This window comes from Chiloscyllium punctatum, chromosome 2 (genome assembly GCF_047496795.1).
Source record: "Chiloscyllium punctatum isolate Juve2018m chromosome 2, sChiPun1.3, whole genome shotgun sequence".
Taxonomy (NCBI): Eukaryota; Metazoa; Chordata; class Chondrichthyes; order Orectolobiformes; family Hemiscylliidae; genus Chiloscyllium; species Chiloscyllium punctatum.
Genome location: NC_092740.1, coordinates 7,455,039 through 7,527,127, shown reverse-complemented (window position 1 = coordinate 7,527,127; position 72,089 = coordinate 7,455,039). Strand labels below are relative to the sequence as shown.

The window sequence follows — 72,089 nt, the reverse complement described above, 5'->3', positions numbered from 1 at the left end:
AGAGTATTCTCTCTTACAGCTTGGCAGCTCAGACACCTGTTAGTGCATGCCTGTCTCTCTCTCTCTCTCTCTCTCTCTTTCTCTCTTCCTTATTACTTGTCGCTGGCAGGATTGGAGGACATGGTGTGGGTTGGGAAACAACAGACACACAATCACTCAGTTTGTTCATCGAAGAACGCAGGACCCAGGGACAGCAGTGGTCCAACTCAAACGTGCTCCACCATTCAGTACAGCTAATTTGTTTATAGTCTTCATTCCACTTTCCCTGCCGCTCCCCTAACCTCCCAGAACACCTAACTCCCTTGTCCAAACATATCTAATTCAGCTTTAAATATACTGAATAGATCAATGTCCATTACTTTCTAGGAATTAAAGGACCTACAACCCTCTTGGAGTAAATAAAAAATAATCACTGTCTCAAAAGTTAAACTTCCTATTTTTAAATTGTATCTTTTAGCTTTTGTCTCTCCCTTGAGGCGAACCATCATTTCAGCAGCAACCCATTCAAGACCCCTGAGCATCTAAGATATTTCAGATAGGATCACCTCTAAATTCCAGTAGGGAACGCCTAATATGTGCAGCAGTAATGTCACTGGACAAGACATTCTGAGGCTCAGCTTAATGCTCCAGGAACACTTTGATTTATTTGTGGGATGTGAGAACCCCCGGCTGAGCCAGAGTTTATTGCCCATCCCTAACTGTGTTGTAGAAGACTGGGATGCAGCAATACACACTTCATAGCTGAGGACGCAGTTTCAGGCTTTTGACCCAGCAACATTGAAGGAACAGCAATATATTTATATTTTCTGTGGCAGAGAATCCTACTGGTTCACTATTCTCTGGGTGAAGACATTTCTCCTCATCTCAGTCCTAAACGGCCTACCCTGTATCCTTAAACTGTGACTCCTGGTTCCGGACTCTCCAATCATCAGAAACAATCTTCCTGCTGTCCCCTCTCTGTTAGAACTTTATAGCTTTCTATGAGATCTCCATTTCATTCTTCTAAACTCCAGTGAATATAGTCCTTATTGATCCAATCTCTCCTTATATATCAGTCCTGCCATCCCAGGAATCAGTCTGCAAAACCTTACTGTACTCCCTCCTTCACCAGAACATCCTTCCTCAGATAAGGAGACCAAAACTGTACACAATGTTTCAGGTGTGCTCTCATCAAGGCCCAGTATAATTGCAACAAGACATCCCTGCTCCTGTCCCTGACTCCTGTCACAATGGCCAATGTACCATTTCCCTTCTTCCCTGTCTGCTGCTCCCATGTTTACTCTCAGTGACTGGTTGATAATGGCATCCAAGTCTGAATGCACCTTCCCCTTTCCCAATCTATTGCCATTCAGTAATAGCCTAACCTTCCTGTTTTTGCTACCAAAGTGGATCACCTCTCATTTATCCACATTATACTGCATCTGCCATGTATTTGCCCACTCACTCAACTTGTCCAAATCACACGGAAGTATCTCTACATCCTCCTCACAGCTCACCTTCCCGATCCAGCTTTATGTTATTTCCAAACTTGCACATTTTGTTCCCTTATCTAAAGCATTGATATATATGGAGAATAGCTGGGGTCCTAGCACTGATCCCTGCAATACCTCACTAACACTGGCTGCCACTTCGACATAGCTCTATTTATCCCTGAGTGCCAACCAGGTCTCTATCCATGTCAGCACACTCTCCCCAGTCCCATGGCCTTTAATCTTACACGTCAATCTCTTATGTGGGACCTTGTCAAAAGCTTTCTGAACATCGACTGGTTCCCCCAATCAACTCCATTTGTTACACCTTCAAAAAATTACAAGCATGCTTTCTCATTTGTGAATTCATGCGGACTCTCTCCAATCCTGTTATTGTTTTCCAAGTGCTCCACTATTAAAACTTTTATAAAGAATCCTAGTATTCCCATTCCATCGATGACACGCAAATGGGTTTTTTATTCTCTGTTTTCTCGACACCTCCTTGATTAAATAGTACGGTTACGTTGGTTACCCACATTCCATGAGGGTTGTTCCAAGGTCTTGAAAAATGACCACTAAGGCAATAAATAACTCAGTGATTGTAACAACTGTTGACAGCCTTTGTGAAAACCTTTCCAGTTCACACGGTGGCTCAGTGGTTAGCACTGCTGCCTCACACCACCAGGACCAGGGTTCAATTCCCATCTTCAGGTGACTGTCTGAGTGGAGTTTGCACATTCTCCCCGTGACTGCGTGGGTTACCTCCGGGTGCTCTGGTCTCCTTCCACAATCCAAAGGTGTGCAGGTTAGGTGGACTGGCTATGCCAAGTTGCCCATAGTCTCCAGGGATGTGTAGGCTAGATGAAATAGCCATGGGAAATGTAATGGTTACAGGTTGGGTCTGCGTGGGATGCTCTTTGGAGGGTCAGTGTAACTCAATCGGTCGAATGGTCTGCTTCCAAACTAGGGATTCTATGATTCTAATGGGAAGGAAGGGAAGTAGATCTGGCATCCTATATGTGACACCAGACCCACAGCAATGTGGTTGAGTCTTAACTGCCCTCTGGGCAATTAGGGATGGGCAGTAATGGATTCACATCATCGTGAAAGAATATTTTGCATTAAAAAAGACTGATTAATTGTTTTGTATAGTCTCTCTTGCATTTTGGATCATGCCCCTTAATCTTTACATGACTGATAGGTACGGGATGTGCCTCTAATCCTCTTTTATAAAAGAAATCTCAGTAAATAAACTTGCTCAAACAATGCAGCAAGTGAGAAAGCTAATTGTCCATAATCTGTTTGGCTCCCTTTCTCTTCCCACACACCCCAGCACTTCACAAGTTCTCACCTGAAGCTTTGCCTTTTACTGTAAGAGCCCAGCCCCTCTCCACTCCTCCCCATCACCCACTTACTGTAAAGACGCAGGGAATTTTTTTTCAGTTCATGTTTCCAGCCAAGTATTTAGCAACGTGCCATTCCTGTGCAAGCTCAGCCTCCCAGCCATTCACAAACTCGCACACTGACACTGAGTGACCTTCTCATGCAATTTCCTCAAAGGATATTGGGCCAGATTCTGTAGATCAAACCTCTGCAGCTGCATCCTTAATTGGGCGCTGGGTGTTAATGTTCATTAACCCGCAAGGCTGATAGAAATGTGACCTGACAACAGATCAGTGAGGATAACAGGGCTTGATATGAACAACAGCACCAGCTGAGCAATGAGACTCATAGGCAGTACCAGAATCATAGAATCCCTACAGTGCAGAAAAAGGCCATTCAGCCCATCAAGTGTGCACCAACCCTCCGAAGAGCATTCAATGCGATCCACATAACCCCATGATGGCCAGTCCTCCTAATCTGGACACTGCAGACAATTTAGCACAACCAATACACCCTCAACTGCATATCATTAGACTGTGGGAGGAAGTCAGAGCATCCAGAGGAAACCCACGCAGACATGGGGAGAATGTGCCAACTCCTCACAGGCAGTCACCCGAGGCTAGGATCGAACCCAGATCCCTGGCGCTGTGAGGCAGCAGTGCTAACCACTGAGCCACCGTGCCACCCTCTGAAGCTGAGGCAGATAGAGGGCCCATTAGAAAGAGATTATAAAGGGCAGATTCTCATTCCTGAGGCAGGGAGTTTGGGATGGGAAATATCCCAGCTAGGCATGCCCACCGCAGGGAAAGCAGCGCCCCCTGAATGGGTGACGGCAGAATGGATTCAGACACTCACCCCGTGCTGCCATGCCAACGCACCCCCCCCCCCTCCCCCGCCCAGACATTGACCACAGACTAGATTAGAGTGGTGCTGGAAAAGCACAGCAGGTCAGGCAGCATTCGAGACCACAGACCACAGGCACTGCCCAGGGACAAGGTTGGCTATTTAAAATGCCTGCCTCAGTTCCCTGGAACTTTGCCCCAGTTGTTTTATTACATATTAGATCCCTCCAGCCACCCAAGTCCACTCTTCACATCACAAACAAGCCAACTCACACCAACCCACGACCCACCTCAATGCCCCATTAGAAACCCTATGCCAACTCAGTGGCAATTTATTGCCAACTCCCATCTTAAGGTTCCTTCTAGACCCTGTGTTAATTCGCTGACACCTCGTAGCAACCCATGATTCCTGACCCACCACCGCTTGCTCATGCATTCCCATGTCGTATCCACTATAGTCAGACCTCCGGTACCAGGCTCAAATTGAATAAAGTTCTAAATACTATAGTGAACTGTTTCCCTTTCTTGCATGCCTATTAAATACATTTAAATCCCCTTAAATATTTAATAGTTTATTTAAAAAATTGAATTCCCAACTCCATATCAAAGGCAATCTTTTTTTTAATGACTACTCCTACACCTACAATGAGAAGGACAAGGGCAGCAGATACATAGGAACAGCACCACTTGTGAGTTCCCTCCAAGCCACTCACCATCCTGACTTGGAAATATATTGCCGTTCCTTCAGTGTCGCTGTGTCAAAATCCTTGAATTCCCTCCCTTAGGGCATTGTGAGTCAAACCATAGAACAGGGACTGCAGCGGTTCAAGTAAGCAGTTCACCCCACTTCTGAAGGGACAACTAGAGACCTTGGAATACAGGCTCATAGTTCCTTGAAAATGAAGTCACTGGTCGATAGGATAGTGAAGAAGGCGTTTGGTATGCTTTCCTTTATTGGTCAGAGTATTGAGTACAGGAATTGGGAGGTCATGTTGCAGCCGTACAGGACATTGGTTAGGCCACTGTTGGAATATTGCATTCGGGACTAGGTTGGGTTGGGATATCTGGTTGGCATGGACAGGTTGGACCGAAGGGTCTGTTTCCATGCTGTACATCTCTATGACTTTATAAAAGGGTTGTGTAACAATTTATAAATCCTTGCAACACTTGTCACTGACAGGAAGTGGGGGGTGTGGGGGGGTGGGTGGGATTCTACCACAGTTATTTGATGAAAAGAAACTCAAGCCTCAACTGTCATTATTCTTGGCTCTGAGCTACAACATACGTCATACACGCAAAAGTATATGTTGCCACAGCAACTCAGCTACGTTGGAGGGGTGATGGGAGTTGTGGGGTGGGCAGGTCAGACTTATCTTTGGAAAGAGAAATCAAGAGCAATGAGAAAGTCGAGTGTTCGAGTTGGTAAACAGCTAGAATAGTTTTGTTTTCAACTCACACACACTGAGCACAAGTCCTGCCTTTAGCAGAGTGTTCATCTCAACCATGAGGTTATTGGAGTAAACACTGCGAGTCAAGATCGTTCATGGAGCAAAGATTGTCTCTGTTTGTCCTGGGTCGTGAGGTCAAATGGCTTAGCCATTTTGTAATTCATACCAGTTCTTATTTTACATAGAACATAGAACATTACAGCGCAGTACAGGCCCTTCGGCCCTCGATGTTGCGCCGACCAGTCATACCAATCTGAAGCCCATCTAACCTACACTGTTCCATGTACATCCATATGCTTGTCCAATGATGACTTAAATGTACTTAAAGTTGGCGAATCTACTACCGTTACAGACAAAGCATTCCATACCCTTCCTACTCTCTGAGTAAAGAAACTATCTCTGACATCTGTCCAATATCTATCACCCCTCAATTTAAAGCCATGGCCCCTCATGCTTATCATACTTGGATAAAGGCTCTCCCTGTCCACCCTATCTAACCCTCTGATTAACTTATATGTCTCTATTAAAGTTACTTCTCAACCTTCTTCTCACTAACAAAAATAGCCTCAAATCCCTCAGCCTTTCCTCATAAGACCTTCCCTCCATACCAGGCAACACCCTAGTAAATCTCCTTTGTACCTTTTCCAAAGCTTCCACATCCTTTTTATAATGCGGTGACCAGAACTGTACATAATACTCCAAGTGCGGCTGCACCAGAGTTTTGTACAGCTGTAGCATAGCCTCATGGTTCCTGAACTCGATCCCTCTATTAATAAAAGCTAAAACACTGTAAGCCTTCTTAACAACCCTGTCAAGCTGGGTGTTTTCTTTACTAATTATCCATTTAATCCTTGCTTTAAAAAGGAGACCAATAAAATGACAATATGATGGCTGCATTCTCACAGACACATTCGGCTGTGACGATTAGTAAAAGAGGAGGTAACTATTCATCGAAATCTCATCCCAACATTGAGAAAGCATGACAGCATCTGAGATCTGGCTCTTCCTGCTTTCTAATTTTTCAGTTAAAGGCCAGTTGAGCAAGGTTGAGAAATGATCCAGTGTCCTATTTAATTCTTAGCTTCACTACTGAAACAATTGTAGATAGTACACACTGCTGTTACTGAGCATTGATGGTGAAGGGAGTGAATGTTTGTGGGTTGATGCCAATCAAAGTGGGTTGCTGTGTCCTGAATGGTACCAAGCTTCTTGATTTTGTTGGAGCTGCACCCATCCAGGCAAGTGAGGAGTATTTCCTCACACTCCTGACTTGTGCCTCATAGATAGTGGATGGTCTTTGCAGAGTCAGGATGTGAGTTACGCACTCTGAGATTCCTCGTCTCTGACCTGCTCTTGTAGCCATTATTTTTATATTTCTATCAAATGTATCTTTTGTGTTTCAAAAGTGGACTACGTTTTCACATCGTGGGTTTCCATCTGCCATGGTTTTACTAATGTAAGGGGACACAAAGAGTTACTTCACAACAACCTGATGAAGGAGCAGCGCTCTGAAAGCTAGTGCTTCCAAATAAACCTGTTGGACTATAACCGGGCATTGTATGATTCTTAACTGTGTACACCCCCAACCCAACACTGGCACCTCCACATCATTCATTTTCTTCATTTGCTTCCGAACTTGTCCAGTACCTTTCTTAACAATTGTCATTGGCAACTATCTATTCCACGGGGAAATTCCTGAGTTAAATGCATGACATAGATTGGACAGTGCAGAAACTGGCCATTCAGCCCAATTGTTCTATACTGATGTTCATGAGCCTTTGTAACATTATAACATCAGTGTATGTAAATGAGGAGCAGGGATAGCCTCTCCAAGCTCTCAATTCAATATGAACATGGCTGACCTTAAGCTTCCTACCCACTCCACAATGAGGCAGTTAGACAGGTATGAGGTGGAAGCAGGGATGTTGCTTTGAGATGGAGGAATAGCCATGATCATATTGAATGACTGAGCAGGATAGTCTTGCTCCTAGATTCTCCATTTCCATCCTTCTTTTCCCTGAAAGACCATTAACCTATTGATCTCAGCTTGAAATAGTGTCAATAGTGGACTTCAGTCAACGTACTCTCCTTCCCTTTTGTGTTTATCCAGCTTCCTCTTAAAGAATTCTGTGCTGTTCACCTCAACTACTCCTCATGGTAACAGACTTCATGTCTTCACCACTCTCTGGGTAATGATTTCCAAAATCACTGCTCGTTATACCCCTTCAAATATTTCTCAAGAGCAGATTTTTCCAAGTACAGCCTGCTTATGTCTCTGAGATCACCCAGGACCTGATGTCTGATCAAGCTAGATTGCCTTTGTCCCACATGATCCAGCATCTGGCACTTTCATATTCCCTTAGTGATTGTCCCCCTCCGAGCCACTCCCCATCCTGACTTGGAAATATATCATCATTCCTTCACTGTCGCTGGGTCAGAATCCTGGAATTCCCTCCCTGAGGGCATTGGGGGTCTGCCTACAGCACATGGACTCTGACTGTTCAGGAAAGCAGCTCACCCCCACCTTCTCAAGGGGCAACTAGGGACAGGCAATAAAAGTTGGCAGAGCTGGCAACATCCATGAACGGGTTGAAGAAAATTATTACCCGGTCAAACACACAGTGCCATTAATGGGATCTTGCTGTGTTCAAATGGCTGCTGTGTTTCCGACATCATGACAGTGATCCCTCCCACAGTATTAGCTGCAAAGCGCTCTGGGGCCTTGTGAGATAGTGAAGGGTGCTATATAAATGCAAGCTCAGCTACCCACCAACCCCCCCCCCCGCTCCCTTCAGTTCACAGGTGAGATTGTGGTTTTAATTTAAATTCCACCTTGTGGGCTTGAACCTATATCCTCAGAGCATTAACCATGGCGTCTAGATAACTAACATCATCATTAGACCACAGTCTGCAGTTCTGTTGCTGTGTCTCCTGCCATTCTTTTGAGAATGTCTACGCTAATTATTTCTGGATGTTGCTGCTACTGAGCTCAGAATGCGGGGACACAGTCGGCTCTGTGGGGGGGGATGGTACAGTGTGAGGTCAAGTACTTCAATGTCCCTTAGCTACCCCGTCCCTGTACACCGTTGATAATCAGAAATCTATCAATATCTAGTTTAAACATACTCAATAACTATACTTCCACTGCTCTCACCATCTCTTATATTTCAATGAGATCACTTTTCATTCTTCAGAACCCTTGAGAATACAGATCCATCTTGTCCCGATCTCACTTGATAGAACTGTCCCGCCATCCCGGGGACAAGTCTGGTGAACCTTCACTGCATTCCCTCTACGGTAATAATGTCCTTCCTGAGAGAAGGACAAATTGCACACCGGATTCCAGGTGCAGTCTGTCTAAGCTCCTACACAATGAAGCAGGGTTTCACGATTCCTGTGCTGTACTGAAATACTCTTATGATAAAGATTCACGTTCAGTTAGAACACACGCACCAGCCAGTTTAGCAACAATTTCTACCCTATTGTTGTTAGACTACTGAATGGACTCACAGGCTCTTAACGTTCGCCTGTCCCTGTGTTTTTGTTTTTGCCGCTGTTTACCTATTATTTACTATCTATGCTACTTAACTCTCTGATCTGTCTGTATTGCTCGCAAGACAAAGCTTTTCACTGTGCCTCGGTACACGTGACAATAAATTCAATTCAATTCAATTCCATTCAGTAGCTTGCTGACCTTACATTTTAGCTTTTTGTTCTCCCTGCGTAGGGAGCGAAAACTATTCCTGATGAAGGGCTTTTGCCCAAAACGGTGATTTTCCTGCTCCTCGGATGCTGCCTGACCTGCTGTGCTTTTCCAGCACCACTCTAATCTTGACTCTAATCTCCCGCATCTGCAGTACCCACTTTGGCCTAACAAAAACTATAGCTATGCCCACCTTGAGGGCATTGATAGGGGCTGTGTGGTTTTGAAGAAGTGGCCGTTCATAGATTGGGAATGTTTGGACACCTGAAGCACACAGAGAAATCTTGTGCCAAAATAACTTGGAACATTTCCTAATTCTGTCCTCACGGCAAATAAACTTGCAATCCCTCTTGCCTTTGAATTCCAAGAAAGCACAATCTGAAAGGGTTAATCCTCTGATTTTTCTTTAATGTTTAGAAGTGACAGAAGTGTAAGGGGGTTTGGGGATGAGTTGGAACAGTATCCGAATCAAAGAGGGAACATGGAGATGACTGACTGACAATAATTCGCTCCAAGTGTTGAACCGCTGCCAAGGTAAACAGTTGAGAGTTTGTTAAAGGTTGGCAAATATCTCTGTGGTTAATAGAAAGGGGTGAGTCAATACAAAACTTCAGCCACTCGAGAGTATAAATAGCCTGATCTGAAGACAGGAGAACAGCACAGAGTAGCAACAGCTCAAGTCAGAGAGAGAGAGAGAGAGAGAGAGCCCTGAGCTGAACCTGCTCTAAGAACAGCTATATGCAGCGCATCATGAAGGGAACAGCCACCTCTCCTGCTACCATCCTCCTCATCATGGCCGCCTGTCTCTGGGGCATTTCTCAAGGTCAGTAAAGCCCATTGCTGGTGAGGTGTAACAGATATTTCAATAGAAAAACTGGGGAGGCAGAGAAACTGTAGTCAGAGGCAGATTGCTGAGAACATACGCTGTAGATAAATGTGGAGAAGGTGGGAGTTGGGAGGTTGGGTGGAGAAGAGGAGATATTTGTTTTGTTTTCTTTTTCATGTTAGGATCTCGGGTCATTTCTGCAAGGTCTGTGGGAGCAGATTCAGTAGTAACCGTTAGAAAGTAGTAACCGTTAAATACTGGGAGGAATGACATTTCCAGGGGTGCAGGGGAGCGGGACCAGGGACAGTGGGACTGACTGGCTAGCTCTTTCATAGGACCAGGAGTACATATACGATGGACCAAAGGGTCTTGTGTTCTGCACTACCGCATGCTGTCACCTCAATTCTCTACTTACTTGGAGATGTTCTTAATGACTTTCCCAAGTATTCAAAGTTCTCTGATGACAATGTAATGCCTCAGCCTGGCTAATTCCAGAAAATAAAGGTAAGGGAGAAGGCCATGAATGCGAGGGGATTCCGGAGGAGAATTCCCCCCTTTCTTTTCTGCCTCTGTTTTCAACTCCTACAGCCTGGTCTGGGTGTCCCAGTAACCCTGTCACCCGCCCTGCTGTGGGGTGTTGATTATTGAATGCATCTAAACTCTCTTTGTTCTTCCTTCCAGCCAATGAGGACAGCATGGCTACGCAGGATTGCTGCCTCACCACCAGCCCAAGCCAGATTCCCTTGAAGATCTTGCACAGCTACCGAATACAACTGCCCAGCGACGGCTGCAAAGTACACGCTGTTGTGTAAGTATCAACTCAGGCAGGTCCCTCACACCTTCTTCCACCCTCGGGTGCAAGTCGACTCAGAAGGAGGCCGCTCGGCCCATTGGGGTCTGCTCCCGCTGTCAATGGAGCAATCCTGGACACCGTCTCGATCCTGTAATCCTGTCGGTTTAGCTCACTGTCCGGTTTCAATTTCAGACCTTCACCAAACCTTCCAGCCCCTCTCTCTCCACATGCAGCAAGATCTAGCCTACTCCCACTCACTGTGTTAAAGAAAATCCTTCCTCCTCACATTCCCTCTGCAATACTTATCCAAAATCCTAAATCTGTGTCCCCCTCATTCAAGAACCATCAGCCAAGAGGTCAGATTTGTCTTTTATCTGAAACTCTGGTCTACCTCATCCCCGGAACCACTCTGGGAAATCTCCCACCACATCCTCTTGAGGAGTCACAGACCCTTCCAAAACGTTCAGAACTGGAGGAATTTCTCTAGTTGAGACCTAACCTAGGAATAGCATCTCTGGCCCTGTGCTCTATGACTCAATTTATGAAGCCCAAGATTCCATCAGTTTTGCTAAATGTCTTGCCATCTGCAAAGACTGATGCCCATGTCACATCGGGACCCCCGTCACTGTTTACCACTGCATCATTAAGTCTCCAATGCCTCTCTCTATCTCATCTGCCACAGTGCATCCCCAAACACTTCTGTGCATTCATTTCATCTTCTGTTTGCCTGTCCATGCTGCTAGACTATCTGTCTTTTCCCATTTTCCGCTCACGGTCCCAACTGGGAATGGCTCCCACCCAAAGGGCAGGAGGTCACGCCTGAGCCTAGACCTGGGAAAAGTGGAGATGGTCACAATATTGCCATTCCTGAGATTACCAGACACACGCATGCACAGGCAAGTACACATGTGCACGTGCACATATAACACCTCATGGACACTCGCATGCTTGAGAGTGTTAATTTTACCCTGTCTCGGGCGATTTGATACTAAACTACCAATGTCAGCTTCTGATCTGTCATGTACTGTCTGAACATTTGGTGTTTTGGACTTTAACATGAAAGAATATTTGTTGAAGATGTCACCCCAAGAGATGCAGGACTAGGGAGACTACTGTAGAAAGGACACTGGAAATTTCTTAGTCTTTCATCAGCTGAGGTTTCAAACACATGTTTAACCCTGACCCTTCACTTTCCCAACAGGTTCCGGACAAAGAAGAATAAACAGCTGTGCAGCCCGCCACAGGAAAAGTGGGTGAAGAAACTGATGAGGAAACTCGACATGAAAAAACCAAAATCGAGTCAGAAAAGGAGGTCGATGAGGCACCGGTTGGGAAGGTGAGAGTTTTGTTTCATTGCTTTACCTCCCTTCAGCTCCAAAACTATACCAGTTGCTGCTTCCCAAACACTCTCTCTCCAGATCCCTCCATCTTCAGCTCACTCTCTCCCAAACGTCCTCCCTTTCAATCTTCCCCACACACCATCACAGTCCCCTTCTAAAACACTCCTCACAGACTCCAGTCCCTCCTCATGCCCCATCCACCCAAACTACTGCCTCACATTGTAATCTTCAGCTAACACACAGCAGCTTGAACATTGGGCAATCATTGGGCAGAAACTCCCTTAGTGAATGAAAAACAAGCAAGACACAAGTATATTTCATTCTCCCCAATAAAAACTACTCCCACCCCTAGCCCCATGTACATTCTACCCCATCACTGACCCCACCCCTCCCATTTAATCCCCTCCCCCATAGCCCTGTGTACACTCTCACCCCCAATCGCTGACCCTACCCCCTCATTTAAACTCCCTCCCACAGTCCCGTGTACATTCTACCGCCCTATCACTGACACTATACACCCATTTAATCCCCCCCCTCAGCCCTATGTACACTCTTCTCCATCACTGACCCTGCCCCCCTATTTAATCCCCCTCTCAGCCCTATGTACACTCTTCCCCATCACTGACCCTACCTCCCCCATATAATCCCCCTCTCAGCCCTATGTACACTCTTCCCCATCACTGACCCTAATCCCCCCTCAGCCTATGTACCCTCTTCCCCATCACTGACCCTACCCCCCATTTAATCACCCTCTCAGCCCTGTGTACACTCTCTCCCATCACTGGCCCAACACCACCATTTAATCCCCCCCCCCCTCAGCCCTATGTACACGTTCCCTCATCACTGACCCTATCCCCTATTTAATCCCCCTTCAGTCCTATGGAAACTCTCCCCCATCACTGACCCTACCCCCCCTATTTAGTACCCCTTCCACTGCCCCGTGTACACGCTCCCACCAATCTAAAATGCTGTTTCTAATTCTTTAACAAATATTAACTTTCTTCTTTCCAGGAATTCACAGGCATGAAAAGAAATGATGGTCAACAAACCTCTCGATTCGCTTCATCTGCATTAATCAGAAAAAGAACTAACATCTACCAAAGTTGTCAATATTACTTGAGGTCAGACTAAGAGGTGTATTTGTTTGTAAACCCGACACTGACCAATCATCTTTCAAACTTCCCCTTCCTGCTGCCTTATTGGTGAAATTGGATTCAGAATGGATGGTCTCACTGTGATGCCAAGTGTAACTGCCCCCAACCACAAAGTTGGTACCAAATTGGCACCTCTGTGAAAGGGAATAGCACCTACTGACGTATATGTCCCCCTTTAAAGCCTATCGTCTCATTCTGTTTTGGAAGCTGGCTATGGGATCTTTCTCTGTCACAGAGAGCAGCAAATATATATATATAATATACATACAGAGGAAAAGCTTTACTCTACATCGAACCTTATGCTGCCCCTGTCCTGGGAGTGTTTCATGGGGACAGTGTAGAGAGAGCTTTATTTTCAGTTTAAAAATACATGGAGAGTGTTAATCTGTAATCTGAGTAATGCCTGTTCTGGGAGTGTTTGGTGCGGACAGTGTTAGGGCAGCTTTACCCTGTTCGTACCCTGACACTTGTAGAATCCTTGGGAAAGGGGGTGCAGGGGAGTTCAATGTAATTGCTGATTGGTTTCACTGTGCCCTGAAACCAAGTGATGGATTTGGACTCCCTCAGTTCCACATCAATCCTGTGTTTGAATACATTGTCAAAGTGAATGAGCCATATGGTTGTCAGCAGGAGTGAAGATGCTTTTGTTTAGCTTGGGAAGAATTCCATTTCCCTACCAATTTGCTCCTGTCTTCAATCGACACAGTTACTGAGACTGAGCCACGGAAATGAAACAACCCACAATGTGACAGTGACTGAGAGCGGGAAAGCTCAATCCCAAAATAATGTGAATACTGACGTTGAATGTTCAATTAAACTCTGTTGCCTCTCTTCCTCCCCAACACCAGGGAATAGCACCTACTTACATATCTGTCCCCCTGTAGTCTCTTTAGTCTTTAAAGCTGGTCGTCTCATTCTGTTTTGGAAGCTGGATGTGGGATCTTTCTCTGCGTGATGATATGTGTCTTCGGAAATATTCTGTCCCAGTCTTAATAAGCTGTCTGATTGGACTGTGACCTTTTGTTCAAAGCTGAATTGTTTTTAGTTTCCAGCCTACGATTTTATGGTATTTTGTAATATTGTAATAATAAATAAAGATCGTTTGATATGAAGGGCTGGTCTGCGTGAACATTTCTTTCTGTTTGGGGAAAGCTGGAAGACGTGGGGCCTGGTTTCTTCCCGTGACACAGTCTCAGCAATCCTTTCTGATCCATGCGGCCGATTGGTGACCATTCGGCCCCTCCAGCTTGTTCTCCGGACCCAACCTTAGCCCCTCACTCCAAATACCCAGGTTTCCATCCACACTTGGGTGGTGGGGGGGGTGAGGTAAGAGGGTGAGGTTGAAGGGATGGGGTTGAGGTGGGGGTGATTGGTGAGGTAGGGAAGAGGTTGGTGAGGTGGAGTGAAAGGTTGGAGGGGTAGGGGTGAAGTGAGTGAGATAGGGTGGGAGATGAACTTGCTGAGGGAGGGGGGGTTGAGGTTGGTGAGTTGGCGGAGATTGATGAGGTGGAGGGTGAGGTTCGAGTGGTGGGGTTCTGCAGTGGGTGAGGTAGGGGGATTGATGAGGTAGGTTGATGAGAATGGTTAGGGAGGGGGAGTTGATGTTTGTGAGATAGGGAAGGTGATGAGGTTTCTGAGGGAGAGGGAGGTGAGGTTGGTGACAGAAGGGGGTGTGAGGTAAGTTGGGGGAATCTGTTTGACCCAACTCACTCCAACGGGGTCTTCTGGGTGGGATCCTGCTGTGCATGTTCTCCTGAGTGATCAGAGATCTGGTCGACTTGGCCGGGGATGTAAAAGACCAATTCCAGCCGCCCGCCAATCTCTCTCCCACTTCAACCCCCAAACTGCCCCCTCTCAACTTTGCTTGGATTCAGTCTACTGCATACCCTGTGACACTACCTCCAGCCCGCAAAAAACTGGTCATTATGACAGCACTGGTGGGATTTTGCTGTGCGCTGAGACAACACTCCAAACATTGCTTCATTGGATACAAAGCACTTTCTGGTCGACCGAGTTTGAGGAAAGGAAGCATTAAAACCAAACCAACTGTCCTCTCTCTCTGGGTCTGCAGTGTTCATTGGTTAAACCATATGAACCAGGCCAGTGCTTATTACCCATCCCTAACTGCCTAGAGGACAGTTAAGAGTCAACCATCTTGTTGTGGGTCTGGAGTCACATGTAGGCTGGACCAGGAAAGGATTGCAGTATCCCTCCCTAAAGAACATTAGTGAACCACCTGGGTCTTTCCACCAATTAATGCTGGTTTTACATCATCTTAATTTCAGATTTTTACTGAATTCAAATTCCACCATGGATGAGATTTGAACCAAGCTCCCCAGAACATTATTGGGTTTCTGGATAAATAGTCCAGCAATAACACCATGTGCTATTGACTTTGTTTCAAATAACGAAAGAGGACGTTGAGTTCTCTAACTGTTCATTTCACAGACTAGTCTTGTCAATGCCTCCTTTTCCGAGGTGAACAATCCCCTGCCCTCCAGAAGGTTGGCAAACGGCCATCAGCTGAGTAAATGCCAAGCACAAAACAAACCCACTGTGACCGCAAATTATCAATCAAATTGCAGTAAGTGTCAGCTGGGTGAGATAGTAAACACAGGAGCAGTGCTCTTGTTCCTAGGATTTCTTGAAGCAACTAACCCAGCAGAAGGAGTGCCTTCTGACACTACAGCTGGCACACTGCATACACTTTTCCTCCAAATGAGGTGGGCATTGCTGGCTGGCCCAGCAGTTGTAGCCTGCCCCTAATTGCCCCTGAACTAAGCGCGGCTTGCTCAGCCGTCTCAGGGGGCAGATAAGAGTCAGTCACATTGCTGTGGGTTAAGAGTCACATGCAACAATCGAGGATAGTTTCATGTTCACCGTCACTGATAATGACTCCCAGATTTTGTTTAATTGAATTCAGATCTCCCAGCTGCCCTGGTGGGATTTATACCCATGGCCCTAGAGCTTTAACATGGCCCTTGGACGGTGTCTTCACCTCACACTGTCTCACACACTCTCCCAGCCCAGAGATGGATCTAAGGTTACATGCCGAAACTAGACAATAACCAGGATGGAATCACATGACTTCTGCACAACACTGACAGTCTTGCATTTAGATAGCTCCTTTCACAACACCAACACACCCTGATGTGCTTCCCCATCATTGGTATGCTCTCAAGGTGTTGCTACTGTTGTAGGAAATACCCTCACCTCAACCCTGACTCCTAAATCCTTCCTCAACCCTGACCCCACACCCTCCCTCAACCCTGACCCCACACCCCCCTCAACCCTGACCCCTACACCATCTCTCAACCCTGTCTCCACACCCTCCTTCAACCCTGATCTGTACACCGTCACTCAACCCTGACCCCTGCACCCTCACTCAATCCTGACCCCTACACCCTCACTCAACCCTGACAGCTGCACCCTCACTCAACCCTGACCCCAAACCCTCCCTCAACCCTTACCCCTACACCATCACTCAACCTTGACTCCACACCCTCCTTCAACCCTGATCCCTACACCATCACTCAACCCTGACCCCTGCACCCTCACTCAACCCTGATCCCTGCAACCTCACTCAACCCTGACCCCACACCACCCCTCAACCCTGACCCCTACACCATCACTCAACCTTGACTCCACACCCTCCTTCAAACCTGATCCCTGCACCGTCACTCAACCCTGACCCCTGCACCCTCACTCAACCCTGACCCCTACACCCTCACTCAACCCTGACAGCTGTACCCTCACTCAACCTTGAACCCCACAACTTCCCTCAACCCTGACCCTAAACCCTCCCTCAACCCTGATCCCTACACCCTCACTCAACCCTGCCTGCACACCCTCTCCCAACTCAGATCCCACACCCTCCTCCAACCCTGACACCACATCTTCTCACAACCCTGAGTCCACACCTTCCCTCAAATCTGCCCCACACTCTATCTCAACCCTGACCCCTGCACCCTCCCTCAAACCTGATTTGACACCATCCCTCAACCCTGAACCCATGCCCTCCGAAAACCCTGAACCCTACACCCACCCTCAACCCTGATCCCACAATCTATCTCAACCCTGTTCCCACACCCTTCCTCAATCCTGACCCCACTCATTCCTCAACCCTGACCCCACACCCTCCCTCAACCTTGACCCTATATCCTCCCCTCAACCCTGACCCCTAGAGTCTCCCTCAACCCTGAACCCACACCCTCCCTCAACCCTGACCCCTACACCCTCCCTCAAACCAGATCCCACACCCTCCCTCAAACCTGATGCCAAACCCCTAATTCGACCCTGACACCATATCCACCCACAACCCTGACACCACACCCTCCCTCAACCCTGACCCCTGCACCCTCCCTCAACCCTGACCCCACACTCTTTCTCAACCCTGACCCTACACTCTCCTCTAACCCTGAACCTGAGAGCCTCCCTAGACTGTGTGAACCCATGGGGTCCGACTGTATGAACCCACGGAGTCTGACTGTGAACCCACGGGGTCTGACTGTGTGAACCCACAGGATCTGACTGTGTGAACCCATGGGGTCTGATTCTTGCCACTGGGACCGTGACCATGGCAATAGGGAGAGCGGCCACTTCCCGGTTTCTCGAAGGCCCAGCCCAGCCCAGGCGCCGATCGGAGAGCCGACTCCGTGGCCGTACCCGACCTCATGGTGACCCACCAATGGGGGTCCAACCAGAACAAGTACAATAGCCCCCCACATCCCCCAAAGCGCCCGAGGCTGGGACTGGTGCCCAGGATCCCACCCAGACACACCCATTTACCTTCTGGAACAGTAGACCATCCAATCCCACTCCCGGCCCCCACCACAAGCAGCCACTTCCCCAGGAAACAGGGGGAGATGTGCTGGCCTGCAGGGGAGACTGAAACAGCACGGTTTCAAGGCACCCCGTACGCCTTCCCCAGCGTGCTCCTGGGAAATGTCCAAGCCATTGTCCGAGCTAGTCTCACCGCCCAAAGGGAACTGCGAGATTGCTGTGTGCTGTGTTTTACAGAGACATGGCGCAATCCTGCTTCACCCACCTATGCCTTACACCCTGAGGGTTTCTCAGTTCACTGGATGGATCGCACAGCGCCCTCAGGCAAGGCAGAGGGATCAATATCTCATGGTGCTCAGATGTGGTGGCCCTGGCAATTTCCTGGGACTAGATCTCACGAGCGACCTATCCTGGTCCATCCTCATCAACACTACAGTCAGGAAAGCCCAGCAATGCCACTACTTCCTCAGGAGGCTAAGGAAATCTGGCATATTCACAATGACTCTTACCAATTTTTGTAGACCCACCACAGAAAGTATTCTGTCTGGATGCATCACAGCATGATATGGCAACTGCTCTTACAGAAACTACAGAGAGTCATGAACGCAGCCCAGTCCATCATGAAAACCAGCCTTTCATTCATTGAATCCGTCTATAGTTCTCGGTCCCTTGGGAAAACAGCCAACACAATCAAAGACCCTCAGATTTAAGAACAGCTCTTTCCCTGCTGTTACCAGACTTGTGAATGGACCGCTAATATATTAATCCTCCACTACATTGATGACTGCATTGGCGCCACCTCGTGCTCCCGCGAGGAGGTTGAGCAATTCATCAACTTCACGAACACATTCCACCCTGACCTTAAATTTACCTGGACTATCTCTGACACCTCGCTCCCCTTCCTGGACCTCTCCATCTCCATTAGTGACGACCGACTTGACACTGACATTTTTTACAAACCCACCGACTCCCATAGCTACCTGGATTACACCTCTTCCCACCCTACCTCTTGCAAAAATGCCATCCCGTATTCCCAATTTCTCCACCTGCGCCGTATCTGCTCCCAGGAGGACCAGTTCCACCATAGGACACACCAGATGGCCTCCTTCTTTAGAGACCGCAATTTCCCTTCCCACGTGGTTAAAGATGCCCTCCAACGCATCTCGTCCACATCCCGCACCTCCGCCCTCAGACCTCACCCCTCCAACCGTACAAGGACAGAACGCCCCTGGTGCTCACCTTCCACCCTACAAACCTTCGCATCAACCAAATCATCCACCGACATTTCCGCCACCTCCAAAAAGACCCCACCACCAGGGATATATTTCCCTCCCCACCCCTTTCCGCCTTCCGCAAAGATCGTTCCCTCCGTGACTACCTGGTCAGGTCCACACACCCCTACGACCCACCCTCCCATTCTGGCACTTTCCCCTGCCACCGCAGGAACTGTAAAACCTGTGCCCACACCTCCTCCCTCACCTCTATCCAAGGCCCTAAAGGAGCCTTCCACATCCATCAAAGTTTCACCTGCACATCCACTAATATCATTTATTGTATCCGTTGCTCCTGATGCGGTCTCCTCTACATTGGGGAGACTGGGCGCCTCCTAGCAGAGCGCTTTAGGGAACATCTCCGAGACACCCGCACCAATCAACCAAACCGCCCCGTGGCCCAACATTTCAACTCCCCCTCCCACTCTGCCGAGGACATGGAGGTCCTGGGCCTCCTTCACTGCCGCTCCCTCACCACCAGACGCCTGGAGGAAGAACGCCTCATCTTCCGCCTCGGAACACTTCAACCCCAGGGCATCAATGTGGACTTCAACAGTTTCCTCATTTCCCCTTCCCCCACCTCATCCTAGTTTCAAACTTCCAGCTCAGTAACTGTCTCCTTGACTTGTCTGGACTTGTCCTACCTGCCTATCTTCTTTTCCACCTATCCACTCCACCCTCTCCTCCTTGACCTATCCCCTTCATCTCCTCCCCCACTCACCCATTGTACTCTATGCTACTCTCTCCCCACCCCCACCCTCCTCTAGCTTATCTCTCCACACTTCAGGCTCACTGCCTTTATTCCTGATGAAGGGCTTTTGCCCGAAACATCGATTTCGCTGCACATTGGATGCTGCCTGAACTGCTGTGCTCTTCCAGCACCACTAATCCAGTATTTGGTTTTCAGCATCTGCAGTCATTGTTTTTACCTCGCTAATATATTAAGCTGATCTTTCTCTGCACCATCTCTGTAGCTGTAACACTATATTCTGCATTCTGTTCTATTGCCCTGATGTACTTATGTAATGTATGATTTATCTGGTTAGCGCAAAACTATACATTTCACTGTATCTCAGTACCGGTGTCAATAATAAATCAAATCAAATGAAATCATGTCCCCCCATGACCAACGGCCCCTCACTGTGCCCTCCCCTCAGACTGGCGCCCACTCCTCCCGCTGCGTCTATCTCACTCACAACCATCGCCCAGTATCCCTCCCTCCACCCATCTACTCACACTGCAACCGTGTGAGAAACCAAAAGCAGCAAGATCACAAGCAAAGCCTCTACCTCAGCCCCACCCCAGAGTTAGAACAGGTCCCTCTGAATCTTCAGGCCCCGGTTACAAACCTGGACATCCCATGGAGATATGGGAGCCGGAGGGATGCAGTGGGAATATATAGATCGAATGGAGCAATGTTAGAGGCAGAGAGCAGTCAGTCTAGATTCCAGTCTGGAGCTGAGTAGGGCACACACGGAGTTAACTTTCACATCCAGAAATTTTACAAACGTCTCAAAGGAGTTACAACATTATTTATGGCACCTTGGGTAAACAAAGGTGTTGCACACTGGGCAAACAGGAGGCATTCAGAAACACCCAGGTACCAGAGAGAGAGAGAAAGCACCCACTGAGATGTTCATTGATCAGGCCGCCATTGAGCAGGTTCCACTCGAACGGAGAGACTGAAATGGAAGACAAAACGAGCAGTTGGAGCCACTCGGGCGGGAGGCAAGATGTTGGAGATTGTGACATTTAGAACCGAGTGAACAGGTCCTGTGGAGGGTTCCTATTAGTGATAGACTGGACCAGCAGAAATAGGCCATTCAGCCCACTGTGTCTGGTCCACCCTTCAATGTGATCGGATCTCCCCCATTACTGCTCCATCGGAATTGTCCTGCACCCAGCCTGCCCTCCACCCACACTCCCCACCCCCTCCATGCACACTCCCCACTCCCTCTTCCCACACTCCCCCACCCCCTCCACCCACACTCCCCCACACTCCCCCACCCCCTCCATGCACACTCCCCACTCCCTCTTCCCACACTCCCCCACCCCCTCCACCCACACTCCCCACTCCCCCTCCACCCACACTCCCCCACACTCCCCCACCCCCTCCACCCACACTCCCCACTCCCCCTCCACCCACACTCCCCCACACTCCCCCACCCCCTCCACCCACACTCTCCACTCCCTCTTCCCACACTCCCCCATTCCCCCTCCACTCACACTCCCCTACACGCCCTTCACCCACACTCCCCCACTCCCCCTCCTCCCACACTCCCCTACACCCCCTCCACTCACACTCCCCTACACGCCCTTCACCCACACTCCCCCACTCCCCCTCCACCCACACTCCCCAACTCCCCCTCCACCCACACTCCCCCACTCCCTCCTCCCACACTCTCCCACCCCCTCCGCCCACTTTCCCCCACTCCCCCTCCTCCCACACTCCCCCACACTCCCTCCTCCCACACTCCCCCACTCCCCCTCCTCCCACACTCCCCCACACTCCCTCCTCCCACACTCCCCCACTCCTTCCTCCCACGCACTCCCACCCCCTCCTCCCACACTCCCCCACACCCCCTCCGGTGTGATGAAGGGCTTTTTCCCGAAACGTCGAATTTCCTGCTGCTCGGATGCTGCCGGACCGGCTGTGCTTTTCCAGCACCCCACTGATCTCGACAAGGATCTTGCTCCCAGGGTGAGCATGGGCACAAACTCTGAGGACAATGAGTGAACTGGCCACAGGAGGCGATACTGAGTGCCATTAAAGTGGGAGGAGAAAAGAGAAACATAGTTATAGAGGATAACACAGTTAAAGGGTTAGAGACTGTCCTCAGCAGCACAGACAGAATCCCGAAGGCTGTGTTGCCTACCTGGTTCTGGATTAGTGGTGCTGGAAGAGCACAGCAGTTCAGGCAGCATCCAAGGAGCAGTGAAATCGACGTTTTGGGCAAAAGCCCTTCCTTAGCTGCTGCCTGAACTGCTGTGCTCTTCCAGCACCACTAATCCAGATTCTGGTTTCCAGCATCTGCAGTCATTGTTTTTACCTCGTTGCCTACCTGGTGCCAAGTTTCAGGACATCTTTTGGTTGTACAGGCATTGCTTTTACACTTCCCGCTCCCTCCAGAAAGCAGCCAACATAATTAAACGCCCCTCCCTTGCCTGCTAAGTTCTCTTCCACCAGCTTTGGCAGAAGATCTAAACGTTTGAAAACCAGCACCAACAGATTTAAGACCAGCTCCTTCCCCGCTGTAATCAGATGTTTGAATGGACCTCTCATATATTAGAGTTGATCTTTCTCTGAAGCCCTCCCTGTAGCTGTAACATTATATTCTGCATTCCATTCAGTCAGCTTATTTATGGAAGGATGTAAATGCAATGGAAGCAATTCAGACAATGCTTTCCTGGAATGCAGAAGTTGTTTTGTGAGGAAATATTGGACAGGTGGGGCTTATATCCACTGATGTCTGGAAGAGTAAGACACAACTTGATTGAAACAAAAAAGATCGTGAAGGGTAGACATGCAGAGAATGTTACCTGTGTGGGAGAGAATCTAGAACAAGAGATTACACTTAAATATGAAAGGTCGTCCTTTTAAAATAGAGATATCTACAAGTACTGGACCCTCAGAAGATTGAGAGTCTTTGGAACTAAGTCTTTGGTACACAAAAAGCCGACAAATTCAACGCTAGCTCACCACCAACTTCTCAAGAACAATGAGGGATGGCCAATAAATACTGGCCCAGCCAGTAACACTCAGAACCCACAAGTGAATAAAAAAAACTAACTTACTGAAAAATGTTTAAATATTTTTAAAGCAAAAGTAGATGAATTATTGAGAAGCAAGCTGAAAGGTTATCAGGGTTGGGCAAGAATGTGCAGTTGACCTGAAAGTCTGCTCAGCCATAATCTTAATAACTAATGGGCTTGAAGGACCAACTGTCCTCCTCTTGCTGCAAATTCAAAACTTCATATTTACTGAGGAGTCAGTGCTGAGGGAGTGCTGCACTGTTGGAGGGTCAGTGCTGAGGGAGCACCTTACTGTGGAGGGTCAGTGCAGAGGGAGTACCGCACTGTGGAAGGGTCAGTGCTAAGGGAGCACCGCACTGTAGGACGGTCATTGCTGAGGGAGCACCGCACTGTGGGAGGGTCAGTGCAGAGAGAGTGTTGCACTGTCGGAGGGTCAGTGCTGAGGGAACACCGCACTGTGGGAGGGTCAGTGCTGAGGCAGCACCGCACTGTGGGAGGGTCAGTTCTGAGGGAATGCCACACTGTGGGAGGGTCAGTGCTGAGGGAGCACCGCACTGTGGGAGGATCAGTGCTGAGGGAGCACTACACTTTGGGAGGGTCAGTATTGAGGGAGCGCTGCACTGTGGGAGGATGAGTACTGAACGAGCGCCGCACATTGGGAGGCTCAGTGCTGAAAGAGCACCACACTGTGGGAGTGACAGTGCTGAGGGAGTGCTGCACTGTAGCAGGGTCAGTGCTGAGGGAGTGCTGCACTGTGGGAGGGTCAGTGCTGTGGGAGTGCTGCACTGTGGGAGGGTCAGTGCTGTGGGAGTACTGCACTGTGGACGGGTCAGTGCTGAGGGCGCACCACATTTTGGGAGGGTCAGTGCTGAGGGAGCACTGCATTGTGGGAGTTTCAGTGCTGAGGGAGTGCTGCACTGTTGGTGGGTCAGTACTAAAGGTGTGCCACACTGTCAGAGGATCAGTGCTGATGGAGTCCGCACTGTTGGAAGGTCAGTGCTGAGGGAGCACCGCACTGTCAGAGGATCAGTGCTGAGGGAGTGCTGCAATGTGGGAGCATCAGTGCTGAGGGAGTGCTGCACTGTTGGAAGGTCAGTGCAGAGGGAGTGTTGCAATGTGGGACAGTCAGTGCTGAGGGAGTGCTGCACAGTGGGAGGGTCAGTGCTGAGGGGCCGCCGCACTGTGGGAGGGTCAGTGCTGACGGGGCACTGCACTTTGGGAGGGTCAGTGCTGAGGGAGCGCCACACTGTGGGACGGTCAGTACTGAGGGAGTGCTACACTGTAGGAGGGTCAGTACTGAGGGAGCGCCGCACTGTGGGAGGGTCAGTGCTGAGGGAGTGCTGCACTGTAGAGGGTCAGTGCTGAGGGAGTGCTGCACTGTGGAAGGGTCAGTGCTGAGGGAGTGCTGCACTGTGGGAGGGTCAGTGCTGAGGGAGTGCTGCACTGTCGGAGGGTCAGTGCTGAGGGAGTGCTGCACTGTGAAAGGGTCAGTGCTGAGGGAGCGCCGCACTGTGGGAGGATCAGTGCTGAGGGAGTGCTGCACTGTGGAAGGGTCAGTGCTGAGGGAACGCCGCACTGTGGGAGGGTCAGTGCTGAGGGAGTGCTGCACTGTCGGAGGGTCAGTGCTGAGGGAGTGCTGCACTGTGAAAGCGTCAGTGCTGAGGGAGCGCCGCACTGTGGGAGGATCAGTGCTGAGGGAGTGCTGCACTGTCGGAGGGTCAGTGCTGAGGGAACACCATACTGTGGGAGGGTCAGTTCTGAGAGAGCTCCACACGGTGGGTGTGTCGAGGCTCAGGGAGTGCTGCACTGTCAGACGGTCAGTGCTAAGGGAGCACCGCACTGTGGGAGGGTCAGTGCTGAGGGAGTTCTGCACTGTGGGAGGGTCAGTCCTGAGGGAGAGCTGCAGTGTCATAGGGTCAGTACTGAGGGAGTGCTGCATTCTCGGAGGGTCAGTGCTGAGGGAGTGCCGCACTATCGGAGGGTCAGTGCTGAGGGAGCATCGCACTGTCGGAGGATCAGTCCTGAGGGAATGTTGCACTATCAGAGAGTCATTACTAAGGGAGTGCTGCAGTCGGAGGGTCAGTGCTGAGGGAGTGCCGCACTCTCAGAGAGTCATTACTGAGGGAGTGCTGCATTGTTGAAGAGTCAGTGCTGAGGGAGAGCTGCACTGTCGGAGAGTCAGTTCTGAGATAGCACCACACTGTGAAATGGTCAGTGCTGGGGGAGCACCGTGCTGCGGGAGTGTCAAGGCTGAAGGAGTGCTGCACTGTCGGAAGATCAGTCCTCAGGGAGTGGTGCACTATCAGAGAGTCATTACTGAGGGAGTGCTGCATTATCGAAGGGTCAGTGCTAAGTGAGTGCCGCACACTGTCGGAGAGTCAGTACTGAGGGAGTGCTGCATTGCCAGAGGGTCAGTATTGAGGGAGTGCCGCACTGTCAAATGGTCAGTACTGTGGGCGTGCCGCACTGTTGGAGGGTCAGTACTGAGGGAGTGCTGCACTGTTAAATGGTCAGTACTGAGGGAGTGCTGCTCTGTCGGAGGGTCAATACTGAGGGAGTGTGGCACTATTGCAGGATCAGTACTGAGGGGGTGCCACACTGTCGAGGGTCAGTGCTGAAGAGTGCTGCACTGTCGGAGGATCAATCCTGAGTGAGTGCCGCAATGTCAGGGGGTCAGTACTGAAGGAGAGCTGCACTGTCGGATAGTCAGTACTGAGGGAGTGTCGCACTGCCGGAGGGTCAGTACTGAGGGAGAGCTGCACTGTCAGAGAGCCAGTACTGAGAGAGTGCTACAGAAATGACATCTTTTGTATGACATCCCATCAGTCTGCACTGATGCTGCCATTATTTTATCCTAGAGTTGTGCGTGCCACATCACAAGAGCAAATGAAGTGGTCATTGTCATCTTGCTGTTTGTCAGGGCTGCCATTTCTTCTACAATGCAGCAGGGACTTTACTGGCTGTGAGGAACGTTGGGATGTCTGGGAGTTTTTGATAGGTGCTAGGTAAATGCAAGTTTTGATTTGTTTTAGATATTTGAATGAATTGGAAACACTGAAGACAAGTCCTTTCCATATCATATTCTGTAAAATGCAAACGCAGGCAGTTTCAGACTGTCAGTTTACTGTACCAGCCCCCAGCCCTGTATGCTCAGACAGACATTGCTGGAATGAGTGCGGGGCCCTTGAGGGGGATGTTTGATTGATTGCGGGCGCTCTTGGTCCGAGCGTTCAGTGTGTGATTACTGTATGTGCTGCTCTGATCTGATTCTGTATTAGATTTAGTTTCATTTCTGCGGAGCTGACTGTGGAGAGGTTGGGGGCTGGGTGTTGGCATTTTTGCAGGGGTGGGATGAGTGAAGAGTTTTAAACTGCACCTTTTCAGGAAAGTCCCTGTGTCCCAATCATTGATTTTCAAACACAAACGAGTTGTGGAGGTAGAATCATTGCAACAATGCAGGAAGGTGGTGGCACTGTGGTCATGTTGCTGGATTAATAATCCAAAACGCCAGGCTAACCCAGCGGGATTGCTGTGGCTGCTCACAATTCCACTGTACGCAGATGATGGAATTAAAAAACTGGGATTTTGAAGAGCTGGCCTCAAGGTGAAAGTTTAACAATTGCTGTAATAGCCCATCTGGTTCACTAATGCTGTTTCATTAAGGAAATCTGCTGTCCTCATCTGGTCTGACCTATGTGTGATTGCAATGTGGTTGACTCTTAACCACCCCCTGGGCAATAGCTTAGCCAGTGATACCCTCATCCCATAAACAAATAAAATAGACAATAGACAATAGACAATAGCCAATAGATGCAGGAGTAGGCCATTCAGCCCTTCGAGCCTGCACCGCCATTCAATATGATCATGGCTGATCATTCCCAATCAGTATCCTGTTCCAGCCTTATCTCCATAACCCTTGACTCCACTATCCTTAAGAGCTCTATCCAATTCTTTCTTAAATGAATCCAGAGACTGGGCCTCCACTGCCCTCTGGGGCAGAGCATTCCACACAGCCACCACTCTCTGGGTGAAGTAGTTTCTCCTCATCTCTGTCCTAAATGGTCTACCCCGTATTTTTAAGTTGTGTCCTCTGGTTCGGCACTCCCCCATCAGCGGAAATATGTTTCCTCCTGCCAGAGAGTCCAATCCTTTCATAATCCTATACGTTTCAATCAGATCCCCTCTCAGTCTTCTAAACTCAAGGGTATACAAGCCCAGTCGCTCCAGTCTTTCAGTGTAAGGCAATCCTGCCAGTCCAGGAATTGACCTCGTGAACCTACGCTGCACTCCCTCAATAGCCAGAATGTCTTTCCTCAAATTTGGAGACCAGAACTGTACACAGTACTCCAGGTGTGGTCTCACCAGGGCCCTGTACAGCTGCAGAAGCACCTCTTTGCTTCTATACTCAATTCCTCTTGTTATGAAGGCCAGCATGCTATTAGCCTTCTTCACGATCTGCTGTACCTGCATGCTTGCCTTCATTGACTGGTGGACAAGAACACCCAGATCTCTCTGAACAGCCCCTTTACCTAATTTGATACCATTGAGGTAGTAATCTGCCTTCCTGTTCTTGCCACCAAAGTGGATAACCAGACATTTATCTACATTAAACTGCATCTGCCATGCATCTGCCCACTCACCTAACTTGTCCAGGTCACCCTGTAATCTCCTAACATCCTCATCACATTTCACCCTACCACCCAGCTTTGTATCATCAGCAAATTTGCTAATGTTATTGCTGATACCATCTTCTATATCATTTACATATATTGTAAAAAGCTGCGGTCCCAGCACGGATCCCTGCGGTACCCCACTGATCACCGTAAAATAACTGATCTTGGATGATGTTTGGGCTGAAACCGAGAAATTTAGCTTCAAACAAGCTAGCAGAAAACTCAATGGGCCAAGTGGCAACTTTGAATGGAATGACATTTCATATTTCTTTCGGACTACAAAGCAGTTAAGGGCCATTTACAGGCACAGCGATCACGTGAGGCAATTAACTCTAGCTCATTGTACATAACATAAGCAGGAGATGCACCTCACATTGTCCACTCATTGCCATGGTAATGGGTGTGTGTGTGAGACTCAATATCAGGCGAAGTGACAGACTGCTCAACACAGTGGATGGGGAGCTCGTTTGTGTCAGGCAGACACTAATTATTACAAAACTGGATGCTGTTGAAATCAGACATGAGAACAGAAACCATCTGAACCACTCAGCGGGACTGGCTACGTCTGTGGAGAGATAAGGAGTTAAACTTCTGAGTCCACAATGCCTCTTCTTCAGCGCTGGGTTCCAGTCCTGAACTACAGTCATGTTGTAGCATTTACCCCACTTCTCACTGGCACCAGTTCCCCATTTATTAAAGGGACACATGTTACAGAGGATTCATGGCCCGGCATTCAGCCCAACTAGTCTATGCTTGTCTTTGTGCTCCACTTGAGCTCCTTCCCAGCTTTTCTCTTCTGAATATACCATCATGACTCTCTCTTTCTTCTCCCGTTGTCTGGCTTGCCCTGCATTGTATCTCTACTATTCACTTCATCCATTCCCTGTAGCAGTGAGCTCCACGTTCTCACTGCTCTCTGGCTGTACCTGCATGCTTGCCTTCATTGACTGGTGGACAAGTTCTGGTGCACCAGAACTTCTCAATTCCCCATTGGATTTCTTGCTGAGTGTATTGCATTGAAATAGGAGCGGCAGGAGGCATTTGGTTCCTTGGTCCTGCCCTACTATTCAAAAGGACCGTGGCTGATCTGCCCCAGACCTTAATTCTCTTTGGTGCCAGCTCCAAATAATCTCAACTCCTGCTTTCCTTTGAAAATCGATTGCCCTCCTTTCAGTTATTTAGCCTCCACAACTCTCTGGGGGAGAGAATTCCAGGCATTCATTACCCACTGGGAGAAGAAATTCCTTCATATTTCAGCTTTAAATGAGCTGGAAAGTAAATTCTGTAACAATGTTTCCCAGTTTGAGACTCCCCCACTGGGTGGAAACGTAGAGTCATACAGCATAGACCCTTCAGCCCAACTAGTCCATGCTGACTATAATCCCAAACTAAACTAGTCCCATCTGCCTGCGCTTGGCCCATATCCCACCAAACCTTTCTGAATCATGTATCTAAATATCTTTAAAATGTTGTAACTGTACTTATATCCCCCATTTCCTCTGGCAGTTCATTCCACACACAAACCACTCTGAGTAAAAGGTTGCCCCTCATGTCCTTTGTAAATCTTTCTCCTCTCGCCTTAAAAATATGCCCCTTCAATTTTTGAACTCCCCCCACTCGAGGGAAAAGACCCCTGTAATTAGTCAGAATCTGCCATCAATCCCCCAGGCCTATTGTGAGGTGGAGCACACGCAGTGTTTCCTGTTTCTCCTGCTGTTCCTCAGCTCCAGCAGTGAGGGTGAGGGTTCACCCTGAGGTGAGAAAGGAATGTGGTCTAGCTGCTCTTCTCCATGATACACAGCTCCTACACCCAGGCAGAAGCTCCACTACAACTGGTTCTGTAGTCAGCAAGAACAACCAAGATGACAGCAGACAAGGACGCTCCGGTCGGAGCTCCACTGCCCACCAGTCCATTTCCCTTTCCCATCTTTATTACTCCCCTTCAAGCTTTACTTTTCTTTCTCCTCCATGACGTTCCCCACCACCCCTCCACCACGGTCTCTGGAGAGTGGAGTCAAGAAGCGAAACAAGTATGTGCTGAGCCCCACAGCGCAGTGAGCACAGGCCAAGCCCCATGGTTGACCGAGTATGAGCCAGGTCCCACAGTGAAGTGAGCACGGGCTGAGTCCCACAGCAGAGCGAGAATGGGCCTAGTCCCACGGTGGAGCAAGAATGGACCGAGCCCCACAGTGGAGCGAGCATAGGCCAAGTCCCATGGTGGAGCGAGTATGAGCCTGGTCTGATGGCAGAGGGAGTATGAGCCGGTCGCACAGTGGAGCAAGTATGAGCCAGGTCCCACGGCAGAGCGAACATGAGCTGGGTCCCACAGCAGAGCAAGCATGGGCTGAGTCCCATGGCGGAGTGAGCACGGGCCAAGCCCCATGATGGAGCGAGTATGAACCAGGTCCCACAATGGAGCCAGCACAGGCCGAGTCCCACAGCAAAACGAGAATGGGCCTCGTCCCACAGTGGAGCAAGAATGGGCTGAGCCCCACAGCAGAGTGAGCACGGGCCGAGTCCCACGGTGGAGAAAGCATAGGTCACACCTCACGGCAGAGTCAGCATGAGTCGAGCCCCACAGCGGAGCGAGAATGGGCCTGGTCGCATGGCGGAGCAAGAATGGACCCAACCCCACAGCGGAGTGAGCACGGACTGACTCCCACAGTGGAGTGAGTATGAGTCGGGTCCCACGGCAGAGTGAGCATGAGCTGGGTCACACAGTGGAGCAAACACGGACCGAGCCCCATGGTGGACCGAGTATGAGCCAGGTCCCATAGCGGAGCAAGCTCGGGCTGAGTCCCAGGGTGGAGTGAGCGTGAGCTGGGTCCCACAGCGGAGCAAGCACGGGCCGAGCCCCATGGTGGAGTGACCACATGCTGACCCCTATGGTGGAACAGAGTGGGTCCGAGATAGAGGCCAGCACATGGAGGCAGTGTGGCTTTCTGCTGTGAGGCCTGCAAGAATATACAGTCTCTTATTATCAGTCCGGACCTTTCATTGTTTCCTGCTAATCTATATTCCTTTTTACTTGGTAACAACATTTTTTTTATTCTGTAAGATTTGGTACAAATGGTGCCATTAAAGGCAGGCATTGTGAAATCTTTTCACTGTACTCCTGCATTTCTGATAATAAAGGATATTCTATTCTATTCATTCACCCTATCCATGGCCCCTCATGGTTTTATGATCCACAATGAGGTCACCCCTCAACCTCCGAAGCTCCAGTGAAAAAAGTCCCAGCCTTTCCAGTCTATTTTTGTATCTCAAATCTCCATTCCTGGCAATATCCTGATGAATCTTTTCTGAATCCTCTCCAGTTTAATGATGTCCTTCTCAAACAGGGTGAGCAGGACTGCACATAATACTCCAGAAGGGGTCTCACTAGCACCCTGCACAACTTCAATCTGCTCAACATTGTTCCTGTCAAGACCCTCACAGTCTTACATGTTTCAAGAAAATCGTTCCTCATTCTTCTCACTTTTAAGAAGGATTTGAACATAGGCCATGGGGCTAGACAATCAAAGAGTCTGGGGAGAAAGTAGGAACAGGGGACTGAGTTGGATGATCAGCCATGATCCTATTGAATGGTGGAGCAGGTTCGAAGGGCTGAATGGCCTCCTCCCGTTCATATTTTCTATGTAACGAATAAAGGTCTAACTTGTTTAGCTGCTCTTGATAAGTCAATCCCTTCATCCCAGAAATTGGCCTCACCAATCTCTTTTGATTGATTGATTGATTTGATTGATTTTATTTATTGTCACATGTACCTAAGTACAGTGAAAAACTTTGTTTGTGAGCAGTCCAGGCAGATCATAGCGAACAAGGCCATACAGATCGCAGGGTGAACAAAAAACTAGACAGAGTGAGGTATACAGGTTACACATCACAGGACATATGTGAGGTAAGATCAGCATTAACAAGATCAGCATTATTTGAAGTTAGAGAGGTCCATTCATCAGTCTAATAATAGCTAGGAACATAGAACATAGAACAATACAGCGCAGAACAGGCCCTTCAACCCTCGATGTTGCGCCGACCTGTGAACTATTCTCAGCTCATCCCCCTACACAATCCCAAAATCATTCATGTGCTTTTCTAAGGATTGTTTAAGTCTCCCTAATGTGGCTGAGTTGACTACATTAGCAGGTAGGGCATTCCACACCCTTACCACTCTGTGTAAAGGAAGAAGTTGTTCTTGAACCTGTTGGTATGTGTACAAGTTTCTGTATCTTCTGCCTGATGGAAGAGGTTGAGGAGGCCGATACCGGGGTGGGAGGGGTCTTTGATGATGGTGGCAGCCTTTCTGCAGCAGTGAGAAGTGTAACTGGAGTCCATGGATGGAAGGTTGGCTTCCGTGATGTCTGCACTGTACACACCACCACCTGTTGTGTCTAATGGTCCTGGGGCCGAGCTGTTGCCATACCAGGCCATTATGCACCTTGACCATATGCTTTCAATGGTGCATCTGGAGAAGTTGGTGAGGGTCCTTCTGGACATGCCAAATTTCATGAGCCATCTGAGGAAGAGGAGGCTTTGTTGTGCCTTCTTGACCATCGCATCTACGTGGGAAGTCTAGGACAGGTTGTCAGATATCGTCACTCCAAGGAAGTTGACGATATCCACCCTTTCACCCTCAGCTCCATTGATGTAGGTGGGGGCGTACTCTCCTCCTTTCTTTCTGAAGTCAATTCTGAGGTCAACTGACCTCTGGTTTTGCCCTTTCTCATGAAAGTAACCAGTCAATCAAAACCTTTCATTATTTTAAAGACCTCTATTTGGATCCTCCTTCTCAAAACTGAAGAGACTTCATCCTGACAATCTATTCAACATTTTCTTCATACATCTCCTCAGTGTGATTTCATTATATGGTGAACCAAATGCTAGATGGTACTCCATGTGTGGTCAAACCAAGTTTCTAGACAGGTTTCACATAAATTTTCAGTCCCATTGTTTCAGAAATAAAGCTGAGTCGTTGGTTTAGTATTTTTTTACGGCCGTTGCTAACCCATGACACAACGTCTCGTGATTTACATGCCTAGAGCAAATGATCTATTTCCTTTACTGAAGAGACATTAGTGAACCAGGTGGGTTTTTACAACAAGTCACAATCACTGAAACTATTCCATATTTATAAATCAAATTTAAACTCTAGCAACCACTGTAGTGGATTTCAAATCCATGTGCCAGTACTTCTGAATTACTGACCCCATGGCATTACCGTGACACCATCTTAGCTCCTGAGCATTTCCAACTAGGCTACAAGGGGCCTCCAAGCCCTCCGTTTTTTCCTCTCCAGACGTCCCCAACAGTACCCTTCCACTGACACTCTCATTCGTTTGGCCGAACTGGTCCTCACCCTTAACAATTTCTCCTTTGAATCCTCCCACTTCCTCCAGACCAAAGACGTAGCCATGGGCACACGTATGGGCCCCAGCTATGCCTGTCTCTTTGTTGGCTACGTAGAACAGTTGATCTTCCGTAATTACACCGGCACCACTCCCCACCTCTTCCTCCGCTACATTGATGACTGCATTGGCGCCACCTCGTGCTCCCGCGAGGAGGTTGAGTGATTCATCAACTTCACCAACACATTCCACCCTGACCTTAAATTTACCTGGACTATCTCTGACACCTCGCTCCCCTTCCTGGACCTCTCCATCTCCATTAGAGACGACCGACTTGACACTGACATTTTTTACAACCCCACTGACTCCCATAGCTACCTGGATTACACCTCTTCCCACTCTATCTCTTGCAAAAATGCCATCCCGTATTCCCAATTTCTCCGCCTCCGCCGTATTTGCTCCCAGGAGGACCAGTTCCACCATAGGACACACCAGATGGCCTCTTTCTTTAGAGACCGCAATTTCCCTTCCCACGTGCTTAAAGATGCCCTCCAACGCATCTTGTCCACATCCCGCACCTCCGCCCTCAGACCCCACCCCTCCAACCGTAACAAGGACAGAACGCCCCTGGTGCTCACCTTCCACCCTACAAACCTTCGCATCAACCAAATCATCCACCGACATTTCCGCCACCTCCAAAAAGACCCCACCACCAGGGATATATTTCCCTCCCCACCCCTTTCCGCCTTCCGCAAAGACCATTCCCTCCGTGACTACCTGGTCAGGTCCACACCCCCCTACGACCCACCCTCCCATTCTGGCACTTTCCCCTGCCACCGCAGGAACTGTAAAACCTGTGCCCACACCTCCTCCCTCACCTCTATCCAAGGCCCTAAAGGAGCCTTCCACATCCATCAAAGTTTCACCTGCACATCCACCAATATCATTTATTGTATCCGTTGCTCCCGATGTGGTCTCCTCTACATTGGGGAGACTGGGCGCCTCCTAGCAGAGCGCTTTAGGGAACAACTCTGAGACACCCGCACCAATCAACCAAACCGCCACGTGGCCCAACATTTCAACTCCCCCGCCCACTCTGCCGAGGACATGGAGGTCCTGGGCCTCCTTCACCGCCGCTCCCTCACCACCAGACGCCTGGAGGAAGAACGCCTCATCTTCCGCCTCGGAACACTTCAACCCCAGGGCATCAATGTGGACTTCAACAGCTTCCTCATTTCCCCTTCCCCCACCTCATCCTAGTTTCAAACTTCCAGCTCAGTTACTGTCTCCTTGACTTGTCCGACCTGCCTATCTTCTTTTCCACCTATCCACTCCACCCTCTCCTCCTTGACCTATCACCTTCATCTCCTCCCCCACTCACCCATTGTACTCTATGCTACTCTCTCCCCACCCCCACCCTCCTCTAGCTTATCTCTCCATGCTTCAGGCTCACTGCCTTTATTCCTGATGAAGGGTTTTTGCCCAAAACGTCGATTTCGCTGCTCGTTGGATGCTGCCTGAACTGCTGTGCTCTTCCAGCACCACTAATCCAGTACAAGGCAGTAAGCACATTTCCGATTATGGTACATTAATGTTTCCCAATGCTGCGTCTCAATCTTTCAATCTCTTTAAACTTCTGTCCTCTGCTTGAATGCCTTTCAGTCTCTATTTCCTTTTGCTTACGTTATCAGTCCATTCCTGAGTTGGAAAACCAGAAGCTGTTTTATCTTGTGCTTTTCAGAAAGAGCAGGTTAACAATGCATTCTTGCTCAGGATTTGGCAAAAACAGATGCTGGCTGACCCCCGACTGTTTTCAGAGGTTTCCCTTCTTGTTTTTGATTTCCGTCATCTGCAATCGTTTTTTTTCCAGTTACTCAAATGTAATCCGGATTTCGAGCATAGAATGTTGCCAGGCAAAGTTGAGTGGGATGTCAATTGATATCCTGGATTGCAGCTCCCCAACAGACATGCAGAAAGGGAAATTATACAGAGAAAAGGGAGTGATTACAATGGGAATGTGAATGATGGGAATGGGGTTAACAGGAATGGGATGATTTGAATGAGAATAATGGAAATGACGAACTAGGTCAGGCAATCAATGCTCGCCTAGCCAATGATGCCACATTCCATGAGTGATTTTTTAAATATAAAAATGAGAAATTTAGAAATTGCATTTTCAATTTAAAGTCCACTAATATAAGTCGTGAACAGCACTAATGGAATGCCTCGCCTTCCTTCTGCCCACTGAATATCCAAGCTCTGTTTCCTCTGTTATTTCCCACCATTCTGCCACTTAGTGCTAACTCTCTGACCTTATTCATTATTCTGTTGGGGAGGATCTTACTGAAGGTCTTTTGCAATGACAGATAAATTAGACTGACTGCATTAAAATTGTCTCCTCTCTCAATTACCTCGTGAAAGGTTCAATGAGTTTAGTCAAGCCGGGTTTTCCCTCTTGAAATCCATGCTGACCATTTATGATGCTTCACTTCTTGTGATGTTCTTTAAGATCTTACTAACCATGATCTTACTAAAAGGCTCCTTTTTCTCATGTTCTTATTTCCTAGTCTCTCCTTTAGCAGGAACTTTTTTTTCCCCTAACATTAAGCTGACTGGTCTATAATTCACTATACATCTTCTGTCCTTATTCTTCAATATGGAAATGACATTAGCTATCTACCAGTCCTCTGGCACAACACCTTTTCCATTGAATTATTACATATGAATGGTAATGTCTCTGCTACCTCTTCTTCACCTTCTTGTGAAATGCATGGATGCTATCCATCCAGACCAGACGTTTATATATTTTGTGTATGCTTGGGTTATTCAGTGCATTCAATAATTTATTGGAATTGAATTTATTTTTCATCATGTCTTCCAGTTCTATTGCTCTGGTAAGTGCCCAAGTGAAATAATCATTTCTGTCATCTCTGCCCCTTGACCTGTGAGGTATCGTCTATCTGGTCTGCATGGTCCTGTCCCCATCACAGCCCTCCTCTTTTTACACAACGGGCCTGCTCTTGATTTGTCCAATCGATGTAAAAATTAACAGAAACAACAATAAAACCAGAAATTGCTGGAAAAACAGGGCAGGTCTGGCAGCTTCTGTGGAGAGAAAGCAAGAAGGTACACAGGACCTTCTTTCTCTCCACACCAGGTTAAGTGAATTGGCCATGCTAAATTGCCCATAGTTCAGAGATGTGGAGGAGAAGTGCATTATTCAGGGGTAAATAAAGGATAATAGGCTAGGGGAATGGGTCTGGTTGGGTTACTCTTTGGAAGGTTGGCATGGACTTGTTGGGCTGAAGAGTCTATTTCCATAGGGATTCTATGATTCTATTATAAAAGATGCTGCCGGACCTGCCCAGTTTTTCCCAGCAATTTCTATTTTGCTTCTGATTTCCAGCATCTGCAGTTCTTTGGGTTTTTTATTAACGTGAAGATTAACTTCATTCACGATTATTACGGTATCTTTATTACTAACCCCATTAACTATTGATTTAAGCTGTCAGTCCTCCATTGCTGCCACTGCCAGGAGTCCTACAAATTACTCCCACAAATGACTTTGTGCCCTCAATACTTCTTATCTCCACACAAACTGGTTCAACACCTTAGTTTATCACAGCATCATTTTTCTATTTAATAAAAATAAAACAGAGCTACTCCACCCCTTTTCTTTTATTCCTGCCCTTTCAAAAAATCAAATTAAGTTTAATGTTCAGGCCCCAGACCTGGTCACTTTGTAACCATGCCCCTGCGTTGGCTATCAGATCATATCCGGGCAAAAGTGAGGACTGCAGATGCTGGCGATCAGAGTCTAGATTAGAGTGGTGCTGGAAAAGCACAGCAGGTCAGGCAGCATCTGAGGAGCAGGAGACTAGATGTTTCGGGCAAAAGCCCTTCATCAGGAATGATGTGGGTATCAGATCATACCCACTGAGTTCTATTTGTGCCGTGAATTTATCTATCTTGTTAATGTTACATGGATTCAGGGCCACAGAAGGAAGGTTGGTGAATGGGAATAGGGTGAGAACAACAGAACATGCACCAACACGAAAGGCCGAATGGCCTCCTCCTGAGCTACAACATGTCTATGGCTTTTTTGATCATAATTCTGTTTTTATCATTTCTCCCGACTCTGACTGATTTTTCTGGGACTTTCTTATGACTTTCTACATCCTGTCCCTTCCTTTCTCTCTCTGGTCCTTGTTAAGTGCCTTGCTGCACTGCAACATTGAGAGTGTGGCGCTGGAAAAGCACAGCAGGTCAGGCAGCACCCGAGGAGCAGGAAAATCGACGTTTCAGGCCAGAGCCCTTCATCAGAAACTGCACTGCAATATTGCCTTGTCCCTGCCCATGGAATCTCTGAATTGCCGCTTATTGAACCCATCCCATTCATTAGTTAGATTAAACTTCTCTCTACCCCAAGGAACTCTTACAGCAATGACCTCAGAAGACATCTCCAGGACACCCGCACCAATCAACCACACCGCCGGTTGGCCCAACATTTCAACTCCCCCGCCCACTCTGCAGAGGACATGGAGGTCCTGGGCCTCCTTCACCGCCAATCCCTCACCACCAGACACCTGGAGGAAGAACGCCTCATCTTCCGCCTCAGAACACTTCAACCCCAGGGCATCAATGTGGACTTCAACAGTTTCCTCATTTCCCCTTCCCCCACCTCACCCTAGTTCCAAACTTCCAGCTCAGCACTGTCCCCATGACTTGTCCTACCTGCCTATCTTCTTTTCCACCTATCCACTCCACCCTCCTCCCTGACCTATTACCTTCATCCCCTCCCCCACTCACCTATTGTACTCCATGCTACTTTGTCCCCACCCCCACCGTCCTCTAGCTTATCTCTCCACGCTTCGGGCTCTCTGCCTTTATTCCTGATGAAGGGCTTTTGCCCAAAACGTCGATTTTGCTGCCTCTCGGATGCTGCCTGAACTGCTGTGCTCTTCCAGCACCACTAATCCAAAATCAGGTTTCCAGCATCTGCAGTCATTGTTTTTACCTACCCGACCTTTAACTACAACAACCATCTTCCTCTGTATCAAACTTCAGAGAGCTTTCCTCTGATTCCCTTTCACAGTAGTTTTGCTCACATCCTAAGTTCAGCTCTTTTTTACCATGTTTGAATCAAAGCTGTAATGAGGTTGGATTGGTGCTGCCTTTTGTGTACAGGACTTACCCGGGATATTTTCCACACTGCCAGGTAGATACCAGTGTTGTAACTGGACTGGAACAGCTTGGCCAGGGGAGCACAAGTCTTCAGTATTATTGATGGAATGTTGTCGGGGCCAGAGCCTTTGCAGGATCCAGTGTCTCCAACCATTTCTTGATTTCATATGGAGTGAATCGAATTGGCTGGAGACAGGTATCTGTGATACTGGGGTCCACTGGAGGAGGCCGAGATGTATCATCCATTCAGCACTTCTGGCTGAAGATTGCTGCAATACCTTCAGCCTTATCTTTTGCCCTGATGTACTGGGCTCTTCCATCATTGAGAATGAGGATATTTGTGGAGCTCCGCCTCCACTGAGTTGTTTAAGTGACCAGCACCATTCACAACTGGATATGGCAGGAATGTGGAGCTCAGATCTGATCTGTTGGTTGTGGGATAACTTAGCTCTGTTTATCACTTGCTGCTTATGCTGTTTGGCATGCAAGTAATCTTTTTTGATGGCTTCACCAGGTTGATGCCTCATCTTCAGGTCTGCCTGGTGCTGCTCCTGGTATGCCCTCCTGCATTCCCCATTGAACCAGCGTTGATCCCCTGGCTTGGTGATGATAGTTGAGGTAACAGATCGTGCTGGAGTACAGTTCCGCTGCTGTTGATGGCCCACAGCGCCTCATCGATGTCTTGTCTTGAGTTGCTAGGTCTATACAAAGTCTGCCCCATTTAGCACGGTGATGGTGCCACACAACGTGAGGGTGGGTATTCTCAACGTGAAGGCGGGACTTTGTCTCCACAAGGACAGTGCAGTGGTCACTCTCACTGATACTGTCATGGACAGATACATCTGCAGCTGGCAGATTGACGAGAATGAGTATGTTTCTCCGTCCAGTCGGTTCCCTCACCTGCCGCAGACCCAGTCTAGCAGCTATGTCCTTTAGGACCCGACCAGCTCCAACACTGGTACTGCTGCTGAGTCATCTTTGGATCTGAATGAAGGAACTGAGGGTATTGTTGCTAAGCTTTCAAATGATACAAGGATAGGTGGGGGGATAGGTAGTTTGAGGTAGCAGGGGGGCTGCAGAAGGACTAGGATAGGCTTGGAGAGTGGGCACAGAAATGGCAGACGGAATACATTGTGGGAAAGTGTAAGGTTATACACTTTAGGAGGAAGAATAGAGTTGTAGACTTTGTTCTAAATGGGGAAAGGCTTCAGAAATCTAAAGCACAAATAGTCTTAGGAGTCCTGTTCAGGGTTTTCTTAAGGTTAACGTGCAGTTAGGAATGTTAGTGTTTCTTTCAAGAAAGCTAAAATACAAGTGCAGAGATGTACTGCTGAGGCTGTATAAGGCTCTGGTCAAACTGCATTTGGCATATTGTGAGCAGTTTTGGGCCCCATATCTAAGGAAGGATGTGCTGGCATTGGAGGGAGTCCAGAGGAGGTTTACAAGAATGATCCCGGGGATGAAAGGCTTGTCATATGATGAGCAGTTGAGCACTCTCTGTCTGTACTTGATGGTTTTTAGAAGGATGACCGGAATTTGATTGAAATTCATTGAATACTGAAAGGCCTGGAGAGAGAGGACAGGGAGAAGTTGTTTCTACCTGTCGGAGAGACTGGGACCTGAAGGAACAGCCTCAGAGTGAAGGTAAAACCCTTTAGAACTGAAATGAGAGGAATTTCTTCAGCAGATGGTGGTGAATTTGTGGAACTCATAGTCACAGAGGGCATGGAGGCCAAATCATTGAGCGCATTTAAGACAGATACAGATAGGTTCTTCATTAGTAAAGTGATCAAGGGTGGCGAAAAGGCAGGTGAATGGAATGAAATGGTGGAGCAAACTAATTCTGCTCCTATATCTATGGTCTTATGAACATTGAAATCCCCCCCACCCAGAGTATATTCTGTGCTCTTGACACCCTCAGCGCTCCCTTTAAGTGTTGTCCAACATGGAGGAGCACAGATTCATCAGCCGAGAGAGGACGGTACATAGGAATCAGCAGGAGGTTTCCTTGCCCATGTTTAACCCGAAACCATGAGAGTTAATGTTGGAGACTACCAGGGCAACTGCATGTCAACTGTGTATGGCAATATGGAATATTGCAGCATTAAATGGGGTTGTTTTAACAATTGTGTCTATCCTGCGATGCTCACCAAATTCCTTGGTTCATTGTTGTTTATTCACAGTTAAATATTTATCCAATTCCTCTCTTAGAGCACTGCCCATGCATCACTCGATCAGGCTGTCATCTACTTTCTAACCGCTTGTTGGTTTTATATTTCCCGATATCAATATGCACGAGTGTGATTGTGAAACAGGGGCTTTCCTGCAAAATCCTTTATCCCTCCTTCCTGTCAACAGCGCAGAAATGAAACTGAACCCAGCGCAGATCCTGATCACAGCGACATATGGAACTGAGATTTCCAGGAGTGGGGGCAAAGCGGGTGTGACACTGCCTATCCCCCCAGAAGGAGACTCAGTCCCAAAGCAATTTTTTAAGGCCCACAGCATCAGCAGCAGCAGCAGCAGCAACACCACATCCACTGTGATAATGAGCTTTGGAGGAGCACAGATTGGAAACAGCTGAGGCTGTTCAGCCCCATTCTTGAGTGCAAGCCCCAAGTTCGGAGCTGACTGGTTACCTGGTCTGCAAGCATCACCATGGCAATAACAAAGGAATGGGGCTGGGGGAAAGAGTCCCCCTGCCCCCATTGAACATAAAACCCAGGAACGGGAGTAAGCCCCTCTAGTCTGCTGCACCATCCTACGCAGTCATGGCTGACCTCATCTCACTGTCCTTTATCCGGAAATAAAATACTTGTTGAAATGTAGCCACTGTTGTGATGTGAAAGCCTATTTGGACCCAGCAAGCTCCCACAAGTAGCAATATTATCCTGAGCAGAAGGTCTGTCTCCATTGATTCAGGGATGGATTGTCATCAGACTTACAGAGCAAACACTCCGATCTACTTTAATATAGTGTGGTGCAGCTGTAACCAGCTTCCTTTCTGCAAATCTCTGTAGAGTTACGAGATGCTTTATCCCGTCTCCTGGTTATTTCCCATCTCAGGACTTCTAAAACAAACTGCAAACCGAACTCACTGTGATTTTAACTTCAGAAGAACTCAGAGATGCCTGAGCACTCTGCCCAGCAGTGCTTCACTCTCTGGCATGTACCATATTCACTGACTGACATCCAAGAATATTTTGCCTTTCCTCTGTATGTCTTTGAAACCTTGACATGACGCAAGAGCAAAATTGATTCTCTCATTTTTATAATGCACCAGACCGTTCACCTCAAGCTCTTACAGTCTCATTGAAATGCATTGCACAAAGCCATCTTCCAAATCTCTCAGCACCACAATTCCCAGCTCAGAAATGAAACTCCACAAAAGACTAATTGTGGTTTCCCCTTCCAAAAACACAAAAACATGCAAAACAATTTCAAATTTTTTATTAATTCATTCAGGAGATGTCGAGGCACTGGTGAGCCCAGCATTTATTGCCCATTCTAATTGCCCAAAGGGCAGTTAGGCAACAACTACATTGCTGTGGGTCTGGAGTCACTTCAGCTTAAATTTATGCATTGCTGGTAACACTTACTCCAATCTGTCCCTGTCCTGGGAGTGTCTCATCGGGGGCAGTGTAGAGGGGGCTTTACTCTGTATCTAACCTTGTGCTGTTCCTGTACTGGGCATGCTTGATGGGGGGACAATGTAGAGGGAGCTTTACTCTGTATCTAACCCTGTGCTGTCCCTGTCCTGGGAGTGTTGGATGGGGACAGTGTAGAGGGAGTTTTACTCTGTATCTAACCCTGTGCTGTCCCTGTCCTGGGAGTGTTTGATGGGGCGACAGTGTAGAGGAGTTTTACTCTGTATCTAACCCTGTGCTGTCCCTGTCCTGGGAGTGTTTGATGGGTGAAATACCTCCAGAGGCCGGTATCCCATCACCAAGAAGCCTTTTATTTACACATGGAAAGCCCTTGACACTGAGTCAGTTCCCTCAGAGCAAGCTCTCAGAGTGAGCAGGATGTCTGACCCTTCTGTGTGTATCTGTCAGCCAGGGCTCCCTGATTGGACCAGATTAACAGCCCCAATCAGGGAACTCAGATTCTATGACGTCTACCAGACTGACCTTGTCACAATCACTACAATGGGAACAGTGTAGAGGAAGTTTTACTCTGTATCTAAGCCTGTGCTGTCCCTATCCCAGGAGTGTTTGATGGGGTCAGTGTAGAGGAAGCTTTACTCTGTATCCAACCCCATGCTGTCCCTGTCCTCAGATCTGAAGTGAGTAATGAGTCTGTAAAACAATTAAAGGAATCTCAGACCTTGGAGAACCACTGGGCTGATTTATGATTGACAGTTGAAGCTCTTTACAGCCCTTAATGTGTTTATAATACAATAAATTAAAATATGAGACAAACATTTTCCAGTAAAGAATGCTTTAGATGGACTTTGCTTCCCAATATATTCCAGCTAGAATTAGAGAGAATTTAAATAAAGAGCTGAAGGAAGTCATGGTTCCCAATCCCTAGCCTGGATTTATTCCTCTGAAAAGCATGTTTCGGTAAACCCTGTCAGTATTTCTCACCCTTCATTTGGATTTGTGCAGAATATCACTTGAGGATCTGCTAAAAGTGACTGAGGCTTTCATGGCTATTGCTGACAAAGGAAGCTACACTGGTGGATACAAATTCAATTGCAGCCTTTGGAAGGGGATTGGATAAATGCTAGATGGAGAAACAATCACAATGATAATGGAAAGTGCAGAGGGAGTGGGTCTAATTAGATTACTCTACAATGGAGCCATACAGACTTAGAGTCATAGAGATGTACAGCATGGAAACAGACCCTTCGGTCCAACTTGTCCATGCCAACCAGATATCCCAGCCCATTCTAGTCCCACCTGCCATACCCGACCCATATCCCTCCAAACCTTTCCTATTAATATACCCATCCAGATGTGTTTTAAATGCTACAATTATACCAGCCTCCACCACTTCCTCTGGCAGCTCATTCCATGCACACACCATCTGAAACCTATGCCCTCTAGATCTGGACTCCCCCACCCCAGGGAAGAAACTTTGTCTATTTATCCTATCCATGCCCCTCATGATTTTATAAACCTTGATAAGGTCATCCATCAGCCTTCAACACTTCAGGGGAAACAGCCCCAGCCTATTCAACCTCTCCCTATAGCTGAAATCCTCCAACCCTGGCAACATCCTTATAAATCTTATCTGAACCCTTTCAAGTTTCGCAACATCCTTCCAACAGGAGGGAGACCAGAATTGCATGCAATATTCCAATGTCCTGTACAGCCATAACATGACCTCCCAAATCCAACACTCAATACTCTGACCAATAAAGGAAAGTATACCAAATGTCTTCTTCACTATCCTATCTACCTGTGACTCTACTTTCAAGGAGCTATGAAGCTGCACTCCAAGGACCTTACTGTTAAGTGTATAAGTGTCTAGATTAGAGTGGTGCTGGAAAAGCACAGCAGGTCAGGCAGCGTCCGAGGAGCAGGAAATTCGATGTTTCGGGCAAAAGCACTTCATCAGGAATAGAGGCAGGATGCCTGCAGGGTGGAGAGATAAATGAAAGAGGGGTGGGGGTTGATTAAGTGTATAAGTCCTGCTAAGATTTGCTTTCCCAAAACGCAACACCTCGCATTTACCTAAATTAAACTCCATATGCCACTCCTCAGCCCATTGGCCCATCTGATCAAGATCCCATTGTAATCTGAGGTAACCTTCTTCACTGTCCACTACACCTCTAATTTTGGTGTCGTCTGCAAACGTACCAACTATGCCTCCTTTGTGTTCACATCCAAATCATTTATATAAATGATGAAAAGTAGTGGGCCCAGCACCAATCCTTGTGGCACTCCACTGGTCACAGGCCTCCAGTCTGAAAAACAACCCTCCACCACCACCCCCTGTCTTCTACCTTTGAGCCAGTTCTGTATCCAAATGGCTAGTTTTCCTTCTATTCCAAGAGATCTAACCTTGCTAACCAGTCTTCCATGGGGAACCTTGTCGAATACCTTACTGAAGTCCATGTAGATCATGTCCACCACTCTGTCCTCATCAATCCTCTTTATTACTTCTTCAAAAAACTCAATCAAGTTTGTAAGACATGATTTCCCACGCATAAAGCCATTTGACTCTCCCTAATCAGCCCTTGCCTTTCCAAATACATGTACATCACGATTCCCTCCAACAACCTGCCCATCCCCAAGGTCAAGGTCACCGGTCAATAGTTTCCTGTCTTTTCCTTACCATCTTTCTTAAACAGTGGCACCACGTTAGCAAACCTCCAGACTTCTGGCACCCCACCTGTGACTATCGATGATACAAATATTTCAGCAAGAGGCCCAGCGATCGCTTCCCACAGAGTTCTAGACTACACCTGATCAGGTCCTGGGGATTTACCCACCTTTATGCATTTCACGACATCCAACACTTTCTCTCTGTAATATGGACATTTTTCAAACTAATCTATGATCGTATAGAGGCTTCCAAGGATTTGGAAATTCAATTTGTTGGAAATCAAAGATTACAATCTGTTCCTTCCCTCGCCTTGTGTTACTATCAGGAAATTGAGAACTGCAGGTGCTGGAAAGTCAGAGTCGATAAGTGTGATGCTGGAAAAGCATAGCTGGTCAGGCAGCATCTGAGGAGCAGGGGAATCAACATTTCAGGCATAAGCCCTTTATCAGGAATGTGTTACCATTAATTTCCCCACATTCATGTCATACTCTGGGCCTGCCTTCATCACAACATTATGCATTATCGTCAACTAATTTACATTGAAGTGTACTTGTCTCATGTTCAATGTCAACTCTCCAAATGTCTTTAAAATCTACCCAATTAGCTACAACCTTCGAGAATATTGTGTTTTCGTACTTTAAAGGATTCCATATTGATTTTATCCTGTAGTGTTTGAGGGCTGGGCAGCATTGTTCACTCATTGCTCAATGATTGCGTTTTCTCTCATCTCTGAGTCAAAGGTTTAATTCACTGCCCAGGGACCTGAACATGGATCCAAGCTGACATCCCTAGTGCAGTGCTGAGGGAGTGCCACACTATCGAAGAATCAGTGCTGAGGGAGTGCCACAATGTCGAAGAATCAATGCTGAGGGAGTGCCGCACTGTCAGAGGGTCAGTACTGAGGGAGTGCCACACTGTCAGAGGGTCAGTGCTGAAAGAGTGCGGCACTGTCAGAGGGTCTGTGCTGAGGGAATGTTATACTGTCACAGGGTCAGTGCTGTGGGAGTGTCCCACTGTTGGAGGGTCAGTGCTGAGTGAATGCCACACTGTGGGAGGGTCAGCACTGAAGAAGTGCCACACTGTCAGAGGGTCAGTGCTGAGGGAGTGCCGCACTGTCAGAGGGTCAATGCTGAGGGAGTGCCACATTGTTAGAGGGTCAGTACCGAGGGAGTGCTGCACTGTCGGAGGGTCGGCACTGAGGGAGTACTGCACTGTCAGAGGATCAGAACTGAGGGAGTGCTGCACTGTCGGAATGTGAATACCAAGGGAGCGCTGCACTGTCAGAGGGTCAGTGCTGAAGGAGTGCCACAATGTCGGAGGTTCAGTACTGAGGGAGTGTTGCACTGTCGGAACGTGAGTACCAAGGGAGTGCTACACTGTCAGAGGGTCAGTGCTGAAGGAGTGCCACACTATTGGAGGTTCAGTACTGAGGGAGTGCCGCAATGTCATAGGGTCAGTACTGAAAGAATGCCACACTGTCAAAGGGTCAGTGCTGAGGGAGCACTGCACTATCAGTGGTGTTGTACTGTGGGTGATGGACTGGTTTGTGATACAGTGACACCAACAACATGGGTTCAATCCCTGCGCCAGCTGAGTTTACCACAAAGGCCCCATGTTCTCAATCTTGTCCCATACCCTGAGGTATCGAATGAGGGAGTAGCCACCTAGGATTATTGAGCAAGTGTTCCACTCCTGGAGGGTCAGTACTGCGGTAGAGCTGCACTGTCTTTCAAATCAGATTAAACCAAGTTCCAGCCTGCCCTCTCAGGTGGATTTGAAAGCTCCAACAGTCAATATTTCAAAGAGCTGAAGAGTTCTCCCTAGTACTTTGGCCAGTATCTATTCCTAAATGAACATCAATTTCTCTGCTTATTTAACAATGCTGCTGTGGGAGCTTGCTGTGCATAAAGTGGCTGCCATGATTCCTAGCTCACAACGATGATGACACTTCCAAGCCCGGTATTTTGTCACAGTACCAGCTGGTGAGTTCTCTGTCGAATTTAGTCATTGTCTCCTCAAGAGGACTGGGGAGGGAGCAGGGATATGGCATTGGGTTAGAGCATTAGCCATGGTCTGGTCAGAGGGAATTGGGGTATGGGGTGTTGGAGAAGTGGACTTTGGGAGACGTGGGGAGTGCGGTATGGAGCATTTGGTGTCTGGAGGATTTGGTGTTAATGGTATGAATGGCAGAGCAAGTTAGATGGGCTAAATGGCCTACTCTTGCTCCCATTTTCCTCAAAAGTAAGTTCCTCTATTCTGGCGATGTGGTGTGAATTGTCATCACTACTGGAACTTGTTTCTTGTAAAAACACCAGGTGCATCTTGTACAGGGAGAGAGAGTTGCAGAGCTCTGTGCCCAGGCAGCTGAAGGCCTGGTTGCCGATGGTGGAGTGATTAAAATCGAGAATCCTCAGGAGGCTGGAACCAGGGGAGTGCAGAGATCTCAGGATTGTGGGTCTGCAGATGGTTACAGTAATAGAATAGGTAAAGGCCAGCGAGGAATTCAGAAGTAAAAATAAGAATTTTAAAATCAGTATACCATTCCCACCTTATTTTTTTCAAGCTTGCAAGTAAAGCTAGCAAGTTAAAACAAATCCAAGTTCATTGACTCTGTGCTGCCAATCCCTCCAAACACAATGTCTGCATAGTGTTCAAAAGGGCCTCTTGTTAATGATTGACGGGCACCTGTTTGCTAATTGTGTTAAAACTTGGCTTGCCCGCTATCTAAACTAGGTAAAAACAAGGACTGCAGATGCTGGAAACCAGATTCTAGATTAGAATGGTGCTGGAAAAGCACAGCAGTTCAGGCAGCATCCGAGGAGCAGGAAAATTGACGTTTCGGGCAAAAGCCCTTCCTGGTTATATTCAAGGAATTACCGAACGCCCTTTGGAGCGCTCAATTGAACCTGCCTCCTCCACCCTCTGGGGAGCAGTGTATTCCAGCTCCCAACCACTCTTTCAGCAATCACTTTAAATCAACTTTTCCAGGGTAATTCGGAACATGCAATAACTCCAGAACAAGTAAAACGACATCTGGTTCTCAATCCTCCCACCAATGGAACAAGTCTTTCCCTCTCTAACCTGTCTGGACCTCTTATGGTTTTGAAAACCTCAAACAAATCTCCTCTCAACCTTCTCTAACGAAAACAGTCTCAACTTCTTCAGTCTACCCACAAATTCACATTCCTCATTCATGGAAATATTTTTTTCCCCAAACCCTCCCTTTGTTCCTAAAATGAATCCAGCTGAGGTCTAACTAGTGTCTTGTGAATGTTCAGTCACTTCCTTGTTCTTGTACTCTTGTCATTGGGTCTGCTCTCTCATTAGAAAGAGAGAGACGGCTGGGGGTAGTTTAACTGGAGGGTCACCATGCCTCAGTGGTGGTGGGGGGGGGTTGTTGAGAAAGATAATCCCAGCCAGTGTAGGAATTGATCCCTGTATCGCCTACTAGTGGTCCAGCCAACTGAGCTAATGCAGTGAGTGGCTGGCATCTGGATGCACTGCCCCCCGCAGGTAGCAGGTTCAAGCGAGCTCTTTGTAGGGAGTTAGGTGGTTATCTGAAAATAAGCATTTTGCAGGGACAGGGAAGAAAAAGGTGGGAGAGTGGGACTCGTTCTTGAAGGAAAGCCAGCTTGCGAACGACGGGCCAACTGGTGTCTTTCTGTGCTGGCACCATTCTGTAATTAATCAAAATCAGACAACCTAGTCACTGCTGTTTGTGGTAATGTCAGTGGGCTGGTCTCTCAGAGGCCCCAAGAGAAGGCTCTACGTGCATGGGTTCAAATCCCACTGTGGTGGAATTTAAATTCAATTAATTAAAATCTTAAGTTAAAAACTGCTGGCCTTGTTAAATTCCTTTTAGCTCTTTATTGTCCTTCAGGGAAGAAAATCTGCCGTCCTTACCTGATCTAGCTTTCTGTGTGACTCCAGACCCTCCATTGGCACTTTCAAAAGAGCCACAAATTAGATTAGATTACTTACAGTGTGGAAACAGGCCCTTCGGCCCAACAAGTCCACACCGCCCCGCCGAAGCGTACCCACCCATACCCCTACATCTACATCGACATCGACATCGACCCCTTACCTAACATTACGGGCAATTTAGCATGGCCAATTCACCTGACCTGCACATCTTTGGACTGTGGGAGGAAACCGGAGCACCCGGAGGAAACCCACGCAGACACGGGGAGAACGTGCAAACTCCACACAGTCAGTTGCCTGAGGCGGGAATTGAACCCGGGTCTCCGGCGCTGTGAGGGCAGCAGTGCTAACCACTGTGCCACCGTGCCGCCCACAAATGGTGGCATCATCACATCTTACAAGTACACATCAAAAAAAATTCTTGTGCACCACAATTAGTTAAAAAAGATAGAGGAAATGCTTATGTAGTCAGTCAACAGTTAACAATCATAGTGAAACTTTAGCAAGTTGTGTGTGTATATATAGAGGCAGTGTGCTCTCTAACAGTCAGATCACTTGTCCTCTGGTGGCAGCGTGATTGCCTCACGAGTCAGGCACTCTCACCAGCAGCACCCATTCTCCTGCCTCTCATCATCAGCTCGACCTGGCATCATGAGTGGCATCATGAGTGTTCACATCAAGGTTGTTCTTCTGCTCAGTGCCATCGCTTGGCACACCTGTAAAGGTAAGACAGTTTACTGCTAGGGAGAATGGGGCATGTTGAGGGTCCTGGGTCAATCCATTGGCAGGGAGGGGCCACAGACAGACAAGTGTAGGAGTAATCCCACCTTCAATTCAGCTCTGGGCAGGTTCTCTATTCAAATGCAATGTGGGAATACAACAAGGCGATTCTATCCCAGGCAGCTGAGATAGTATGGGCACTCTGTGATCAACTTTTCAAAGAAAGAGAGAAAAAGTTGCATTTGCATAGCGCTTTTCACAGCCATTGGATGTCCCAAAGCATTCTGCAGCCGCTGATGTATTTTTGTTGTTGCTGTTGCAATGTAGGAAATGCAGCAACCAATTGATACACAGCAAGTTCCCATAGCCAGTGAAGTGATACTCTACTGGAGAGTTGTTGGCGGAATGTTAAGTCTTGGATAGGACTCGCGGGGGAACGCACTCCCTCCCAACTCTTTTCCCAAAAGACTGGCAGCTGCATATCTGCCGTCGTTACCTGGTCTGGCTTCCACATGACTCCAGACCCTCCAGTGGCACTTAGGGAAGAGCTACAATTACTCACGTGGAGACATCTCACCGACATGAACACATCAAAGCAAAACTTCCAGTGCACCCTGATTAGATCACTTTGTTAAAGAGATCAAGAGGAAGTTCTTCTGTAGTCAGTCAACAATTGATAACCTGAGAAAGTAGACAAACTTGGGCAGGTTTTGTCCGAAAGACGGCATCACTGACAGTGCTGCACTCCCTCGGTACTGCGGATGTCTGAACCCACAGCTCCCCAGGTGAGAGCAGCCACTGCTGCAGAGAAACCTCTTTCAGATTGTTTCTCCCTGGCAAATTTCCCACCAAATCACACAGTCCATTCATCCGAGATGGGGAAGTGTAGCTGCCCCCACAGCAGTTGGGAGGGGAGTTGAGGATTTTGTAGGAAGCCGTGTGGAGACCTGGTGTTTTGTACCAGTTGCCCAACACAGAGATGGTTCCAATCCTATGACTGTCTAAACCCAACCACAATAGCAGCCAGGCCCCCAACTTGTAAATCTACACCCCTCCCTTCTACCTGATCACACCGTTCCCTCATCCAGTTCCTTCCAATAACACTGAACCCTTAGCCTCATAGTCCACTCGTTATTCAACCCTGGTGTTTGCTCTTCACCCCTGTGCTTAGTGAGCATGTTGGCTATTTGACTATGCTGGCAGCACAATCAGCTCCAAGCTGCCCTTGGCCATGCTGTGTGCACAGTTCAGGTTTCCCACCAGCTGAAAGGTGGCACCCCAGGCTGACTCATTTTGTTTTGATCACAATTCCATTGACCTGTGGACCCTGAGACGAACCGCAGGCAATCAGCAACCCCTCCACCCCCACCAACCATTAGCATACCCGAACCCCCACCCCACCCCCCACTTCCCCACAGTCAAGAACCTGCAACTGCTCACCCAAGTGCAATCAGCTGAGGCTGTGTATGGAACTGGTTAAAACAGGACAGATTCACCCTGCTTCACGTATTTGCACAAACACAGGCAAATGTTTTCTCTTGCCTCGATGTGTCCGCCCTGTAGCTGAATTAAGTCTTTTATTTTCATTCATTCCGTGGGTATGTGTGTCAAGGCTGGTATTTATTATCCATCCTGTTCTGCCCTGCACATGCCATCTTCTTGATCTACTAGTTACAGGTGACAGGGCAATTCCAGCCTCTCTGGTTGGCAGTGAAGGGATAATTGGGTTACAGTGAGACTGGAGTCACATAGAGACGGCAGTCAGTCCCAAATGAATGTGGTCAACTCCATATTGCATCGGTTTCCACAAACCAATGGCACCCGTTCAAGGAAGCGCTGGACCAAGCCCCTAGGTGAAGGTGAGGGCTCCAGATGCTGGAGATTAGAGTCAAGATTAGAGTGGTGCTGGAAAAGCACAGCAGGTCAGGTAGAATCCAAGGAGCAGGAAAATCGAGGTTTTTCCTGCTCCAGGATGCTGCCTGACCTGCTGTGCTTTTCCAGCACCACTCTAATCTCGACCAAGCCCCAATCAGTGTCTCAGGCCAGTCCGAGAGGGGTTAGAAATGCCAGCTTTGCCATTGATTTTCCAGATTCTGATATGCCTTTGAGCACAGCTGATGTCACCTGGCAGTGCATGAATGGGCCGAACAGCCTCATTCTTCGCCATCATGTCACGGAGATGCCCCACAACTAGCTGAGGATGTGAGAGGAAGAGACCCAGGAATATCGGTCAATCTTACCCCAACTCTCTGGCCGGGGATTCCACAACCAGGATGGGCAGAATCATCACCAGGAGCAGGGCGGGGATACAGGGACAAATTGGACAACCTGAACTCACACAAAGCTCCTCCTCCCTCACCATGGTGACTGGAGTCAAGGGCAGGCGATGGGTGTGGGAATGCTGCCATGTCCCAGCTCCCCACCTGATTTCGGTGACGGTTCAGCCGAGGTTTGTGTGTAATGAAGTGTCTCTTGGTTTCTGACAGGAGGCCGGGGGGACGACGGTGCGATTGACTGCTGTCTCGATGTCAGTCACGTAAAAATTCCCAGGGCCATTGTGAAAGCTTGCCAGGTGCAGCACACTGCAATGGGATGCCGTATCTCAGCAGTGATGTAAGTAAGAAACTGCCAGCCCCACCACATCTCCAACCAGAGGGGCCCCCTACCCAGAGAACCACCTCCCAGAGATCCCTCCACCCAGAGACCCCTTCACCCACAGACCCCTCCACCCATAGACTCCTCTACCCATAAACCTCTCCACCAATAGACCTCTCCATCCATAGACTCCCACCCAGAGACCTCCACCCACAGACTCCTTCACCCAGAGAGCCCTCCAGCCATAGACCCCTCCATCCATCGATACCCCACCTAGAGACACCCAACCACACACCTCTTCACCCACAGACCCCTTCACCCAGAGTACCCTCCACCCTTAGACTGCCACCCAGAGACCACCACCCAGTGACTCCTACACCTAAAGACCCCACCCACATATCGCTTCACCCACAGACTCCTCCACCCATAGACCTCTCTATCCATACATCCCCCCACCCATAGACCCCAACCCAGAGACCCCTCCACCCACAGACCCCTCCATCCATAGATCCCCCCCACCCACAGACCTCTTCACCCACTGACCCTTCCACCCAAAGACCCTTTCATCCAGAGACTCCTCACCCAGAGAACCCCACCCATAGAGTCCCCACACAAACACCCCTCCCCACCAATAGACTCCCACCCAGAGACCCTTCCACTATAGACCCCTCACCCATAGACCCCCCCCAGAGACGCCTCCATCCATAGACAATCCATTCAGAGACCCCTTCACCCATAGACTCCACCTCCCAGAGAAACCTCACCAAGAGACACCCATCCACAGAGCCCTCCACCCAGAGACCCCCACCCATCCATAGACACCCTCACCCAGAGACCCCTCCACCCATAGACCCCTCCACCCATAGACCCCCCCCCAGAGACCATCACTCAGAGAACCCCCCAGAGGACCCCCCAGAGACCCCTCCACCCATAGACACCCTCACCCAGAGACCTCTCCACCCATTGAGCCCCCATGCAGAGACCCCTCCACCAATAGACACCCCCACCCAGAGACCCCCATCCCACAGACCCCTCCAACCATGGTCTCTCTACCCAGAGACCCCCACCCACATACCCCTCCCCACCCAGAGACCCCTCCATCCAAAGTCTCCCCAACCCAGTGACCCCTCCACCCAGGGACCCCTACACCCAGAAACCTCCCACCCAGAGAGACCCCATCCAGACCCCTCCACCTTGACCCCTCCACCCAGAGACCCCTCTGCCCAGACCCCTCTGCCCAGTATTGCTGAATAGGCGAAATGATCACTGGGATGCAGGAAGCATTTGGAGAATTAGGAGCCATGCTCCAATCCACATGTCCATCACCACGTTGACCAGCTGGTAGTATAGGATTGCCCTGTGTACATGAACTCTACCAACAGGGGAAAACACAAAGGAATAAGAATCCTTTCCTGGTGCGTATCTTTCCCCAACACCCCATGGGATTTTGGCACCACCAATCTCCCCAGTCCCCACCCTCCCATCTACCACCTCCACTCTCCACAGCTCCCTGCTAATGTGACCTGGACCTTGTTTTGCAGATTCACCACGGTGAAGAACAGGAAACTGTGCGCTCCACAGGGCCCCCGATGGGTCAACAGAATACTCAAGAAATGTGAAAGGCACAACACGTTGCTGTAAGGAGAAACTTGAATCGCTTTCAGCTGTTAATTACAGCGAGGAGTGACGGGGGGCTTGGGGTGGGCTGTTTCCTGAATGCATGTGTATCTAGTTCAATGGCTAACAAACACTCTCCATAATGCTGCCCATCACCTGGAGGCTTTGGCTTAAAGATTATATTTAAAAAATAACTGCACCTCCTGACATTAAATTGCATCTAACTCTGTGCTGTCCCTGTCCTGGGAGAGTTTGATGGGGGACAATGTAGAGGGAGCTTTCCTTTATATTTCACCCTGTGCTGTTCCTGTCCTGGGAGTGTTTGATGTAGAGACATGCATTAACATCAGATAACGTTAACTCTTTTGTGGCATATAATTCTGTGTTGCAGTGAAGCCAACATAAAATGTTGTTCCTAAGACTTTCCCTTCTCTTTGTTTCTCTGCAGTGTGTAAAGATCTCAATGGCGGACAATCAAGGTCAAAGTGGAAGACTGTGGAAGTATTGTGACTCCTGACCAGGACTCTCCATAGTCTGCAGCATCTTTCAGCTTTCTCCTGTTTTACTTAGTGACAGACTCTATCAGGCGATCCCAGATTAATGTGAAACTGTTTCCAAATGGCAAACCTACCCCTGAGCCACTTGTAATTGTAGATTCAATCGTGTTGTCAGGGGATGTGCATCACCTCATCATTATTACATTCTGCAACATTCCTTTCAACCCGTTAGAGGTGACAGGAATCTAGCGCTGAAATCGGTGCCATTAAGGGACAGTGTAGATGGAATGTTACGTTCATTCTAACTCTTGTGTTCCTCTTTTGAAATTTCCACCTGTCACCCGTAATTTCTGAGTGCAAATGGCCACTTCATATTATATTCACTCAAAATGATGGTAACGTTGGCTGGGCCAGCATTTATTGCCTCATCCCTAATTGCTCTTTGAGACAGTGGGGGGTGAGCTGAGCTGAACTCATCCCCAGTGTTGCACTGACTCATGGTGAAGTGAGCTGCTTCAAAAAGCAGCTGGTGAAGTCTGTGGCTCCCAATGGGACTGGGGTTTACAGAGTGACACTGAGATGATCCTTGGGGTACCATGTGCTTCAAAGAGTGGGACATCTTTTCACTGAGGATGTGCAATAAGAGGAAGTGTGACCCAATCTTGTTAAAAGACTCTTTAGCAATGAGGAAATCAGGATTCTATTCAGAGGGGCAGGAGGTGGAATCAGTACTCAAGACAAAAGTGCATGGGGATAGCAAGCAGGACCCATCCAACTCCATGGTATCGATGTGGATTTCACCAGTTTCCCCATTTCCCCTCCCCCCACCTCATCCTAGATCCAACCTTCCAACTCGGCAATGCCCTCTTGAACTGTCCTACCTGTCCATCTTCCTTCCCACCTATCCCCTCCACCCTCCTCTCTGGCCTATCACCTTCATCTACCTGTTGCATTCCCAGCTATCTTCCCCCCAGCCCCACCCCCTCCCATTTATCTCTCAGCCCCCTTGGGCCACCCCCTCATTCCTGATGAAGGGCTTAAGCTCAAAACGTCGATTCTCCTGATCCTCAGATGCTGCCTGACCAGCTGTGCTTTTCCAGCACCACACTTTTCGACTCTGATCTCCAGCGTCTGCAGTCCTCACTTCCTCCTCAGATTTAAAGCCTGGATGGCTTTGTTTGTGAGAACATCAGACCTTTAAACAGAGGGTCCAGGGTTAAAGACCCTGTCCAGGTATTTGGTTTCCTAGCACCTTGGAGAAAAGTAGCTCACAGAAGCAGTGCACTTTCTCAGGGCAGTTAAGGTTGGGTAACCCTCATTAGAAACATTGACATTTGAGGAACACAATGGAAATTAAAGTTCAGGTCGGGTAAATATCAGGTGGGATAAATAGTGTTTTCATATCCCAATGGTTTTCATTTATTAAGGTGCAATATTATGACGTGATGCACAGCCTCCTCAGTTAATTATCTGTAAACATTTTGCTTATTGAATAAATATCCTGATTCTTTAATGTTGAATTGTCATGAATTAAATCTATTCTCTTCAATCTTTTTGATCTTTGATTGAAGATAAGGACATAACAACAAATAAAAGTAAAATATGCAGATGCTGGAAACTTAAAACAATGGAAGTCATGGCGAAGTAACCAGGTGAAGAGATTACACAGAGATTTGTTTTTTCATTGGGATATGGGCATCTCTGCCATAGCCAGCATTTATTGCCCGTCAATAACTGCCCTTTAACTGACCAGCCACTCAGACATTTCGGATCGCTGTGGGTCTGGAGTCACATGTAGGCCAGACCGGGTAAGGATGGTAGGTTTCCCTTCTCTAAAGTGAACCAGATAGATCTTTACAACAATTAATGGTAGGTTCGTGGTTGCTGTCATTGAGACTAATTTTCAATCCCAGATTTTATTCATTGAATTTAAATTATATCAGCTATCACTGTTTTATGAAAGGGAAATCATACCTGACACATTTACTTGAATTCTTTGAGGAGGTAACAAGCCGGATAGAAAAAGTGGATGTAGTAGACTTGGATTGTCAGAAGATATTCAATAAGGTGCCACACATTAGGCAACTTTATAAGAACCCCTGGTGTTGGGGGCAATATATTAACATAGATTGAGGATTGGCTTACTGATAGAAAGCAGAGAGTTGTAATCGGAATTATTTTCAGAATAGCTACCATTAACTAGTGGTGTGCTATAGCAAGCAATCAATGTTGGGGTCACAATTATTTACAAAATATATTAATGACTTGGATGAGGAAAATGAAAACTCAAAAATAGATGTGGGAGGGAAAGTGGTGAGGATGACACAGACTCTGCAGAGGGATTAGATTAGGTTACCTACAGTGTGGAAACAGGCCCTTCAGCCCATATCAACCCTCCAAAGAGTAACCCACCCAGACCCATTTCCCTCTGACTAATACACCTAGCACTATAGGCAATTTAACATGGCCAATTCACCTGACCTACTCACCTTTGGACGGTGGGAGGAAACTGGAGTGACTGAAGGAAACCCACAGGGAGAATGCTCAAATTCCACACAGACAGTCTCCTAAGCTTGGAATTGAACCTGGGACCCTGGTGCTGTGAGGCAGCAGTGCTAACCACTGAGTCACCGTGCCACTCCAAGGCAGCCACTGTGATCATTGGAATTTCAAAGACCGAGAGGTGACCTTATTGAAACAATCAAGGTTTTAAGGAACTTGACAGGGGAGATGTGGCAAGGTTGTTTCCCCTTATGGGAGAGTCTAGCACCGGAGGCTGTAATCTCTGAATATGAAGTCACCTATTTAAGACAGAGCTGAGGAGGACTTTCCTGTCTCACAGGGGAGTGAAATGTGGAATTCTTTACCACAGAGGGCTGTGAGGCTGGGTCATGCTGCATGTTCAAGGCTGTGATAGACAGGTTTTTAATCAGGAAGGGAATCACGGGTTATGGGAGAAAGGCAGGGAAGTGGAGTTGAGGATGATCAGATCCGCCACGCTCTTGGTGAATGGTGGAGCAGACTCGAGGACCATGTGGCTTAACTCTGCTCCATTGTCTTATTGTTTTACCAGAGGCTTTCTCGAGCATTTCATGTTAGAAAAATAAGGAGGATAGACTTAGATTACTAGAGAATATGGATGGGTTGGTCAAATGGGCTGATCATTGACAAATCGAATTCAACCTGGATAATGTGAGAACAAACAAGGCAAGGGAATACATAATGACCAATAGGACCCTGGGAAGCACCAAGGATTAGAGGGACCTTATTCACCAGTGCATGTCCACCAGTCCCTTAAGGTCTCAGGACAGGTGGATAAAATGGCTAAAAAGATATTTGATATGCTGGCCTTCATTAACTGAGGTGTAAAGTTTACAGAACAGTGTGATGCCAAACGTGCAGGTTCAATTCCCATCACCAGTTTGAGGTTACCATAAAGGAATCTCCTTCTCAACCTCTTCCCTCACCTGAGATGTGGTGGCCCTCAGGTTAGCTTACCACCAGTCGCTTCTTCTCTGAGAGAGCAGCCCCTCTATTCTGGTAAGACAATGGCAACACAACAAGAGTTTAAGAACAGGGGCGTGATGCTGGAATTGTATAAAACATTGACAAGGTCAAAGAGGGAGTATTTTCTAAATGGGGAGAAAATTCAGAAGTCTGAAGTGCAAAGAGACTTGGGTGTTCTAGTCTAGGATTCTCTCAAGGTAAACTTACAGGTTGAATCAGTAGTTAGGAAGGCAAATGCGATGATGGCATTTACTTTGAAAGGACTTGAATATAAAAGCAACGATGTACTTCTGAGGCTCGATAAGGTTCTGTTCAGACCACATTTAGAATGTTTTGCATAGTCTTGGGCCCATTATCTCAGGAAGGATGTACTGGCCCTGGAGTGTGTTCAGAGGAAGTTCATGAGAATGGTCCCAGGAATGAAAAGTTTAACACATAAGGAACGTTTGAGAACTCTGGGTTTATACTCAATGGAGTTTAAAAGGATGAGGGGGGATCTAATTGAAACATACAGAATACTGAATGGCCAGGACAGAGTGGATGTTAGGAAGATGTTTCCATTGGTAGGAGTGACCAGGATCTGAGGGCACAGCCTTAAAGTAAGGGGGAAGACCTTTTAGAATGGAGATAAGGAGAAATGTCTTCAGCCAGAGCATGGGGAATCTATGGAATTCACTGCCACAGAATGCTGTGGAGGCCAGGGCATTGAGTAAATTTAAGACGGATATCGATAGGTTCTTGAGTATCAAGGAGATCAAGGGTTATCAGCCATGATTGAATGGCGGAGCAGACTCGATGGGCTGAAAGGCCTAATTTCTGCTCCTATGTCTGATGGTCTTAGGAATTTTGAGCAGAACTTGTATCCACATAATAGGAGGGATGGGATTGCACTGGAGAGGGATTAGAGGAGACTTACCAGGATGTTGCCTGGGCTGGAGAGGTTCAGTTATGAAAAGAGATTGGACAGATTGGAACAAAAAACAGATATTGCTGGAGAAACTCCGCAGGCCTGGTAGCATCTGGGAGCAGAATTAACATTTCGGATCCAGCGATCCTTCTTCAGAACTGAACACATCAGGATTGCTTTCCATAAAGCAGAGGAAACTGAAGGGGGAAAATGATTGAGATGTTAAGGTTATGAGGGGCATGGACAGGGTGGGCAAGAAGGAACTTTCCTCTTAATGGAGAGATCAATGAGCAGGAGGCATAGATTGAAGGGAAGGGTCAGGTGATGTGAGGAAAAAACGCTTTCACTCAGATGGTGGTGGGAAGCTGCCTGGAAGGGAGAGACAGAAAACCTCAACACATTGAAGACGTATTCAGATGGGATCCCAAAGCATACAAGGATATAGGCCAAGTGCTGGACAATGGATTAGAATGGATGGTTGGTTGTTATTGACTAGGGCAGATTCAATGCATTGAAGAGCCTTTTCTCATGCTGTAGACCTCTACAACACTTTGACAAGTAACCCAGGACGCCAGCATAATGTTCTAAGGAGATGGGTTTGAATCTCATCATGGTATATGGTAACTTTTGAATATAGTTAAAAAAAACTGGAAGAAAAAGCTAGTGTAATGGTGGCGATGTACTCCGTCAATTGTTGTAAATGTTTATCTGCTTCACCAGGTCTTTAAGGAAGGAAACAGACCACCGTCCCTGGATCTGGTCTGTATGAGACTCCAAACACACAGTAACATAGCTCACCTATAACTGCCTCCTGGGCAAAAACGCCGGCCAACCAGAGATATTGGCATCCCATGAATGGATATAATTTTAAAAAAGCAGAAATGAATGAATAGGAGAGAGAGAAGGATAGAATGGTTACAGAGTAAACCCCCCTCTACACTGTCCCCATCAAACTTTGTCAGGACAGGGACATCACAGGGTTAGATACAGCATAAAGCTCTGTCTACGCTATACCCCTGTCAAACACTCCCAGGACAGGGACACCACGAGCTTAGATACAGATTAAAGCTTCCTCTACATTGTCCCCATCAAACACTCCCAGGACAGGGACAGCACGTGGTTAGGTACAGAGTAAAGCTTTCTCTACACTGTCCCCATCAAACACTCCCAGGACAAAGACAGCACAGGGTTAGATACAGAGTAAACTCTCTCCACACTGACCCTCTCAAACATTCCCAAGACAGGGAGAGCACAGGGTTAGAGACAGAGTAAAGCTTCCTCTACACTGTTCCCAATCAAGCAATCCCATGACAGGGACAGCACACACAGATAGATGCAGCGTAGTGCCTACTCTACAATACTGTCGATTCTAACTCCTTTTTCGCCAGGCAGTGTCAGACACTCTGCAGCAGGAGGGAGATTGATTCTTGCAAAGAGTTAATGAAGCAATCAGACACTTTGATTGAAGTGTGTGAAAGAGCACATAGTGTTCCTTGACACAGTGACCATCCTGAGGAAATTTGGCTGGTTTGTCTGTTCTCAAAGACTGCTGGCAATTTGTCCATCACTCGAAGCATCCAAATGGCGAAAACAGAACTGGAGCACACTCTGTTTTGTTTTTATTGGCAAGTTTCTCGAGGACTGAGAATCAAGTTTTGTTTTACTGGGATCCAGGTGCTGAGGATTGGAGCATGCGTCAGTGAGGTGGGCGAGGATTTGTTCTTGTTTGATCCTAATGGGAAGGATACTAAGGCAAAGGGGAAATTCACCAAGTTTGCTGCACTATGGGACAACCACGCCCTCCACTATGAACAATTAGCTCCTTTGTGCAATATGTAATCTGCTAATATGCAGCCTTTTCAACACATTGCTGACAAAATATTGCAAAACATGGTTGTATAGTTTTGCAAAGAAGTTCCAACAAAAACAACATCTTGAATTTGTAGTGCATCTTTGTCAAGTTAAAAATGTCCCAGATAATTTCAAGGCATCGTCATCAGACAAAATGTGACCTGGAGTCACGTGTAGAAACACCACAGAATTAGATTACTTACAGTGTGGAAACAGGCCCTTCGGCCCAACAAGTCCACATCGCCCCGCCGAAGCATAACCCACCCATACCCCTACATCTACATCTACCCCTTACCTAACACTACGGGCAATTTAGCATAGCCAATTCACCTGACCTGCACATCTTTGGACTGTGGGAGGAAACTTGAGGACCCGGAGGAAATCCACGCAGACACGGGGAGAACGTGCAAACTCCACACAGTCAGTCGCCTGAGGCGGGAATTGAACCCGGGTCTCTGGCACTGTGAGGCAGCAGTGCTAACCACTGTGCCACTGTGCCGCCCACAGTGTCATTCAGTTAAGTCAGATTTCAGAAGGACCATAAAAACAGAAAGTTTGATGAGTCTGGCAGCATCCATGGGGAGAGAATGAGTCCATTGTGACTCTCCTTCGGAACTGAAGAGAACTCAGGAACATCTACGTTCTGTCCCAATAGAGACCCTGAGTTTCCAGTTACCTGCCACTTCAACACCCAACCCTGTTCCCTGGCCAACATCTCTGTCTCAGGCTTGCTGCAGTGCTCCAAAGAAGCTCAGTGCAAGCTGGAAGGGCAACACTTCATTTTCCACTTGGGGATTCTGCAGTCCTCCAGACGCAATATCAAGTTCAACAATTTCAGGGCCCCCATGTTCTAGCCTCCTACCCCACACACCAGTCCTTGTTATCACATAGTCTGCCATTACGCACTGCCTATTGTTAGCCACTAACAGTCTCCTTTAACAGCTATTCACCCTCCTAGCCAGTTTGCTAACCAATCCTTTGCTTGTCCAACTGTTCTCTCTCTTTGGGCTCTATCCCCATCTATTATTTACTCCTTAACCCCTCCTCCACCCTATTATCTGCATATAAACTGACATTTTCCTAGCTACCATCAGTTTTGAGAAGGGTCACCGAATCCAAACTCTGATTTCTCTCCACTGATGCTGCCAGACCTGCTGAGTTTGTCCAACAGTTTTTGATTTTGTTTCTGATTTCCGACATCCACAGTTCTTTCAGTTTTGATTAAAGATCTTGGGTTTCAAAGAACAAAAGGATTCCAATGATTGGATGAAGAAACAAAGCATTGGTTTAGAGTAGGTGTTAATAGCAGATACAAAGTATGTTATAAAGAGTGAACTGAAGGAGAGAGGCAAAGTGGTTTAGTGAGGAAATTCTTCACAGCTATCATAAGACATCTGAGCAAAAATAGACCATTCAGCTCATTGAGACCACCATTCAACAAGATCATGGCTAATCTGATAATCCTCACCTTCACTTTCCTGCCTTTTTATCATAACCCTTGACTCCCTTATAGCCGATGAGACCCAATGGCAAAGTGAAATAACTTAGAGGTGCTGAAGGGGTCAGAGTTGGAGGAGTGTAGTGGAGGATTACTTCATGAAATCAACCCAGAGCTCTGAAGAAAAATCATACTGGACTCAAAATGTTACCTCTGTCTCTCTCTTCACTGGTGCTCCTAGACTTGCTGAGTTTCTGCAGCAATTTCTGTTTTTGTTTCATATTTCCAGCATGTTCTATGTTTTATTTTAGCTTCTCTTCTTCCCTGGCTTATTGTTAAAAGTTACTCTTTCTCTTTCCCACCTTTTTACATAGAAACATAAAAGATAGGAGCAGGAGGAGGCCATTCGACCCTTTAAGCCTGCTCCACCATTCATCACAATCATGGCTGATCATCCAACTCAATAGCCTAATCCTGCTTTCTCCCCATAACCTTTGTCCCCATTCGTCCCAGGTGCTATATCAAGCTGCCTCTTGAATACATTCAATGTTTTGGCATCAACTACTTCCTGTGGTAATGAATTGCACAGGCTCACCATGCTTTGGGTGAAGAAATGTCTCTTCATCTTCATCCTAAATGGTCCATCCTGAATCTTCAGATTGTGACCCCTGGTTCTGGGCACAACCACCATTGGGAACATCCTCCCCGCATCCTCCCCACACTCCAAAGATGTGCAGGTCAGGTGAATTGGCCATGCTAAATTGCCTGTAGTATTAGGTAAGGGGTAGATGTAGGGGTATGGGTGGGTTGCGCTTCGGCGGGGCGGTGTGGACTTGTTGGGCCGAAGGGCCTGTTTCCACACTGTAAGTAATCTAATCTAATCTACCCTGTCTAGTCATGTTAGAATTTTATAAGTCTCTCTGAGATTCACCCCTTAATTTGTCTGAACCCCAGCTAAAATACTCCTAACCGAGTCAATCTCTCCCCATATGTCAGTCCTACCATCCCCTGAATCAGCCTGGTGTGTTTCTATGTTTCTATGAAACACCCTGAGATCAGACAGCTTAGCAAAATCCTGTATACCCTCTTGTATTCTATTACCTTGAGTTGAGATGTGCACTTAAACTGAAGTCCATTATTTAAAGTGATAATGTTGATGACTAAGGGCAGTATCCACTTAATTTATGACCCTCTAATGAGATGGCAAAACAATCATTTCCTTGTCTCTCACCACAACTTCTTTGACATTACAACCCTCTTTATCTCCCACTGACAGTTCAAAGCCTTCAAAATTTATTCTGCTTCTTTAAAACAGCTGCCAGGTCTTGCATTTGTATAGCACCTTTCACAACTTTGCACCACTCAACAGCCAATAAAATGCTTTTGGAGAACTGTCACTGCGGTAACTGTTTTCTGCACAGAAAGATCCCAGACACAGCGATGATCGGATAATCTATCCTTGAGTGGCAATAGTTGCCAGATAACGTTTAGCTCAGGCCCAATTTACTAGCTCCTTTTGGATAATGTAAAATGAAGATAGCAACATATGAACCATCATGTCAGAAATCATTCTGGGATATGACTTGTCCAGCAGTAACAAATCTCAAACTGGAATTCAATGGAACCACCATTGATTCTTGTAAAAATCCATTTGGTTCACTGTTAGCTCTTTGAGAAGGACATCTACAAGCCTTATCCCATCTAGCCTACATGTGACTCCAGTCCCAAAGCAATGAGGTTGATTATTAACTACCTGTTCGTACTGCTTACGCTTCTATGAGTAGCACAGCAGGTTCATGGCCTCCTGTTCCTATGATATTATGACAGCACAGAGCAGGACAGAGGGAGTGTTACCTTGTTGGAGATTCTACTTTTCAGATGCGATGTTAACCCATGACCTCATGAAAATCCTATTCGATATCAAGCAAAGTGATTCTCCTCAAGTTCTGGATCATATTACTCCAATAAACAATAACCAATTATCAGATTATTTTTCCAATTGATGTGCACAAGTATGTTTTTACGTAAGAAATAGGGACAAAAGGAGGGTAGTCAGTTCATTTACCACGTCTGCCATTCAATAGATCATGGTTGATCTTGATTTGGAGATGCCGGTGTTGGACTGGGTTGTACAAAGTTAAAAATCACACGATACCAGGTTATAGTACAACAGGCTTAATTGGAAGCACTAGCTTTTGGAGCGCTGCTCCTTCATGAGGTGGTTGTGGTCCACAACCTGATGAAGGAGCATCACTCTGAAAGTGAGTGCTTCCAATTAAACCTGTTGGACTATAACCTGGTGTTATGGTTGATCTTCTATTTCAGCACCGTTTTCCTGCACCAATCCTTGTTGTCTGCATTATCTAGAAATATAACATCCTCTGTCTCGAACATAATCAATGACTGATCCTCCACAGCCCTCTGGGGAAGAGTATTTGAAAACTTCACCCTCTCTCAGTGACAAAATTCATCCTCATCTTAGTCTTAAACGGTTTATCCCTCATTCCAAGACTAGGTCTCCTGACTCGAGACCATCAAGCCAGTGGAAATATCCTTCTTGTATCTACCTTGTCAAACCCTGTAAGGATTTCATATGTTTCAATGAGATTACTTCTCATCCTTTTAATTTCCAGAGAATATGGGCCCAAACCCACAACCACGTCCATCTAGATGGACTAGGGCAGTAGATCGGAACACCACTCCATCCAAGTTCCCCTCTACACCACTAACGATGTTGACTTGGAAATATATTACCATTCCTTCAATGTCGCTGGATAAATATCCTGCAATTACTTCCTAAGGGCATTATGAGTTCACTTACAGCATATGCACTGCAGTGGTTGAAAAAGGCAGCTCAGCACCAAGAGGCAACTAGGGACTGGTAATAAATGCTGGCCAAGCCAATGATGCCCACATCTCATGAGTGAATTTTCAAAAGGCCTATTTAACCCCGAATTAATCCCTCCTCAAAGAACGATCCCTCCATCCCATGTGTTGCACCACAAAGAATGACAACAGGTCATTGGCCATTAAAGGGTTAAATAAGGTCAGAGGTAGGAGCGGAGGGTCTATTCAGCCCCTCAAGCCTGTTCTTCCATCCAGTACAATCATGGCTGATCTCATCTTGGCCTCAACTCCATGTCCCTGCCTGCTCCCCACACCCTTTAATCCATTACTCATTAAAAATCTGTCTGTCTCCTCCATAAATGTATTCAGTATTATAGCATCCACCAGTCTTGGTTAGTAAATTCCACAGATTCATGACACTTTTGAAAGAAGTAATTATCCTAAGTTATTCCCTCTTGTTCTAAATTGCCCCACATAAGGAAGTGTCCTCAATGTCTACTTTGTCAATTCCCTTTAACATCTTGTGGATCTCAATTAGATCTCCTCTCATTCTTCTAAACTTCAGGGAGTATCGAGCTGAGCTGTATATATAAACTCTCTTCATGAGACAGACATGTCTGGAATCAATGAAGTGAACCTCCTCTGAACTGCCTCCAATACAAGTATGTCAGTTCTCAAGCAAAGGTGCAGTAATACCTCAGATACAGTCTCACCAATATTCTGTACAGTTGTAGCAATACTTACCTACTTTTATACTCTATTTCATTAACAATAAATGCCAAAATTCCCTTTGCCTTCCTTATTACCTGCTGCACCTGCATACTAGTTTTCCGTGATTCGTGCCCAATGACATTCAGATCCCTCTGAACTGAAGCATACTGAACTTTCTCTCCATTTAGATCAGAAGTTGCCTTTCTATCCCTCTGACCAGAATGGACAATCCCACACTTATTCACACTATACTTAACCAACCAAACTTTGGCCCATTCACATAACCCATCCATGTCCATTTGTAAACCTCCTACTTCTGACTTACTTTCCCACTTATTTAAGATTCATCTGAAAGTTTTGCTGCAGTACTTTCAATCCCTGCATCCAAATCATTAATGAAGGTTAGAAATAACTGGGATATGATGGCCAAACCCTGTGGTGTTCCACTCATTACATCTTGACAACCAGAAAAAAGCATTTATTCCAATTCTTCTTTCTGGTGGTTAGCCAATCCTCTATCCCAAGCTAATTAATTCTCTCTAACCCTATGTGATCTCGTGCTGCTGGATCAACTGCCTTCTGGATGTCGACCTTTACTGATACTATATCTACAGACCCCTGGTATCTATTTGGCTTGTTACATCTTCAAAGAAGTCTAGCAAATTAGTCAAACATGATTTACCCTACATAAACCTATCCTGACTAGTATTAAACAAATTTGGAATTGGAATCCCCACAGTGTGGAAACAGGCCCTTCAGCCCAACAAATCCACACCGACCCTCTGAAGAGTATCCCACCCAGGCCCATTCCCCTACAGTCACCCCTGACCCATACACCTAACCTACACATCCCTGAACACTATAGGCAAGTTCGCACATCCAATTCACCTAACCTGCACATTTTGGAATATTACAACAATGGATCCACTACCATGCTGCCACTTCCTTTAAGACACTCAGAATTAAAAGACCCTGAAGCCTTGTCTCCCTTCCATCCCAATAGTTTACTCAGTACATTTTCCCTAGTGATAATGATTGCTCTAAGTCCCTCTATTTCTATCATTTCTGCATTGTCTGCTACTATTGTTTTGTTTCTAGTGTCCTCCACTGTGAAAACTGAAGCAAAATTGTGATTTAGTGACTGCCATTTCTGTGTTCCCCATTATTAACTTCCCAGCCTCATCTCTTCCACTGCTCATCAACTGCCCTAGCTTTCAGTCTTCCTGTCCAGTCCACTCTGCCAGGTATTATTCTCATGCCTATGTTATTACCTTTATTAAACTCTAGAACGTTGGTGTGGGACTCCAGTTTCTCACCCTCCAACTGAGTTTGAAATTCTAGCATGCTATGGGTATTCTTCCCTTGAGGATTCTCTACCGTGAATTTAGTTAATCCCGCCTCATAACACAAGACCAATTCCAGAATAGCCTGCTCAGTGGTTGTTCGAAGAAACAGTCTCTAATACATTCAATGAACTCTCCCTGTTGTACTATCCTTATGCCATGAAGGGTCTATGTTAGTGCAAGTTCTTTCTTTGGTTCAAAGTCCCTGACTGACAATGCTGTGAAACCACAGCCCTCTATGAACTAAACCAGTTTCTACAATGTTCAACATGTACACAATCAAACCTGAGCAAAGAAAACAAATTGCTCACTATGAGTAAAAGTAAAATAATTCCCTAGGTGCCAGGAATCACACCTTTGGCTACTGGTGAATGCTTAACTAGGTTGCCAAGAAACAATTATCTTGCAATCAAAATATTCTATAAAACTGCAGACGAGCAAGAGAGCCAGCTCTTAGAAGTTGAAAAATCACTATTTGTGAAAATCGTAAAGGCTGATAGAAGATAAAGGAAAACATCAAAGAGATATTTTGGATTTGTTCATGGAATGTGGTCATTACTGGAAGTCCAGGATTTCGTTGCCAGTGCATTTTCTTGGGGAATACAGGGCCTGGGATAAACCACGCAGTGTGGGAATCACTCTCTGAGTTAAATCACACTGTGCAGGACTCCCTACCTCAGGGAAAGTCACACTGTGGGGACCCTCACCCCAGGGAAAATCACATTGTGTGTAACCTCTATCCTAGGAAAACTCATACTGTGAGGGACAACTAACCCCAGGGTACATCATATTGTGGGGACCCCTACCCCAGGATAAATCACATTGTGGGGACTCCCTATCCCAGCGTAAGTCACACTGTGGGGACTCACTAACCCAGGGTAAATCAGACTGTGGAGACCCCCTACTCCAGGGTAAATCACACTGTGGGGGCCCCTGCCCCAGGTTAAATTGCATTGAATGGACCCCCTATCCCAGGATAAATCAGACTATGGAGACCCCCTACCCCAGGATAAATCACACTGAATGAACTCCCTACCCCAGGGTAAATCACACTGTGGGGATCCCTACCCCAAGGTAAATCATACTGTGGGGGTCCCCTGCCCAGGGTAAACCACATTGAATGAACCCCATACCCCAGGGTAAATCACATTGTGGGGACCTCTACCCCTTCAGCCCAACCAGTCCATGCCAATCATAACCCCAAACTAAACTAGTCCCATCTCCCACTTGCCGCAATAATCCCAACCCCTGACCTCCTGCAGTAGCCGTTGTATTTATATAGAAACAAAAAAACCCTGCAGATACTGGATTCCAAGGTAGACAAACAGGAGGCTGGAAGAACACAGTGAGCCAGGCAGCATCAGGAGGTGGAGAAGTCAACCTTTCAGGTGTTACCCTTCTTCAGGACTGGGGCTGGGTATAAAGGGAGCTGCAGCTAAAGGGGCTGACAGGGACAGGGTGGTGAGGTGGGGATAGGTGAACACAGGTAGAGGGTACGACCTGGTTGGTTGATGGGATGAATGAATCAGGTTGGTGATTGGAAGGAAGATGTATTTATATGGCGAGCCTGGTCCAGTTTCAGGTCAAGGGGTGTTGAAGGTTGGAGATTTAGTGATAATACTCCAACTGAATAGCAAAGTGAGATGGTTAGGCTCTCCTAATTGGAAATCAAAAGTACAGCATTGTTATTCGAATTAAACAAGAAATGACAGGTCACTTAGCCTGACTTTTGTCAACAGGATTGTGCTAGGATCTATTCTTAAGGAAATCTTAGCAATGAACCAAATATTGTCATATAGTCAGGCAGAGCCAACAAAGATGTTCTTTCCTTTGGCTGGATAATCCCAACATGGAGGGGACAGCTCAGTCCCAGGAACATTTAGAACTGGAATGAGGACAAATGTTTTCATTCTAAAGATTTGAAATCTTTGGCAATCTCTACCTCATAGATAAATAAGATCAGGAGGCCATCCTGATGGGAGATGGGCGTGTAAAGGGATTACATGTCCATGGGAAATAGAAGGTGACTGAATACCATGCATTGGGAATTCTGAAACTGACACAAAGAGGCAGAGGATGTAAGTGAGACAGGACGAGACAAGGAGAGGAAAAAAATCAAGTCAGGCAGGAAGAAAGTTCTCTTGGGCAGAAGCAGGCAGAGACAATGGGTCTGCCCCGGTAGTCTTGAGGAAAAGTGGTAGAAATGGGTTGTGAAGGTTGGAGGACTATGAGCTTGGAGGCAGTGGGAGGGAGATCGCCTGATGAAATAAAATTAATGACCTTTGCAGACACAATGGCCTGGTGTTCAGCAATGGGGGTCACAGTCCAAGGGGAGATAGCTGGAGGTATCTGAGAACTGGCATTCCACTTCCACAGTTTAGAGGGCAGTCTGCCAGACAACAACAGCACCAACCTTGTTGGCAGGTTTAATTACATAGTCAGTGTTAGATCTGAGAGCATGGAGTGCAGTCAGTTCAGAGGGAGACAGGTTAGAATGGATGGGGGGGGGGCAGATAAATTAAAGCAACCAATGTCACATCAACAGTTCTTGATAAAAAGGTGGAGCACAGGTAAAAGGCCAAAGGGAAGGATCCCTATGGGATGGGGAGAGGACTCTTGTCCAATGAAATGGGAACAGAGGAGAAGGTGACATAAGAAGACATGCCTGACATGTTTTATACATGGTTCTGTTTTACAGGAATAATGAGGAATACAGGTAAATGAGGTTGTTGATAACATAGTGGTCATAGTATTGGACTCCAATGAATGGGTTCAAATCCTGGAGCAGCTGGAGGTGACTTGCTTAAGTTAATTAATACTGGAATTAGGAGTTGATCTTGAATTTAACAGATTGCTGTAAAAATCTATTAGTAGAGGCTGTTGTGGTGCAGTGGTAATGTCCCTACCTCTGAGACAGGAGATCCAGATTCAAATCCCACCTGTTCCAGAGATGTATAATAACATCCCTGAACAAGTTGATTAGAACAAGTCTACAAGCCCATCAATGAGGTGAAGAAATCTGCCATCCTTATCGAGGACATGATTCCAGACCCACAATAATGTGAGTGACCCTTAACTGCCCTCTGAAATAGCTGAGTTAATCATTCAGCTATAGCAGGGGCTGCCCAAGTTAGCCATTCTGTTATAGTAGCTGGGCTTGCATCTGTAAGAGTTTCGAAGAAAAGAGGAGATTTCATTGAACCATTTGAGATCCTGAGAGTATTTGACGGGATGGATGTGAACAGAATGGTTCCTCTACTGGGAGAATCTGGAACAGGAGGTCACTGTTGAAAAATTCGAGGTCATCCATTTCAGATAGGGATAATGCTAGAATCCCCGCTGATGATTCTTCATTTTAAAATTTATTCTTTTATTAATTTTCATTGAGTACTGCGAACTGTGCTGAAGATAATGTTTGGATTTTGGGAAACAGCTCGTAACAAAAGGAAAAGAACAGACAAAGCAAGCTTTTGTTTATTTGTGAGGCCAGACCTGGAGGTTAATCACAGGCTGAGACTTGATTAAAAGGGCTCCTATAGACACAGTGACCCGGTTTAGACAAATTACCAAGATGTTGGCTATTAATAAGGTTGGCTATTAATAAAGCTATTAATAATTAATGGAACCTGGGAATTGGTCCCAGCAAGTCTGGAAGACACTCTATATTCAAGCAGGCAGCAGATATTGATTATTAATTGAGGGAAAAGACAGATAGTCTATTGCAGAGTAGGGTTTTGGCTGCTGCTGACACAGTATGAAAATTTTGAAAGTCCCTGCCTAACCTCCCTTACCAGCTTAGAGTTATAGAGTTATAGAAATGTACAGCAGGGAAACAGACCCTTCTCTCCAACCCGTCCATGCCAAGCAGATATCCCAACCCAATCTAGTCCCACCTGCCAGCACCCGGTTTATATCCCTCCAAACTCCTCCTATTCATATACCCATCCAGATGCCTTTTAAATGCTGCAATTGTACAAGGCTCCACCACTTCCACTGGTAGCTTATTCCATACATCCATCACCCTCTGCGTGAAAACGTTGTCCCTTAGGTTCCTTTTATATCTTTTTCCTCTCACCTTAAACCTATGCCCTCTAATCCTGGACTCCCCGTCCCCAGGGAAAAGACTTTATCTATTTGTCCTTTCCATGCCCCTCATGATTTTATAAACCTCTATAAGGTCACCCCTCAGCCTCCAACACCCCAGGGAAAACAGCCCCAACCTATTCAACCTCTCCCTATAGCTCAAATCCTCCAATCTTGCCAACATCCTTGTAAATTTTTTCTGCACCTTTTCAAGTTTCATGACATCCTTCCAAGAGGATGGAGACCAGAATTGCACACAATATGCCAAAAATAGTCTAACCAATGTTTTGTACAGCCACAACATGACCTCCCACCTCCTATACTCAGTACTCTGACCAATAAAGGAAAGCATACCAAACACCTTCTTCCCTATCCTATTTATATGCAACTCTATTTTCAAGGAGCGATGAACCTGCATTCTAAGGTCTCTTTGTTCAGCAACATTCCCGAGGACCTTACAATTAAGCGTATAAGTCCTGCTAAGATTTGCTTTCCTAAAATGCAACACCTCACACTTATCTAAATTAAACTCCATCTGCCACTCCTCAGCCCATTGGCCCATCTGGTCAAGATCCTGTTGTGATCTGAAGTGAACTTCTTCGTTATCCACTACACCTCCAATTTTGGTGTCATCTGCAAATTTACTAATTATGCCTCCTTTGTTCGCATTCAAAACATTTATATAAATTACGAAAAATAGTGGACCCAGCACCAATCCTTGTGGAACTCCACTGGCCACAGGCCTCCAGTCTGAAATACAACCCTCCACTACCACCCTCTGCCTTCTATCTTCGAGCCAGTTCTGTATCCTAATGGCTATTTCTCCCTGTATTCCGTGAGATCTAACCTTGCTAATAAGTCTCCCATGGGAAACCTTGTCAAATACCTTACTGAAGTCACGTCCACCACATCAATCCTCTTTGTTACTTCTTTAAAAAACTCAATCAAGTTTGTGAGACATGATATCCCATGCACAAAGCCATGTTGACCATCCCCAATCAGTCCTTGCCTTTCCAAATGCATACAAATCCTGTCGCTCAGGATTCCCTCCAACAACTCGTCCACCACTGAACGTCAGGCTCACCATCTATAGTTCCATGGCTGTGGAAGCCCAGAGAGCCAAAAGCTGAGTTAGAAATAGTATTACCTGGGTGATCTGAGAAGGTGACCCTGATCGACATTTTCAGAAAAGAAAACAAGGACATAATGACAGCTATTTAAACAATGTCTGGTTTTGCTTTCTGTTTTTCATTTATTCCTTAACTGTGTTTGTCCATCTGTCTGCAGTTTATGTGAATGGGGACGGAAATTAAATGTTTCAGGTTAAGAGTTTAGACATTAATTAAATTACCTTGTTATTTAATTTGTTACCTGCTAAAGTTATTACATATTTAACAAAGTGATAAATCTTTTGTTTAAGATACAAAACTAGTGTCGGGAATTAATTTTTCACATGGAGAAAGGCTGATTTCTATCTCCGTAGCATAATAATGGTGAGAAATCTTTTCAGTCAGAGGCTTGTGGGTGTTTGGAATGTTATCTGAGTCCTTGAATATTTTTAAACCAGAGGTAGATTCTTGATGAGATAAGAGGATGAAAGGTCGAGAGTGTGGTGCTTGAAAAGCATAGCAGGTCAGACAGCATCCAAGGAGCAGGAAAATCAACGTTTCAGGCATTAGCCCTTCAACAAGAATGAGGCTGTGAACTGAGGGAGTGGAGAGATAAGTGGGAGTGGGGTGGGGCTGGGGAGTAGCTGAGAGTGCGATAAATGGAGGTGAGGGATAATGGAGATAGGTCAGAGAGGAGGGTG

At 47.1% G+C, this 72,089-nt stretch overlaps 2 protein-coding genes across 2 annotated transcripts; both read left to right on the top strand.

Moving 5' to 3' along the window:
• Positions 1 to 9,519: 9,519 nt before the first annotated feature.
• On the top strand, positions 9,520 to 14,070 carry LOC140494172 (eotaxin-like). The gene is made up of 4 exons (XM_072593276.1): positions 9,520 to 9,668; positions 10,353 to 10,479; positions 11,666 to 11,800; positions 12,816 to 14,070. The coding sequence occupies exons 1-4, from the start codon at positions 9,584 to 9,586 to the stop codon at positions 12,829 to 12,831; spliced, it is 363 nt and encodes a 120-aa protein (XP_072449377.1). The 5' UTR covers positions 9,520 to 9,583; the 3' UTR covers positions 12,832 to 14,070.
• A 20,214-nt stretch (positions 14,071 to 34,284) lies between these two features.
• On the top strand, positions 34,285 to 55,090 carry LOC140492602 (C-C motif chemokine 19-like). Its single transcript, XM_072591608.1, has 5 exons — positions 34,285 to 34,344; positions 48,736 to 48,887; positions 51,370 to 51,496; positions 53,020 to 53,115; positions 53,544 to 55,090. Exons 2-5 carry the CDS (start codon positions 48,815 to 48,817, stop codon positions 53,548 to 53,550), a joined length of 303 nt encoding a protein of 100 aa, XP_072447709.1. The 5' UTR covers positions 34,285 to 34,344; positions 48,736 to 48,814; the 3' UTR covers positions 53,551 to 55,090.
• Positions 55,091 to 72,089: the final 16,999 nt, after the last annotated feature.

Coding starts and splice junctions, on each gene's coding strand:
- LOC140494172 (XM_072593276.1), top strand. CDS start 9,584: ATGCAGCGCATCATGAAGGGAACAGCCACCTCTCCTGCTACCATCCTC. Junction 9,669..10,352: donor TCTCTGGGGCATTTCTCAAG/GTCAGTAAAGCC, acceptor TCTTCCTTCCAG/CCAATGAGGACAGCATGGCT. Junction 10,480..11,665: donor TGCAAAGTACACGCTGTTGT/GTAAGTATCAAC, acceptor CTTTCCCAACAG/GTTCCGGACAAAGAAGAATA.
- LOC140492602 (XM_072591608.1), top strand. CDS start 48,815: ATGAGTGGCATCATGAGTGTTCACATCAAGGTTGTTCTTCTGCTCAGT. Junction 48,888..51,369: donor CGCTTGGCACACCTGTAAAG/GTAAGACAGTTT, acceptor GGTTTCTGACAG/GAGGCCGGGGGGACGACGGT. Junction 51,497..53,019: donor TGCCGTATCTCAGCAGTGAT/GTAAGTAAGAAA, acceptor CTTGTTTTGCAG/ATTCACCACGGTGAAGAACA.